At 42.4% G+C, this 72,089-nt stretch overlaps 3 protein-coding genes across 3 annotated transcripts; all 3 read left to right on the top strand.

Moving 5' to 3' along the window:
• Window positions 1–7,653: 7,653 nt before the first annotated feature.
• LOC106596611 (tetraspanin-8) lies at window positions 7,654–20,878 on the top strand. The gene is made up of 8 exons (XM_045700215.2): window positions 7,654–7,927; window positions 14,675–14,737; window positions 14,916–15,035; window positions 17,443–17,517; window positions 18,015–18,110; window positions 18,954–19,076; window positions 19,547–19,630; window positions 20,030–20,878. Exons 1-8 carry the CDS (start codon window positions 7,871–7,873, stop codon window positions 20,096–20,098), a joined length of 687 nt encoding a protein of 228 aa, XP_045556171.2. The 5' UTR covers window positions 7,654–7,870; the 3' UTR covers window positions 20,099–20,878.
• A 17,214-nt stretch (window positions 20,879–38,092) lies between these two features.
• On the top strand, window positions 38,093–48,984 carry LOC106592697 (tetraspanin-8). The gene is made up of 8 exons (XM_082977997.1): window positions 38,093–38,276; window positions 39,309–39,371; window positions 39,552–39,668; window positions 40,856–40,930; window positions 45,370–45,432; window positions 47,474–47,512; window positions 47,894–47,956; window positions 48,406–48,984. The coding sequence occupies exons 1-8, from the start codon at window positions 38,220–38,222 to the stop codon at window positions 48,502–48,504; spliced, it is 576 nt and encodes a 191-aa protein (XP_082834123.1). The 5' UTR covers window positions 38,093–38,219; the 3' UTR covers window positions 48,505–48,984.
• A 6,819-nt stretch (window positions 48,985–55,803) lies between these two features.
• Window positions 55,804–66,716, top strand: LOC106609802 (tetraspanin-8). The gene is made up of 8 exons (XM_045722418.2): window positions 55,804–55,987; window positions 57,022–57,084; window positions 57,265–57,381; window positions 58,569–58,643; window positions 63,104–63,166; window positions 65,206–65,244; window positions 65,626–65,688; window positions 66,138–66,716. The coding sequence occupies exons 1-8, from the start codon at window positions 55,931–55,933 to the stop codon at window positions 66,234–66,236; spliced, it is 576 nt and encodes a 191-aa protein (XP_045578374.2). The 5' UTR covers window positions 55,804–55,930; the 3' UTR covers window positions 66,237–66,716.
• The last annotated feature ends 5,373 nt before the right edge of the window (window positions 66,717–72,089 follow it).

Here is a 72,089-nt window from a genome sequence, read left to right as displayed (position 1 = left end):
GTGGAGATGGAGGTACCTGCTACAACCATTCAGTTTGTGTACAATACTACACCTCACTAATCATTGTTTTGGGAGTGGCCTACTGCACGCCTACACACACAGCTACGCAGCATGTTGAAATCACATACATTTTGGGTAGGGTTGCAATAGAGGAGCGGGAGGGTTTGTTCACACTTCAAGGCATTGAAGGGCCAAGAAGGTGAAGAGAAGCATGGAGAGGCCAGAGATAGCCAGGAGAGGCCAGAGATAGCCAGGAGAGGCCAGATATATCCAGGAGATGCCAGAGATAGCCAGGAGAGGCCAGAGATAGCCAGGAGAGGCCAGAGATAGCCAGAGATAGCCAGAAAAAAAGATAAAACGCAACATAGAACAATTCCCAAGATTTTACCGAGTTACAGTTCATACAATATAAGGAAATACATCTATGGATTTCACATGACTGGGAATAAAGATATGCATCTGTTGGCCACAGATACCTTAAAAAAGGTAGGGGCGTGGTCACCATTTTGCCTCATGCAGCGCGACACATCTCCTTTGCATAGAGTTGATCAGGCTGTTGATTGTGGCCTGTGGAATGTTGTCCTACTCCTCTACAATGGATGTGTGAAGTTGATAGATATTGGCGGGAACTGGAACAAGCTGTCATACACGTCGATCCAGAGCATCCCAAACGGGCTCAATGGGTGACCTGTCTGGTGAATATGCAGGCCATGGAAGAACTGGGACATTTTCAGCTTCCAGGAGTTGTGTACAGATCCTTGCGACATGGGGCTGTGCATTATCATGCTGAAACATGAGGTGATGGTGGCAGATGAATGGCACGACAATGGACCTCAGGATCTCGTCATGATATCTCTGTGCATTGAAATTGCCATTGATAAAATGCAATTGTGTTCATTGTCCATAGATTATGTCTGCCCATACCATAACCCATGGGGCACTCTGTTCGCATTGTTGACATCAGCAAACCGCTCGCCCACATGATGCAATACATGTGGTCTGTGGTTGTGAGGCTGGTTGGGGTACTGCTAAATTCTCTAAAATTATGTTGGAGGTGGCTTATGGTAGAGAAAGTAACATTCAATTATCTGGCAACAGCTCTGGTGGACATTATTGCAGTAAGCATGCCAATTGCATACTCCTACAAAACTTGATACATCTGCACATTTTAAAGTGGCCTTTTATTGTCCCCAGCACAAGGTGCTCCTGTGTAATGATCATGCTGTTTAATCAGCTTCTTGATATGCCACACCTGTCAGGTGGATGGATTATCTTGGCAAAGGAGAAATGCTCACTAACAGGGATGTAAACAAATTCGTGCACAACATTCTTGAGAAATAAGCTTTTTGTGTGTGTGGAATATTTCTGGGATCTTTTATTTCAGCTCATGAAACATGGGACCAAGACTTTCCATGTTACATTTATATATCTTTTCAGTGTAAATTGGGCTAAAGAACAGAAGTTGGAAGCAATCCACCAGATAAAGACGTGACAAGAGCGTGGCGAACGGAGAGACGTGGTTATGGACAGCGAGGAAGAAGAAGAAGAGTGGAGAAGATGTGTGTTGAGGAAAAATGGCGCCAATTACGAATCGTATTCTGCTGTCTCTGATGGCTCCAAAATGTAACCTGACGAGAGTGAGGATGAATTACAAGACCTCTGGGTCTGAGCCTCGCCCCAATGGTCATACAAAGGACGATTCGTCCTAGCGGGAGTGACATTTTGGGAGAAAGCCTTTTAGTTGATCCATATGTAGTCTCAGATTGGGTAGAAAATAAGTTGGGTACTTTTAAATCGGTGAAAGTAACTCAAAGTGTCACACGACTAGGGACAAGACCTGTGACTTGCTTTTCTCTCCGGAGCCGGGTGCCTTTGAAAGGAGTGATTACTTGGGTGGGGTTGAGGTGGAGCAACTGAAATCGAAAATTCACCTGTGTCTGTGACGCGCACCGTTTGGTGTGATGCAGACCAGGTGGCAACCGTTGTGAAACTAAGACATTGTCTGTCCTTTTGAGTTTTGAAGCAGAGTCTTTACCTGATAAAGCCATTTTAGGATATGTCAGTTATCCAGTGAGAGCTTTTGTGCCGAACCCACTAAGGTGTTTCAGATGCCAAGCTTATGGTCATGTTGCAGCAGTGTGTGGGAGGGAAATTCCTAGATGTGAGAAGTGTGTAGGAAAGCATGGGACAAAGGAATGTGCTTGGCTTTGCCCACCTTCTTACTTGTTCTGCCCACTATGCTTCATTTGCTGCCACTGTAAACAGATGAGGGTTAGTTATATATATCTTTGGTGATCCCCTACTTGGTGGCAGATTTAAAGTTAATGTCCTGCTATTCTCCACGTCTAGATGTCTAGATGTTTTAGGGACTACAGATGGAAATGTGCTATCTACTAAATCTGGTCTGATATGTTTTCTCAGTGCTCTGTGACTTCTGTATTTGTTGTGTATTGCTCTTGCCAAATAAACTGAATAAATTAAAATGTATAAATACATTGCCATGGGTGTAGAGAAAATGTTCCACATTTCCTGTGATTCTCCTCATTTTGCCATGGGGTGTAGAGAACATTCTGCAGTTTTAAAGGGACAATCTGCAGTTCCTACATATGTAAAAATATATGTTTGTTTACTCCAATGTTTGTAAACAAAGTAAATGTAAACAAACACCGTATAGCCTCAAAACATGTTTCAAACTATACTTTTGATATGATATCATGGATGGTCAGTCCTTGCATCCATAGCTCTGCTATGAATTTGAGAGTGGTTACATTTCTCCTGCCCCATCCATCAGCTTTTTACTGAAACAGTGGTGGGCTGTCCGCTTTGTTATTGTTCCCACTGTGTATTACCCCTCTAAAGCAAATTTCCTGTAATTCTACACATTTTGCCATGACTTATGTCATGTTCATATTATATCTGAGTGAGAGTGACTATCAAAATCAATGGGGGCCCACTCCTCCATGATTACTGCAAGGTTAAGATTGCTGGCTAGACTAACTTACCTAGCAATCCAGGGACACAACTTTAACTGGGGACGGGGGACGGAGACATGTACATCCCCCCCCACACACACATTTTGAAATTGCATTTTTGTCCCCCCATGTTTTATCATTGGAATGTGCTAGAAAACGAGGCAACGGTTGCTTTAGGACCATGCGTCCTCCGGAACACAACCCTGCCAAGCCACACTGCTCGCTTAACCCAGAAGCACCAATGTGTCTGAGGAAACACCGTCCAGCTGGCAACTGAAGTCAGCTTGCAAACACTCATCACTAATGGTGTCTTTTTGTAGGTAATAACAGAGGCTAACTCTGCCATGGCTTATTTTTTAACTTTTTTCAATAAACTCCCGAAAATAAGGTCTGTGGTGAACACAGGCTTAGGAGATCTTATAGTTTTTTCATCAGTTGACATCACTTTTTAGGAATTTTTTAAGCATTTATGTAATCAAAATAAGCACATAAATCACATAACTGTGTGAGAGTCTTGCATCTCGCTCTTCTCAATATCTGCGGCTCTGCTCATGGCAACATCATTTAGCTGAATCTACCTTTAACTGACTGATATTATCACATAGAACAAAAGCTATAAGATCTCCTAGGCCAGTGTTAACCTCAGACCTTATTGTCGACGTTTAACCCAAAACCCCATTCTTTCCCCATTCATTTCCCCAATAGGAATGGCTGAACGAACCAGAGGTAGAAAACACTTCTGGTTTTTAGGACTACTGTCTGGCGAGCTCTGTTGAGTGACTCTCAGTGATTGACATAACAAGAGGAAAACTGCTGATGCAGAACCAAATAAAACACGTCGCCTACTATCCTTTCTAACAGTAAGTTGAGACTCTGACTTCCTTAGTTTGGTTTGGGGGCCCCCTATCGGCGTCTTCTTATGTCTATTATACCCATAAACTGCACTGGCTTCCAGGTTTCTGCACTGACTGGCCCTGTTGTTGCTCCATTATCTGCCTGCTATCATGTCAGATCTGAGATGGAACTCCTGAATCCCTGACTCACGCAGCCCATGTCTCAGAGAACATTCCCCACAAGGGGTTGTATAGTGGAGGTGGTGGTTCCTGTCACAAGCCATTCAGTCTGTGTACGCTCGCTACACTGACTACACTACACACTGTTTAGGGAGTGGCCCAATGCCCAAAACGCAAACACACACACACACACACACCACACACACACACACACACACACACACACACACACACACACACACACACACACACACACACACACACACACACACACACACACACCACACACACACACACACACAGAGACGCCACTCAAAGGAGGGCCAGGCTGAATGCCCTGTTGGAGTGGGTAAACAGGGCTGGACTAATACCTCAACCTCGCCTCAGGTCGTTCTCCCTCCCCTACCAACTAATACCTCAACCTCTCCTCAGGTCGTTCTCCCTCCCCTACCAACTCATACCTCAACCTCTCCTCAGGTCGTTCTCCCTCCCCTACCAACTCATACCTCAACCTCGCCTCAGGTCGTTCTCCCTCCCCTACCAACTAATACCTCAACCTCTCCTCAGGTCGTTCTCCCTCCCCTACCAACTCATACCTCAACCTCTCCTCAGGTCATTCTCCCTCCCCTACCAACTCATACCTCAACCTCTCCTCAGGTCGTTCTCCCTCCCCTACCAACTCATACCTCAACCTCTCCTCAGGTCGTTCTCCCTCCCCTACCAACTCATACCTCAACCTCTCCTCAGGTCGTTCTCCCTCCCCTACCAACTCATACCTCAACCTCTCCTCAGGTCGTTCTCCCTCCCCTACCAACTAATACCTCAACCTCTCCTCAGGTCGTTCTCCCTCCCCTACCAACTAATACCTCAACCTCTCCTCAGGTCGTTCTCCCTCCCCTACCAACTCATACCTCAACCTCTCCTCAGGTCGTTCTCCCTCCCCTACCAACTCATACCTCAACCTCTCCTCAGGTCGTTCTCCCTCCCCTACCAACTCATACCTCAACCTCTCCTCAGGTCGTTCTCCCTCCCCTACCAACTCATACCTCAACCTCTCCTCAGGTCCTTCTCCCTCCCCTACCAACTCATACCTCAACCTCTCCCCAGGTCGTTCTCCCTCCCCTACCAACTAATACCTCAACCTCTCCTCAGGTCGTTCTCCCTCCTCTACCAACTAATACCTCAACCTCTCCTCAGGTCGTTCTCCCTCCCCTACCAACTCATACCTCAACCTCTCCCCAGGTCGTTCTCCCTCCCCTACCAACTAATACCTCAACCTCTCCTCAGGTCGTTCTCCCTTGCACACATTTTAGGGAGGGTTTGCATTGTTTTACATCACATTCTGCTTTTGACCCTTCTGACCCGTTGCTCCTCTGTCTGCCTACCAACAGGCCTCAGCTGAGAGTTGAGATGGACCTATCATCATCTAATCTAATGAGGGTTTACATCTAATCACGTTCATAGGCAGCTGGCCTGGGAAACATCAGAAACCAGCAACAGTTCCTCCCTGAGCCATGACGTCTCTCCTGGGTTATTGGATCTGTGCATATTCCTGGCTAGGTCTCTGTATATGGGGACAGACAGAGACAATGGGTAGGTCTCTGTATATGGGGACAGACAGAGACAATGGGTAGGTCTCTGTATATGGGGACAGCCAGAGCCAATGGCTAGGTCTCTGTATATGGGGACAGACAGAGACAATGGGTAGGTCTCTGTATATGGGGACAGACAGAGACAATGGGTAGGTCTCTGTATATGGGGACAGACAGAGACAACGGCTAAGTCTCTGTATATGGGGACAGACAGAGACAATGGGTAGGTCTCTGTATATGGGGACAGACAGAGACAATGGGTAGGTCTCTGTATATGGGGACAGGGCAGAGGACAATGGGTAGGTCTCTGTATATGGGGACAGACAGAGACAATGGGTAGGTCTCTGTATATGGGGACAGGCAGAGACAATGGGTAGGTCTCTGTATATGGGGACAGACAGAGACAATGGGTAGGTCTCTGTATATGGGGACAGACAGAGACAATGGGTAGGTCTCTGTATATGGGGACAGACAGAGACAATGGGTAGGTCTCTGTATATGGGGGTTGCTTTGTCAAACAAAGATTGACAAGTTGTACAGAGCAAGGCTTTAACAGGTATAATGGTTGTTATTTCCTGTGGTACAGCTTGTGAGCCTTGACAATGTAATGCATTAGCATCAGGTACAGCTTGTGAGCCTTGATAATGTAGTTCATTAGCAGTAGGTACAGCTTGTTAGCCTTGATAATGTAGTTCATTAGCAGTAGGTACAGTTTGTTAGCTTTGATAATGTAGTTCATCGGCAGTAGGTACAGCTTGTGAGCCTTGACAATGTAGTTCATTAGCAGTAGATACAGCTTGTGAACCTTGATAATGTAGTTCATTAGCAGTAGGTACAGCTTGTTAGCTTTGATAATGTAGTTCATCAGCAGTAAGTACAGCTTGTTAGCCTTGATACTGTAGTTCATTAGCAGTAGGTACAGCTTGTTAGCCTTGATAATGTAGTTCATCAGCAGTAGGTACAGCTTGTTAGCCTTGATACTGTAGTTCATTATCAGTAGGTACAGCTTGTTAGCCTTGATAATGTAGTTCATTAGCAGTAGGTACAGCTTATTAGCCTTGATAATGTAGTTAATTGGCAGTGGGTACAGCTTGTGAGCCTTGATAATGTAGCTCATTAGCAGTAGGTACAGCTTGTGAGCCTTGATAATGTAGTTCATTGGCAGTAGGCGTAATTAGTTAATTGGACTCAGATGATAATTGTTACTGGCTGATTACACTGATGAACGAGCCAGCAGAGGACTTTGAGAGGTTGGCTGAATTCCAAACCGACCACTATCACCTACTCCCTACTGCCTAGCCACTCCTGTAGATCTGAAATGATTGGAAAGGTGTAAGCAAAATGGTGTAAACTCAACCCAGCCTATCATAAGGCAAGGTGAAGCAATTAACATATTATTGCCATCACCTATCTGATAATTTAACCTATCCAAGAGGGCCTAGGTCACGTGTCAAATTAATTCCACGGAGGGCTGACTGTCTGTGGGTTTTCACGCCTCCCTTGTACTTGATTGATGAATTAAGGTCACTAATTAGTAAAGAACTATCCTCACCTGGTTGTCTAGGTTTTAATTGAAAGGAAAAAACAAAAATCACAAGACAGGAGGACCTCCATGGAATGAGTTGGACACCCCTGGCCTAGGTACTAGAGGTTGATTTGGAATTCATCCCTTTGCCAAATCAAGCCCTTACACCAGGACTTTCCAATCAATCTAATGAAGGAAAATAGCCTATTGTTGTTCAGAAGGCAGGTGATGAGGAGTATACAGAAAGCATATTCAGGGCATGATCCAAACTATTTGCCCAGGATATAGCTGGTGTTGTTTTAGTTTGCATAGTCTATGTTTTGGAGGTCAGTCTGTTTTGGAGGTCAGTCTCTCTCAAGCGAGAGTCAGAACTGCTCAAACTTGAACTAGTCTAACTTTATTTAACTACAAACAGAGGAGGGTGTTTGCTCTGGTATTTCACTATATAGAAGACTGAGAGTCAGGCTTTCAGAGGAGGGTTTTTGCTGTGGGGTCTTTATGTAGGAGACTGTTGGTGCCTGGACTGGACTGAGTAGTCAGTAACCACACCCACAGCTTTTAAATACGGGCTAGAGAGAGGGGACTGGTAGGAGACTGTTGGTGCCTGGACTGGACTGAGTAGTCAGTAACCACACCCACAGCTTTTAAATACGGGCTTGTGAAAGAACCCTCACACACACACGGGCAACACCAGGAACAGAGGAATAGGGATTAACTTAACATTGGTCTGTCACATCACATCTTGCCTGGCTGTTGGAAGGTTAGAAGATGGCTGTGAATAAGTGTATCAAGTACTTGCTCTTCCTCTTCAATCTACTGTTCTGGGTGAGTCCTATGAACCTACATGTTTTACTTTAACTATAGTGTCCTTGATTTGATGTAGGTTTGTAATCGTGTGTGTGTGTGGCTAGTGATGTTTGTTAGTTTAGTGATAAACTAGTAGCCTAGTACACATTGTAATCCATTTTAAAAATCGGTTTACATGTCTGCTATGGAAATGAGATGATATTCAAATTTCTATGGAAACAATGTGTGAACATCACATGACTAACTTTCATGAATCCTTGATGACAAAATAACTCTGACCACTCCCTCCTTTGTATGGTTTCTGCTCCATAGAGCCATACTGGCTTTTTCCATCTTTCTAAAGACATGATCAAATCAATGATAATCCCATCTCGTCACTCTCTCAGCCCGACCAGAGGAAGGTTACAGCCAGGTCATAGCAGGCTAATGTATAGATGCACTTCTCAGATCTAAACCCTTCAAAGAATAATAACATGAATGACTTTCTCATTGGTCTCTGTCCTGAGTTTTTACAAGTAGTTTTTTTGGAAGACACGACATGGTGATTTAATCTGTGTGTAGGAAAAAACCTTATAGTCATTCACAACTCCCTATCTCTGTTTTACAACTTCTTAAACTAGTCTCCCAATCATAGCCTTGACAGGAAACATACAATAGTCTTCTACTGTTGATGTGGAAAATACCACTTTAAGTGTAGTGCTTCCTGTTTATCTGTCCTCAGCCTGTTGCCAGGACTGGTCCTGAGTTTTTCGTCTGTTTACCGAACCTTAAACAAACCAGAAACAGTAGTTCTAATTCTGTCTAGTCTCTGAAACAGCCCCCCCCCCCCCCCAGGGGTATTTAGTGGAGCTCTAAAATATTGGGTAGATATAGAGCCTAAGAAGTATGTCACAAGACTCCATCTAGGTGATCAGATGGAAGGCTGGAGCTACTCGAAGGAATAAATAAATAAAATATACTATTCTGTTGCTTTTTCTAGAGCTGTTATCATTTGTTATACTATTGTTTCTCTATGTCCTGTACATATGTATGTTCAGTAGCCTAGGGGTTGTTTCTAGATGGGGTAGTGTAAAGTGTATTAAAGTCATGTGTTCTTATTAGCTAAACACTTTTGTTATGGGGTGAAGAGGTGCTAACCTGTAGTGGGTACAGCACTGTAATGTAGCATAACAGGTTGGAGACTTGCAGCACTGTAGAGACTCACAGGTTACAGCACTATGTACAGTTGCAGTCCGGAAGTTTACATACACTTAGTGTGGAGTCATTAACTTATTTTTCAACCACGCCAAAACTACAGTTTGTTAACAAGAAATTTGTGGAAAGTCGGTTAGGACATCTACTTTGTGCATGACAAAAGTAATTTTTCCAACAATTGTTTAGACAGATTATTTCACTTATAATTCACTATCTCAATTCCAGTGGGTCAGAAGTTTACATACACTAAGTTGACTGTGCCTTTTTAAACAGCTTGGAAAATTCCAGAAAATGTCATGGCTTTGGAAGCTTCTGATGGGCTAATTGACATCATTTGAGTCCATTGGAGGTGTATCTGTGGATGTATTTCAAGGCCTACTTTCAAACTCGGTGCCTCTTTGCTTGACATCATGGGAAAATCTAAAGAAATCAGCCAAGACCTCAGAAAAAATTGTAGACCTCCAAGTCTGGTTCATCCTTGGGAGCAATTTCCAAATGCCTGAAGGTACCATGTTCATCTGTACAAACAATAGTATGCAAGTATAAACGCTATGGGACCACGCAGCCGTCATACCGCTCAGGAAGGAGATGCCTTCTGTCTCCTAGAGATGAACGTACTTTGGTGGAAAAAGCACAAATCAATCCCAGAACAACAAAGGACCTTGTGAAGATGCTGGAGGAAGCATGTACAAAAGTATCTCTATCCACAGTAAAATGAGTCCTATATTGACATAGCAAGGAAGAAGCCACTGCTCCAAAACCGCCATAAAAAAGCCAGACGGGTGGGTCCGCCAAATGGGTCTTCCAAATGGACCATGACCCCAAGCATACTTCTAAAGTTGTGGCAAAATGGCTTAAGGACAACACAGTCAAGGTATTCGAGTGGCCATCACAAAGCCCTGACCTCAATCCTACAGAATTTGTGGGCAGAACTGAAAAAGCGTGTGTGAGCAAGGAGGCCTACAAACCTGACTCAGTTACACCAGCTCTGTCAGGAGGAATGGGCCAAAATTCACCCAACTTATTGTGGAAGACTACCCAAAACATTTTGACCAAAGTTAAACAATTTAATGCCAATACACTCAGTTAGTATTTGGTAGCATGTAAACTTCTGACCAACTGGGAATGTGGTGATAGAAATAAAAGCTGAAATAAATCATTCTCTTTAATATTCTGACATTTCACTTTCTTAAAATAAAGTGGTGATCCTAAGACGGGGCCTTTTTACTCTGATTAAATGTCAGGAATTGTGAAAAACTGAGTTTAATGTATTTGGCTAAGGTGTATGTAAACTTCTGACTTCAACTCTATTTGCATTAGGCCTGAGGACATGTTTCAGTACATTCCCATACTAATCTGTGTTTGGCCCTGGTCTCATTAACTTATGAAACTGGTGGTAGGGGAGGACTGGGCTAGACTACTACCTCTGACACTTAGTTGTTGGATAGAAGACATTGGTGCAAGTATCACTTAATCACTTAGTCAGTGTTCTACAATGTGCATGTACTGCCCTAACTGGTTTTCTCACTCTCGGGTGACTGGGGAGGAGAACTAATTCTACCTCCCATTGCCTCTGGAAGGTGTTGTCTTTGCGATGATAGCTTAACAAGCCTTCTCAGTTCCCACAGTTAATGCAGGGTCGTATTCATTAGTGCACTCCATAGCTAAACATTTTGCAACATGAAAAATGAATGTTTCTCAATGGACAAGCCTCTAGCCCTCCCTGATTCGGTCAGTTTTCTTCAGTTTGGTGTAATGAATGCAATCCAGATATATGGCTAAATGTCACCAGGCACAGTGATGTTTAGTGTGTGTGTGTGGTTGGAACTCCAAATTCTATGACTGATGTAGGAAATGTTGCCAGAATTGAATTATGTGAATTGCAGAAGCGTATTCTAAAATGGAACACTTGTGGTGATTGACTCCGCTGTCCTGGCGTCGTGAGGGAGCTTGTTCCACCATTGGGGTGCCAGAGCAGCGAACAGTTTTGACTGGGCTGAGTGGGAACTGTGCTTCCGCAGAGGTAGGGGGACCAGCAGGCCAGAGGTGGATGAAGGCAGTGCCCTTGTTTGGGTGTAGGGCCTGATCAAGGGCACTGTGTAAAGTGGTTGTTCCACTGGATATCATAAGGTGAATGCACCAATTTGTAAGTCGCTCTGGATAAGAGCGTCTGCTAAATGACGTAAATGTAGAATGGGAAGACTTGTTGCTCAGTGTTCCTAGCATAGCACTCACTAGTCATGTATCTAGACATAACTGTACTCTATGGTTTAGACTTGTGATATTTTCAGGCAGCCAATGTTGCCTCACTGCAATAACTGAACGCTTGGCATAGTACGTTTTGTGGTGTTCGTTTACAAAGGGTATTCAGTCTAAGGTGTCACCTGCCCTTTGGACTGGTGCAATTACTATTAGGTGTCCCAAATGGAACCCTAGGATTCCCTATAGTGCACTACTGTTGACCAGAGGGGTATACTACGAAGCAGGATCAGTGAGTTAGCCAGCAACTTTGAGAAACAAACAGAAAAAAGAAAAAAAAATTCTGGTTCATTTAACATTAAGAAGCTAAACCTAGATGTGTGGATGAGGGTATCTCTAATCACATTCCATTTGGGATGATATTCAGGCCAGTTAGCTGGCTAACTCCTTGATCTTGATTTGAAGCATACTACTCTGGGCCAATGGGTAATCAGATACCATTCGGGATGATGTCAGGGCCAGAGAATGACCAGGCCAGTCAATAGCTAGGATCTGCTCACAACCTGTTCTTTGTCAAAGACTCGTGTTTGCTGCCAGTCCAGTCTTGGCAAGGTGACCGTGTCTTCTTTATCTCAAGAATAAAACAAAATATTTGTTAGGTTGTCTTGAGTTGCTTAGCAGCAATCTGATAGGAAAAGCATTAGGTGGAAATGATACCCACCCTGCATTCTATTATTTGTAATGTGGTCTATTTACACGTCCTGGAAATCTAATTCCATTAAAAGGGATGTAACTGTTCATTGCATTTCCCATAGTTGTCTTACCACTCCATGTATTTGACCAGATGACTGTACCGAGGCTATAGTGTAATATATTAACCAGAGATGACTGTACCCAGGCTATAGTGTAATATATTCACCAGAGATGACTGTACCCAGGCTATAGTGTAATATATTCACCAGAGATGACTGTACCCAGGCTATAGTGTAATATACTCACCAGAGATGACTGTACCCAGGCTATAGTGTAATATACTCACCAGAGATGACTGTACCCAGGCTATAGTGTAATATATTAACCAGAGATGACTGTACCCAGGCTATTGTGTAATATATTAACCAGAGATGACTGTACCCAGGCTATAGTGTAATATACTAACCAGAGATGACTGTACCCAGGCTATAGTGTAATATATTAACCAGAGATGACTGTACCCAGGCTATAGTGTAATATATTCACCAGAGATGACTGTACCCAGGCTATAGTGTAATATATTCACCAGAGATGACTGTACCCAGGCTATAGTGTAATATACTCACCAGAGATGACTGTACCCAGGCTATAGTGTAATATACTCACCAGAGATGACTGTACCCAGGCTATAGTGTAATATATTAACCAGAGATGACTGTACCCAGGCTATTGTGTAATATATTAACCAGAGATGACTGTACCCAGGCTATAGTGTAATATACTAACCAGAGATGACTGTACCCAGGCTATAGTGTAATATATTAACCAGAGATGACTGTACCCAGGCTATAGTGTAATATATTCACCAGAGATGACTGTACCCAGGCTATAGTGTAATATATTCACCAGAGATGACTGTACCCAGGCTATAGTGTAATATATTCACCAGAGATGACTGTACCCAGGCTATAGTGTAATATATTCACCAGAGATGACTGTACCCAGGCTATAGTGTAATATACTCACCAGAGATGACTGTACCCAGGCTATAGTGTAATATACTCACCAGAGATGACTGTACCCAGGCTATAGTGTAATATACTCACCAGAGATGACTGTACCCAGGCTATAGTGTAATATACTCACCAGAGATGACTGTACCCAGGCTATAGTGTAATATATTCACCAGAGATGACTGTACCCAGGCTATAGTGTAATATATTCACCAGAGATGACTGTACCCAGGCTATAGTGTAATATATTCACCAGAGATGACTGTACCCAGGCTATAGTGTAATATATTCACCAGAGATGACTGTACCCAGGCTATAGTGTAATATACTCACCAGAGATGACTGTACCCAGGCTATAGTGTAATATACTCACCAGAGATGACTGTACCCAGGCTATAGTGTAATATATTAACCAGAGATGACTGTACCCAGGCTATAGTGTAATATATTAACCAGAGATGACTGTACCCAGGCTATAGTGTAATATACTAACCAGAGATGACTGTACCCAGGCTATAGTGTAATATATTCACCAGAGATGACTGTACCCAGGCTATAGTGTAATATATTCACCAGAGATGACTGTACCCAGGCTATAGTGTAATATATTCACCAGAGATGACTGTACCCAGGCTATAGTGTAATATATTCACCAGAGATGACTGTACCCAGGCTATAGTGTAATATATTCACCAGAGATGACTGTACCCAGGCTATAGTGATGTTTTGACAGTGCGTAGAAGCTCATTTTAAAGTGTCCATGGCTTAAGAACAAAAGTTGGCATTGTTTGCTGAAATTACACTTTACAATAGCGCTCTTGTCGAAGACTACACCCCAGTGTTTATTTTGGAAACGGCCCTCATTGCATTTAGCTTAAGTGCTGTGAGGTTTTTTCTTGCCATTCCAGGCCACATGGGGGGCTGTGTGAATATGGGGACTCATATTTGGAGTTAATCTCAATCAGAATCTTATTTTTTGTTATTTTTTTTAATCTTGAAGGGAATCTTTACACTTTTTGAAAGCCAAAATAATACAAAATTCATAGTCCAGTCATCGCAGAACGTCTTCAACATATATTTTGCTATACGTTGTAATCTTTCTAAATGAGCGTTCATTCATATGGCCCTGACATTTAACCTGATGTCCACAGGCACATAATGTGTTAGTATGGAATGCTTTCAAACAAATCATTCATCAATGGCTTCAAGTTACTGGCAAAAAAAATGTGTTTAGTCAACACAACTCCAATCAAATATTCAATGTATGTAACCTGTCACTATCAGTTCTGACCATGGGAGAATCTCTATTTAATTTCCTGGATTCCTCACATCCTCTCCCCTCTGGATTTAAGAGGAGAGGATCTGAAAATCAACTTAATGCAATTGAGATTCTCCCATGTGGTCTAGAGTTTACTGTTAACCCAGTAAAGATGTCTTCATGTGGGGGCTGGATGATGCTGTATCTCCTCCATTGTGGTGGTTCAACTGTAGTTCCTCAGTTGCCACCTGATGTAGCTAGTGTTGTGATTGTTTGAAATGAATCCACATTCATGTTGAGTTGATATGCAACAAGACCTGCTCATTTAATCCCAGTGACATTGAAATGCACAAATTTCTAAAGTTGATTCTAGATAAAACATTCATTTCATCTCATTTTGTTTTCCAGATCAGTGGCTGCATCATTCTTGGTGTCTCCATCTACCTAAAAGTGAGCAAGAATGGAAACGTGGTAAGGAAATGTCCAGTGTGACACTAAATTAATGCCAACACCATCAAAAGCCGTCTTTACACAGTAAAAATAGCAAATGTATACCCATCACCTTGAAACAAATGGATCCAGTCATATAAACCTATTTAGCACATATCTACATGTAAAATGACTAACTGTCTGTGACCCTCTCTCTCAGATATTGGATCAGGCAGTGCCGTTTGTAGACCTGCTGATAGCTGTTGGTGTCATCATCATGGTACTGGGCTTCCTGGGCTGCTGTGGAGCCATTAAGGAAAACCGATGTATGCTCATTCTGGTGAGGGGGAAACACACTCCCTTACAACAGCCAACGCTCACATTTACATTTAAAATGCTGCATTATTGTACACTGCATAGGTTAATGCTGTCCCAATAGCCAACCACTGAAGCGGTTCTAGGTTCTAACCAAACCAGTCTCTTCATGTGCAGTCGGAAACTATTCAGGCCTATTGACTTTTTCCACATTTCATGCTAGTCTTATTCAAAAATAGATTGATGGAGAAAAAAGTTAATCTACACACAATACCCAATAATGACAAAGCAAAAACAGGATGACATGTTTTTGCAAATGTAATATAAAAAAAAATCACTGTTACATAAGTCTTCAGACCCTTTACTCAGTACTTTGTTGAAGCACTTTTGGCAGCGATTACAAACTTGAGTCTTCTTGGGTATGACGCTACAAGCTTGGCACATCTGTATTTGGGGAGTTTCTCCCATTCTTCTCCGCAGATCCTCTCAAGCTCTGTCACTTTGGATGGGGAGCGTTGCTGCACAGCTATTTTCAGGTCTCTCCAGAGATGTTTGCTCGGGTTCAAGTCCGGGCTCTGGCTCGGCCACTCAAGGACATTCAGAGACTTATCCGGAAGCCACTCCTGCATTGGCTGTGTGCTTATGGTCGTTGTCCTGTTGGAAGGTGAACCTTTGCCCCAGTCTGAGGTCCGGAGCGCTCTGGAGCAGGTTTTCATCAAGTATCTCTCTGTACTTTGCTCCGTTCATCTTTCCCTCAATCTGGACTAGTCTCCTTGTCCCTGCCACTGAAAAACATCCCCACAGCATGATGCTACCCCCACCATGCTTCACCATAGGGATGGTGCCAGATTTCCTCAAGATGTGACTCTTGGCATTCAGGCCAAAGAGTTTAATCTTGGTTTCATCACAAAATAATTTTTCTCATGGTCAGAGTCATTTCGGTGCCTTCTAGCAAACTCCAAGCGGGCTGTCATGTGCTTTTTACTGAGGAGTGGCTTCCGCCTGGCCACTATACCATAAAGGCCTGATTGGTGGAGTGCTGCAAAGATTGTTGTCATTCTGGAAGGTTCTCCCATCTCCAGAGGAGCTCTGTCAGTGACCATCGGGTTCTTGGTCACCTCACTGACCAAGGCCCCTCCCCAATTGCTCAGTTTGGCCGGGAGGCCAGCTCTAGGTTGAGTCTTGGTGGTTCCAAACGTCTTCCATTTAAGAATGATGGACGCCACTGTTCAACGCCACGTTTTTTTGGGCTATCCTTCCCCAGATCTGTGCCTTGACACAATCCTGGATCGGTGCTCTACGGACAATTCCTTCAACCTCGTGGCTTGGTTTTTGCTCCGACATGCACAGTCAACCATTGGACCTTGTATAGACAGGTGTGTGACTTTCCAAATCATGTCCAATCAATTTACCACAGGTGGACTCCAATTAAGTTGTAGAAACAAATCAAGGTAAACAAGATGCTCAATTTCGTCTCAACAGTCTGAATACTTTTGTAAATAAGATTATAGTTTTTTTAAATAAATTGGCACAAAATTCTAAACCGGTTTTCGCTTTGTCATTGTGGGGTGTTGTATGTAGATGTAAGAATGTGGAATATGTAAAGGCAATGTACCTACACACAATCATTTATTTAACCTTTTTATACAAGTCAGAGATGGCATCTCTTTTGCAAGAGTGACAAGTATGAGACGGTTTCCCAGGTCACCCATTGGAAAAGACTTCTGTGGCCAGTTTTTCACAACTTTTAATCTGGATCAGAATGATCCAGAGTCTGTAAATGATCTGATCCCGGATAGCAAAAACAGACAATCTGGCTGTTTTTGAGACATCTTTTTCCCCCTCCAGAAAATAATTGGATAGATGCCAAAATATCAAAATCACAGAATCCAGATTTTCAGTGGTTTGAACTGGCCCACACCATGCCAATGTAATGGACAGCTTGGGGTACTACTTCACTATTACAGGGACACAGATGAGTAAACTATATTAATTAAAATAAGTCAAATTTAAAATGGAGCCTGCAAATCCCTTATACTGTGCCTTCAGAAAGTATTCATGGGGGGTGGATACTTTTGTAAATGTGATTTCTCTACTTCATTTTCAATAAATGTCTAGAACATATTTTTGCCATTATGCAGTATTGTGCATAAATGGGGGGGGGAAATGTGTTCACTCCATCTTGAATTCAGGCACACAAATTGGGTAAATATGTTTTCGGTATCAAAAATAGCCTCTTCACTTGAATCCTGATTTTTAAAAGGTGATATGGGATTACCAAATCTGTATCTGAAGGATCAGAGTATCATTTCAGTTTGGAAAACCCCAAATCAGATTAAAATGTTAGATATGTTAAATCCAGATAACTGTCCCCTGGGCTCGATGGGACTTCATGGACAAATATCATGTGAGCGGTTATTGTTTTGTTTCAGTTCTTCATCGGGCTGCTCCTCATCTTCATCCTCCTGTTGATCGCCGGAATCCTGGGAGCTGTCGGAGAGAAGAAGGTAAGAAGGAAACCCTTACTGGTTGAATCAACGTTGTTTCCACATTTCAATGACATACGTTGAACCAATGTGGAATAGAAATTGCATTCTGTGCCCAGAGGGATGTCTCACACACCCACTGTTAGTGAGGGGAAGGTAAGGAGGATGTCATCACCCATGATGACACTTGGTGCGATCAGATTTTTACATTTTATTCATTTAGGAGATACTTTTATACAGAGCGACTTACAGGTGCAATTAGGGTGCCTTGCTCAAAGGAACAGCGACAGATTTGTCCTTTGGTCGGCTCGGATTCTAACGTTCGACCTCTCGGTTACTGGCCCAACGCTCTTAACCGCTACTGTACCTGTTGGGACAATTGAATTCCTACCATTTTAAGCCCCTCGTATACCGTCAGTAGCTTGACACTTCTTGAATGTGGTAATAAAACATGCTTTCCACACCTGTTTCATGTGTGACTCCCCTACTGTTCAATGACTGTAAATTGCCTCTTCCAGTCTCAGGTGTGGGTGAAGGAGAGTCTGGCGAAGCTGCTACCACTGAGGGACCAGAAGCCTGAAGTTCAAACGGACATTCAGAAACTGGAAGTTGAGGTACCGTAGAGAATTATGTATAAAGAAAATCTGTCCAATTATGGTGTCTGTGAACACACAGGCAATGCCGTTGAGGTACTCGCTGTTTTGATGTAGTACACTTCATCACAAGTTAAATGAGTTCTTTGATCTCTCCTGATGACCAACAGGGCCATCAGGAGAGATCAGCCAATGAAGTTGAAATCCCCCCATAATTCAAAACTCCTCAATGCCACTACCATGATAACACAGGCTTTTGGACTCGAGTTTTCTATCCATTTCTATCCATGTAACAAGGCAAGTCAGTTAAGAATAAATTCTTATTTACAATGGCAGCATAGGAACAGTGGGGTCACTGCCTTGTTCAGGTGCAGAACGACAGATTTTTTATTTTTTATCTTGTCAGCTCGGGAATTTGATCTAGCAACCTTTCAGTTGCTGGCCCAATGCTCTAACCACAAGACTACCTGCTGCCTCCAAAAAGTGGTGGTTTCACAGGTCCCAAGATGAATCACCTGGACATAGGATGCGCCACAAATAGTACCAATTCCCTGTAGTGAACTACTTTTGAGCAGGACCCATAGGGCTTTGGGGTGCAATTTGGGATGTAGAAATTGATGGTCCTGTCATGAATGTATGAATAATTATTGGTTTAATTAGTCGGGTCCAGATTAATTGTTCTAATTGGCAACGAATGTTATTTGATAATTTTGTCGACTAACTGAATAACTAATAAAATGTTAGATGGGCTGCAACCTAAACAGATTGTAGTAAAATGTTTTGCAATGGGAAAATGACAGTGTGCCTTTATTGAACACAACCCCTGTGTTGGTGAGAGGGAGGGTTAACTCCTTTGTTTTTCAGGCAAAGTGCTGTGGACTGATCAACGGACCCTCTGACTGGGGCTCCGCTGTCCCCAGCTCCTGTAACTGTGTTGACACCACTCAGGTGTGCCAAAGTGCAGGAGGACGCCAAGTGTACACAACGGTAAGCAGAGAAACACTAATAAAATACTATTTAGAAAACTCTTTCACGGAAGGTGGATTTACTTGATATGAAGGAAACATCAATAAATGCACACTACATTACCACTACACTACCATTCCACTACACTACCATACACTACCATTCCACTACACTACCATACACTACCATTCCACTACACTACCATACATTACCATTCCACTACACTACCATACATTACCATTACACTACCATACACTACCATTCCACTACCATTACACTACACTACCATACATTACCATTACACTACACTACCATACATTACCATTACACTACAGTCCTATAAACAGAACCTGTACAGGGAACTGATCTACAGCACATGAAACCATAGAGGGTTCCAGGATGATACAACCATGAACCTCCAAGTAGCGTCTTCATACAATTAACTTGACCTGGTGTTCACTAGTGTTGACTGTTTGCTTTGTCCTCCACAGCCTTGTGTCACATTTGTGACTTCCTTCATTGAGAAGCACGCGATTATCGCACTGGGGATTGCATTTGGTATTGCAGTCTTGATGGTAAGAATCCAAAAGTCCAATCTCTATAACAAAGCCTCTATTAATACATTATATTATGCACTGTACTGGTCATAGAAATGGAATACATTTTTATTGTTCTAGTCACTGTTCAGTACTGGTCTGTTTCATCTTCACTAACTCTTACTTTATGGCTGTTGTCATTGGCATTAAGATGGATATGTGCAATTCACTGTTCAATACTTAGTGAATGTATCCTGGTCCCAGATCTGTTGGCACCTTCTTGGCGACGCCGATGGCTGTTTGTCATTGCCAATTAACAACCTGTTGGCAAGACTGTACAAATGGATCTGAACCAGGCTAGACACCACAAACTGATGTGGGCCTGGGCTATAGCCTGGTAGTTAATGGGTTGTGACATACCTTTTTTTTGTGTTTCAGCTCTTTGGAATGGCCTTCGCCATGACCCTGTACTGCCAGATTGGGAAGAGGGACGCCAACACTACCTAATGCAGCAACACGTGATACACTTGATCTAGGGTTGTGGTCAAGTTGAATTGGAAGTCATCAATTCAGGAAGTCAACTGAAATTCCAATACAATAATTGAAAAAAACGGGATCTATTTTTAATGATTTCTCAAACTGAAAAGCAGAAGTTATTTATTCCAAGTTTTTACATTAGCAATGTTAAATACAATTCACTTCCTCAATTGACTGACTTCAATTCAAATTGACCCCAATCATGACTTGATCAAAAGCTGGCTTTGACATATCCCATACAGCATGCATTCAACATGTACTTTATACTGAAGGTCAGGGTTCAAATCCAGTCAATTCAGGAAGTACACTGAAATTCCAATTCTCTTCAATGAGGAACATGTGGAATGGAATTAGGTCTGCTTTGTGAATTGACTGGACTGGAAATGGAATGGACCCCCAACCTGCTGAACATCACTATGGACCGCATTGCATCATGCGTTTCTCGATCATATACCTGCATCAAACGATGCTCTTATTTGGGTTTCAGATCTTTTTAAATTACGGCAGTTTCTTCACTTGTGAAGTTGATTGATCCATATCTCATTGAAAATGAATTTGTGTATTTTTTTAAGGAGCTCTGTTTCATTGTCTACTGCTCTACGTCTCTCTCTGAAGTAGAGGGCTTTGCTGTCCATACACTGAACTTGGTATTATTCATGCTAAAATGTTTAACATTTATCCCGTTATATTGCTATCTTCTCGTAGATATTAAAGTCTGATGGTAATATTGATCACGCTGTATATACATTTACCTGTTATATATTTGAGTTGTATAATGACTGCAGTACATGTCAGAATGTCTTCTGTTCAAGGCCTGTGACCAAAGTCTTTATGGCTGTTCCCCTTTTTGAGTCACATCAGAAATAAAGATGTAGTAATTCACTTGGTTGCCTCATTTGCTTCCCTGCCTCCAGCCCGCCTCTTCAGAGAACAACTTTGACTCATTACTTAAACACTTTTTTCCAGCTCAGACTCATTAAGAAATCCGGTCCCATATTCATAAAGCCTCAGAGTAGGAGGGCTGATCTAGGTTCAGTTTTGTAATAGATCAGATTACATGGACGGTGGTGGGAGATCTGATCCTAGGTCAGATTACATGGACGGTGGTGGGAGATTTGATCCTAGGTCAGATTACATGGACGGTGGTGGGAGATTTGATCCTAGGTCAGATTACATGGACGGTGGTGGGAGTTCTGTTCCTTCTGTTCGTGGGGTCATGGACTGTAACACAACCTTATGAATCAGGAACAGTGCTGGATTGTATTCGTTAGGCACCAATCTGAAGACAGATAATAACCTGGGAGGGACTAACTGAACCTGTCCAATAAGAAACACTTTTTTCTATGATGTGCACCAATGAATACCATCCTGATGTCTGAGGAACTCAGTAAAATCACTGTCAAGACACCTGTCAGTTACAGGAAATGACATAAAACCCAGAGTTCTTCTTTCAATGCACATTCTCTCAGAGAGCGAGTCAGAGGTGAGACCAGAGCTACAACATGTGTTGTTCCTGCTCTGCTTGAGGCTGGCTGCTTTTCTTCACAATCCTACAAGTGATAATGCAACACTTAAATATCATGTTATTGTATTGTATTTATTTTAATCAATCTATAACGGACACTTAAAAAAATTATAAAATTTGTGTCCAATATTATGAATATATTTAGTTTATAATAGTTTTTCTCCCTAAATTAATTTTTCTTCAGATTGATGGCATGAGTTTCATTGTCACCCCTTGGAAGTATTACAGGAGCAGTGAAAATGTAAGCAACATTTTCTAACATGATATTTTCATCTTGTAATAACTGTGTTGTAACAAACTACAAGTGTTGATTTCACTGTGTATTAATGGTGAAGGACCTAGATGAAAGTCTGTCTCCAGTCAGATGGGTGTGTGTTAATGTTGAAGGACCTAGATGAAAGTCTGTCTCCAGTCAGATGGGTGTGTGTTAATGTTGAAGGACCTAGATGAAAGTCTGTCTCCAGTCTGATGGGTGTGTGTTAATGTTGAAGGACCTAGATGAACGTCTGTCTACAGTCTGATGGGTGTGTATTAATGGTGAAGGACCTAGATGAAAGTCTGTCTCCAGTCAGATGGGTGTGTGTTAATGTTGAAGGACCTAGATGAAAGTCTGTCTCCAGTCTGATGGGTGTGTGTTAATGTTGAAGGACCTAGATGAACGTCTGTCTCCAGTCAGATGGGTGTGTGTTAATGGTGAAGGACCTAGATGAACGTCTGTCTCCAGTCAGATGGGTGTGTGTTAATGGTGAAGGACCTAGATGAACGTCTGTCTCCAGTCAGATGGACTATCTTCACAGCAGATGTGGTCTCCTTTCTCCTTGGCATCACGGGTCTGCATGGAGCTCGTAAGAAGAACAAGAACTTCCTGATCATGGTACGTTCAGTTCTTAAAGGGGCAATCTGGGATTCAAACATTGCCATCATCCTTCTGCTATTTTGTAAACCGCTGAGGGATGGGGCTTGAAAAATGTAACCACACTCAAACCCTAAGATGGTTGAACTAAGCTCATGAGGCCTTTATAAATTATATTCTTCAAGAATAAATAGCTACATATTGTTATTTTAAAAGTCCAATAACCGATGGATCAATCCCAGATTTCCCCTTTATTAAAGCCAAAATCTCATTGGTAATGTCAACAAATGAAATACTTTATTATTTGACCCATTTATAACTAAGACCAAGTCATGTATATGACAGTGTACAGTGTATTTCCCCCAATATAATGTTTATTATTTACTTTATTCATTGGGTGATGTAGTATTCAGCTGGATCTTGTCTTCGATGCATTGGACTCGGGTTATTGGCCTACTACCTTCCACCACAATTAGGACAGAATTACAAGTTCATGTCCATAAAAATGTAATTAAACTAATATTTAAAAACATTGGTATTTATTGAATCTCCAGCTTCCAAATATGATGAAAGCCTGGTATGAAGAGTACATCCCATTGCACACAAATGGAAGAGATTTGGTACAAGAACTGACAGACCTGCAAACCATTGTAAGTTATTTTCTAACAGGATGTGGTTTTATATGATCAGTTAAGTTGTCCTGCCCAACGCTTCACCGTGGGCAAACTGCCTGCCCTCCAGGACACCTACAGCATCCAATGTCACAGAAAGGCAAAAATAATCAAGGACAGCAACCACCCGAGCCACTGTCTGTTCACCCCGATTCCATCCAGAAGGCGAGGTCAGTACAGGTGCATTAAAGCTGGGACTGAGAGACTGAAAAACATCTAACTCAAGGCCATCAGACTGTTAAACAGTCATCACTAGCACAGAGGGGCTGCTGCCTACATACAGACTCAAATCACTAGCCACAATAATGGTATCACTAGTCACTTTAAATAATGCCACTTTAAAATTGTTTAGATATCCTACATTACTCATTTCATATGTATATACTGTACTCTATACCATCTACTGCATCTTGTCATCTTGATGTAATGTATCACTAGTCACTTTAAATAATGCTACTTTAAAATTGTTTAGATATCCTAAATTACTCATCTCATATGTATTTACTGTATTTTATACCATCTACTGCATCTTGCCTATGTCGAATGGCCAGTTCCACAGAGGGGCTGGTTCAACTGTAGTTCCTCAGAGTTGCCACCAGATGTAGGTAGTGTGTTTTTTGTGATTCTTTGAAATGAATCCACATTCATGTTGTTGTTTTGCAACAAGACCTGTTCCTTCAATCCCAGTGACAATGAAATGCACAACTTTCTAAAGTTGATTCTAGATAAAACCCTCATTTCATCTCATTTTGTTTTCCAGATCAGTGGCTGCATCATTCTTGGTGTCTCCATCTACATCAAAGTGAGCAGAAATGGAAACGTGGTAAGGAAATGTCCAGTGTGACACTAAATGAATGCCAACACCATCAAAAGCCCTCTTTGCACAGTAAAAATAACACATGCATACCCATCACCTTGATACAAATGGATCCAATCATCAAGACCTAAAATGGTTACAGAACACCTGCAGCATATCTTAGTAAATATAAATATTTAGATGTTGTGGCTCAGTTGGTAGAGCATGGTGTTTGCAACACCAGGGTTGTGGGTTCGATTCCCACGGGGGACCAGTATGTAAAAAAAAAAAAATTATGAAATGTATGCATTCACTACTGTAAGTCGCTCTGGATAAGGGCGTCTGCTAAATGATTAAAATGTAAAATGTAATATCTACATGTAAAATGACTGAGTAACTGTCTGTCCCCCTACCTCAGATAATGGATGAGGAAGTGCCGTTTGTAGACCTGCTGATAGCTGTTGGTGTCATCATCATGGTACTGGGCTTCCTGGGCTGCTGTGGAGCCATTATGGAAAACCGATGCATGCTCATTCAGGTGAGGGGAAACACACTCCCTTACAACGGCCAACGCTCACATTTACATTTAAAATGCTGCATTATTGTACACGGCATAGAATAATGCATTACATTTACATTTACATTTTACATTTAAGTCATTTAGCAGACGCTCTTATCCAGAGCGACTTACAAATTGGTGCATTCACCTTATGATATCCAGTGGAACAACCACTTTACAATAGTGCATCTAAATCTTTTAAGGGGGGGGGGGGGGTTAGAAGGATTACTTTATCCTATCCCAGGTATTCCTTAAAGAGGTGGGGTTTCAGGTGTCTCCGGAAGGTGGTGATTGACTCCGCTGTCCTGGCGTCGTGAGGGAGCTTGTTCCACCATTGGGGTGCCAGAGCAGCGAACAGTTTTGACTGGGCTGAGCAGGAACTGTGCTTCCTCAGAGGTAGGGAGGCGAGCAGGCCATAGGTGGATGAACGCAGTGCCCTTGTTTGGGATGTTTTTCAGCTGTCCCAATAGCCAACCGCTGAAGCACCAAACACATTCAGTAGAGGCGGGAGGCAGCCACAGTCAGCCGCAGGTTAGCAGTCAGCTGCTTCCCAAATTGCACCTCATTACCTTTATAGTGCTCTACTTTTGACCAGGTCCATAGGGCTCTGGTCAAAAGTAGTGCACTATCTACAGTGCATTGAGAAAGTATTCAGACCCCTTGACTTTTTCCATATTTTGTTACGTTACAGCCATATTTAAAAAATATATTAAATAGTTTTTACCCTCAATCTACACACTTTCGCATAATGAAAAAGCAAAAACTGTTTTCGAGATTTTTGCTAGATTATTAAAAATAAAAAACTGATATGACAAGAATCCTTTACTCAGTACTTTGTTGGAACACCATTGGCAGCGATTACAGCCTTGAGTCTTCTTGGGTATGACGCTACAAGCTTGGCACACCTGTTTTTGGGGAGTTTCTCCCATTCTTCTCTGCAGATCCTCTCAAGCTCTGTCAGGTTGGATGGGGAGCGTCGCTGCACAGCTATTTTCAGATCTCTCCAGAGATGTTCAAGTCCGGAATCTGGCTGGGCCACTCAAGGACATTCAGAAACTTGTCACGAAGCCATTCCTGTGTTGTCTTGGCTGTGTGCTTAGGGTTGTTGTCCTGTTGGAAGGTGAATCTTCACCCGAGTCTGAGGTCCGCAGCGCTCTGGAGCAGATTTTCATCAAGGATCTCTCTGTACTTTGCTCTGTTCATCTTTGCCTCGATCCTGACTAGTCTCCCAGTCCCTGCCGCTGAAAAACATCCCACCACCATGCTTCACCGTAGAGATGGTACCAGGTTTCCTCCAGACGTGGAGCTTGGCATTCGGGCCAAAGACTTCAATCTTGGTTTCATCAGACCAGAGAATCTTGTTTCTCATGGTCTGAGAGTCTTCAGGTGCCAAGACTCCAAGCCGGCTGTCATGTGCCTTGTACTGAGGGTTGGTCTCCGTCTGGCCACTCTAGCATAAAGGCCTGATTGGTGGAGTGCTGCAGAGATGGTTGTCCTTCCGGAAGGTTCTCCCAGCTCCACAGAGGACCTCTGGAGCTCTGTCAGAGTGACCATCAGGTTCTTGGTCACCTCCCTGACCAAGACCCTTCTCCCCTGATTTTTTTCACCTTTATTTAAGTCATACCCTGATTGCTCAGTTTGGCCGGGCGGCCAGCTCTAAGGAGAGTCTTGGTGGTTCCAAACTTCTTCCATTTAAGAATGATGGGGGCCACTGTGTTCATGGACCTTCAACGCTGCAGAATTTTTTTGGGGTACCGTACCCCAGATCTGTGCCTCGACACAATCCTGTCTTGGAGCTCTACGGACAATTCCTTTGACCTCATGACTTGGTTTTTGCTCTGACATGCACTGTCAACTGTGAAACCTTATATAGACAGATGTTTGCTGTTCCAAATCATGTCCAATTAATTACATTTACCACAGGTGGACTCCAATCAAGTTGTAGAAACATCTCAAGGATGATCACTGGAAACAGGATGTACCTGAGCTCAATTTTGAGTGTCATAGCAAAGGGTCTGAATACTTATGTAAATAAGATGTTTCTGCAACAAAATATATATATATACATTAACAAACATTTCTAAAAACCTGTTCACTTTGTCATTATGGGGTATTGTGTGTAGATACATGAAAAACATTAAATGAATCCATTTTATAATAAGGCTGTAACATAACAAAAAGTCCAGTGGTCGGAATACTTTCCAAATGTGTGTCATTTGGGCTGAAATGCCTGTAAAGGGAAGAGGAGCAGTTAGCTGCAGGATGTGGGGAGGTGTTGTTATTTGTCCCATTGTAGGTCAGTCGTGTTTTAATCTTCATGTTTAGGGTGTGGTTTGGCCCCTGTGGGTTAGTGGCTTGTCCCATTGTAGGTCAGTCGTGTTTTAATCTTCATGTTTAGGGTGTGGTTTGGCCCCTGTGGGTTAGTGGCTTGTCACATAGTAGGACAGTCATGTTTTAATCTTCATGTTTAGGGTGTGGTTTGGCCCCTGTGGGTTAGTGGCTTGTCACATAGTAGGCCAGTCGTTTTTTAATCTTCATGTTAAGGGCGTGGTTTGGCCTCTGTGGGTTTAGTGGCTTTAGAAATGTTCTGTGACACTTTCACTCAGTGGACCTTTAGTTCTAGGATCTCACAAAACCAGTCTCTTCATATACAGTGGGGGAAAAAAGTATTTGATCCCCTGCGGATTTTGTACGTTTTCCCACTTACAAAGAAATGATCAGTCTATAATTTTAATGGTAGGTTTATTTGAACAGTGAGAGACGGAATAACAACAAAAAAATCCTGAAAAACGCATCTAAAAAATGTTATAAAATGATTTGCATTTTAATGAGGGAAATAAGTATTTGACCCCTCTGCAAAACATGACTTAGTACTTGGTGGCAAATCAAAGAGGTCAGACGTTTATTGTAGTTGGCCACCAGGTTTGCACACATCTCAGGAGGGATTTTGTCCCACTCCTCTTTGCAGATCTTCTCCAAGTCATTAAGGTTTCGAGGCTGACGTTTGGCAACTCGAACCTTCAGCTCCCTCCACAGATGTTCTATGGGATTAAGGTCTGGAGATTGGCTAGGCCACTGCAGGACCTTAATGTGCTTCTTCTTGAGCCACTCCTTTGTTGCCTTGGCCATGTGTTTTGTGTCATTGTCATGCTGGAATACCCATCCACAACCCATTTTCAATGCCCTGGCTGAGGGAAGGAGGTTTTCACCCAAGATTTGACGGTACATGGCCCCGTCCATCGTCCCTTTGATGCGGTGAAGTTGTCCTGTCCCCTTAGCAGAAAAACACCCCCAAAGCATAATGTTTCCACCTCCATTTTTGACGGTGGAGATGGTGTTCTTGGGGTCATAGGCAGCATTCCTCCTCCTCCAAACACGGCGAGTTGAGTTGATGTCAAAGAGCTCCATTTTGGTCTCATCTGACCACAACACTTTCACCAGTTGTCCTCTGAGTCATTCAGATGTTCATTGGCAGACTTCAGACGGGCCTGTATATGTATTCTTGAGCAGGGGGACCTTGCGGGCGCTGCAGGATTTCAGTCCTTCACGGCGTAGTGTGTTACCAATTGTTTTCTTGGTGACTATGGTCCCAGCTGCCTTGAGATCATTGACAAGATCCTACCGTGTAGTTCTGGGCTGATTCCTCACCGTTCTCATGATCATTGCAACTCCACGAGGTGAGATCTTGCATGGAGCCCCAGATTGAGGGATATTGACAGTTCTATTGTATTTCTTCCATTTGTGAAAAATGCATCAAATGTTGTCACCTTCTCACCATGCTGCTTGGCGATGGTCTTGTAGCCCATTCCAGCCTTGTGTAGGTCTACAATCTTGTCCCTGACATCCTTGGAGAGCTCTTTGGTCTTGGCCATGGTAGAGAGTTTGGAATCTGATTGATTGATTGCTTCTGTGGACATTTGTCTTTTTTACAGTTAACAAGCTGCGGTTAGGAGCACTCCCTTTAAGAGTGTGCTCCTAAGCTCGTTACCTGTATAAAAGACACCTGGGAGCCAGAAATCTTTCTGATTGAGAGGGGTCAAATACTTATTTCCCTCATTAAAATGCAAATCAATTTATAAAATTTTTGACATGCGTTTTTCAGGATATTTTTGTTGTTATTCTGTCTCTCACTGTTCAAATAAACCTACCATTAAAATTATAGACTGATCCTTTCTTTGTCAGTGGGCAAACGTACAAAGTCAGCAGGGGATCATATACTTTTTTCCCCCACTGTACAAGCAGAAATAATGTATTCCAAGTTTACACTTCCTGAATTGACTGACTTCAATTCAAATTGACCGCAATCATGACTTGATATAAAGGTGGCTTTGACATATCCAATACTGCATGCATGAATGCAACATGTACGTGATACCGAATGTCAGTATTGGGGTTCAATTCCAGTCAATTTAGGAAGTCAAATTCCAATTCTCTTCAACGAGGAACATTTGGAATGGAATTTGGTTTGCTTTGTGAATTGATTGGACTTGAAATGGAATGGACCCCCAACCTGCTGAACATCACCGCATTGGATCATGGCAGCTTGTTAGCCTTGATAATGTAGTTCATTAGCAGTAGGTACAGCTTGTTAACCTTGATAATGTAGTTCATTAGCAGTAGGTACAGCTTGTTAACCTTGATAATGTAGTTCATTAGCAGTAGGTACAGCTTGTTAACCTTGATAATGTAGTTCATTAGCAGTAGGTACAGCTTGTTAACCTTGATAATGTAGATCATTAGCAGTAGGTACAGCTTGTTAGCCTTGAAAATGTAATTCATTAGCAGTAGGTACAGGTTGGGAGCCTTGATAATGTATTTCATTAGCAGTAGGTACAGCTTGTTAGCCTTGATAATGTAGTTAATTGGCAGTAGGCGTAATTAGTCGATTGGATGATAATTGTTACTTGCTGATTACTCTGATGAATGAGCCAGTAGAGGACTTGCCTTCACCTATATGGTCATTTAAAATATCCAAGAGGGCCTAGGTCACGTGTCAAACTCATTCCACGGAGGGCCGAGTGTCTGCGTATTTTCGCTCCTCCCTTGTACTTGATGAAGGTCGCTAATTAATAAGGAAGTCCCCTCACCTGGTTGTCGAGGGCTTAACAATTAAAACCAGCAGACACAAGGCCCTCCATGGAATGAGTTGGATACCCCTGGCCTAGGTACTAGAGGTTGATTTGGAATTCATCCCTTTGCCAAATCAAGCCCTTACACCAGGACTTTCCAATCAATCAAATGAAGGAAAATAGCCTATTGTTGTTCAGAAAGGCAGGTGATGAGGACCATACAGAAAGCATCTTACATTTACATTTACGTCATTTAGCAGACGCTCTTATCCAGAGCGACTTACAAATTGGTGCATTCACCAGTGGAACAACCACTTTACAATAGCACATCTATATATTTTTTGGGGGGGGGGGGAGGGTAGAAGGATTACTTTATCCTATCCCAGGTATTCCTTAAAGAGGTGGGGTTTCAGGTGTCTCCGGAAGGTGGTGATTGACTCCGCTGTCCTGGCGTCGTGAGGGAGCTTGTTCCACCATTGGGGTGCCAGAGCAGCGAACAGTTTTGACTGGGCTGAGCGGGAACTGTGCTTCCGCAGAGGTAGGGAGGCGAGCAGGCCAGAGGTGGATGAACGCAGTGCCCTTCTTTGGGTGTCGGGACTGATCAGAGCCTGAAGGTACAGAGGTGCCGTTCCCCTCACAGCTCCGTAGGCAAGCACCATGGTCTTGTAGCAGATGCGAGCTTCAACTGGAAGCCAGTGGAGTGTGCGGAGGAGCGGGGTGACATGAGAGAACTTGGGAAGGTTGAACACCAGACGGGCTGCGGCGTTCTGGATGAGTTGTAGGGGTTTAATGGCACAGGCAGGGAGCCCCGCCAACAGCGTGTTGCAGTAATCCAGACGGGAGATGACAAGTGCCTGGATTAGGACCTGCGCCGCTTCCTGTGTAAGGCAGGGTCGTACTCTGCGAATGTTGTAGAGCATGAACCTACAGGATCGGGTAACCGCCTTGATGTTAGTGGAGAACGACAGGGTGTTGTCCAGGGTCACGCCAAGGCTCTTAGCACTCTGGGAGGAGGACACAATGGAGTTGTCAACTGTGATGGTGAGATCATGGAACGGGCAGTCCTTCCCCGGGAGGAAGAGCAGCTCCGTCTTGCCGAGGTTCAGCTTGAGGTGGTGATCCGCGAATCGCAGAGATGCGATTCGCCACCTGGTTATCAGAAGGGGGAAAGGAGAAGTTTAATTGTGTGTCGTCTGCATAGCAATGATAGGAGAGACCATGTGAGGATATGACAGAGCCAAGTGACTTGGTGTATAGCGAGAATAGGAGAGGGCCTAGAACTGAGCCCTGGGGGACACCAGAGGTGAGAGCACGTGGTGCGGAGACGGATTCTCGCCACGCCACCTGGTAGGAGCGACCTGTTAGGTAGGACGCAATCCAAGAGTGAGCCGCGTCGGAGATGCCCAACTCGGAGAGGGGGGAGAGGAGGATCTGATGGTTCACAGTATCAAAGGCAGCAGATAGGTCTAGAAGGATGAGAGCAGAGGAGAGAGAGTTAGCTTTAGCAGTGTGGAGAGCCTCCGTGACACAGTGAAGAGCAACCTCAATTGAATGACCAGTCTTGAAACCTGACTGATTTGGATCAAGAAGGTCATTCTGAGAGAGATAGCAAGAGAGCTGGCCAAGGACGGCACGCTCAAGAGTCTTCAGGGCATGATCCAAACTATTTGCCCAGGATATCAAATAAAATCAAATTTTATCAGTCACATGCTCCGAATACAACAGGTGTAGACCTTACAGTGAAATGCTTACTTACGAGCCCCTAACCAACAGTGCAGTTTAAAAAAATACGAATGAGAATAAGAGATAAAAATAACATGTCATTAAAAAGGAGCAGTAAAAATTAACAATATATACCGCTTGGGTGCTGGTACAGAGTCAAGGTCCGGGGGCACCGGTTAGTTGAGGTAGTATGTACATGTACAGTTGAATTTGGAAGTTTACATACACTTAGTTTGGAGTCATTAAAACTCGTTTTCAACCACTACTCTACAAATTTCTTGTTAACAAACTATAGTTTTGGCAAGTCGGTTAGGACATCTACTTTGGGCATGACACAAGTAATTTTTCCAACAATTGTTTACAGACGTATAATTCACTGTATCACAATTCCAGTGCATCAGAAGTTTACATACACCAAGTTGACTGTGCCTTTAAACAGCTTGGAAAATACCAGAAAATTGTCATGGCTTTAGAAGCTTCTGTTAGGCTAATTTACATCATTTGAGTCAATTGGAGGTGTACCTGTGGATGTATTTAAAGGCCTACCTTCTAATTCAGTGCCTCTTTGCTTGACATCATGGGAAAATCAAAAGAACTCAGCAAAGACCTAAGTCTGGTTCATCCTTGGGAGCAATTTCCAAACGCGTGAAGGTACCACGTTCATCTGTACAAACAATAGTACGCAAGTATAAACACCATGGGACCACGCAGCCGTCAAACCGCTCAGGAAGGAGACCCGTTCTATCTCCTAGAGATGAACGTACTTTGGTGCGAAAAGTGCAAATCAATCCCAGAACAACAGCAAAGGACCTTGTGAAGATGTTGGAGGAAACAGGTACAAAAGTATCTATATCCACAGTAAACGAGTCCTATATCAACATAACCTGAAAGGCCGCTCAGCAAGGAAGAAGCCACTGCTCCAAAACCGCCATTAAAAAGCCAGACTACGGTTTGGAACTGCACATGGGGACAAAGATTGTACTTTTTGGAGAAATGTCCTCCGGTCTGATGAAACAAAAATAGAATGGTTTGGCCATAATGACCATCGTTATGTTTGGAGGAAAAAGGGGGAGGCTTGCAAGCCGAAGAACACATCCCAACCGTGAAGCACGGGGGTGGCAGCATCATGTTGTGGGGGTGCTTTGCTGCAGGATGGACTGGTGCACTTCACAAAATACGTGGCATCATGAGGAAGGAAATTGATGTGGATATATTGAAGCAACATCTCAAAACATCAGTCAGGAAGTTAAAGCTTGGTCGCAAATGGGTCTTCCAAATGGACAATGACCTCAAGCATACTTCCAAAGTTGTGGCAAAATGGCTTAAGGACAACAAAGTCAAGGTATTGGAGTGGCCATCACTAAACCCTGACCTCAAACCTATAGAACATTTGTAGGCAGAATTGAAAAGCGTGTGCGAGCAAGGAGGCCTACAAACCTGACACAGTTACACAAGCTCTGTCAGGAGGAATGGCCCAAATTCACCCAACTTATTGTGGGAAGCTTGTGGATGGCTACCCGAAACGTTTGACCCAAGTTAAACAACTACCCCCAGGTTAAAGGCAATGCTACCATATACTAATTGTGTGAATGTAAACCTCTGACCCACTGGGAATGTGATGAGAAATAAAAGCTGAAATAAATCATTCTCTCTACTATTATTCTGACATTTCACATTCTTAAAATTAAGTGGTGATCCTAACTGACCTAAGACAGGGAATTTTTACTAGGATTAAATGTCAGGAATTGTGAAAAACTGAGTTTAAATGAATTTGGCTTAGGTGCATGTAAACTTCCGACTTCAACTGTAGGTAGAGTTAAAGTGACTATGCATAGATGACAACAGAGAGTGGCAGTGGTGTGGAGAGGGGAGGGGGGCAATGTAAATAGTTTGCGTAGCCATTTGACTAGATGTTCAGGAGTCTTACTGCTTTGGAGTAGAAGCTGTTTAGAAGCCTCTTGGATCTAGACTTGGCGCTCCGGTACCGCTTGCCATGTGGTAGCAGAGAGAATAGTCCATGATTAGGGTGGCTGGGGTCTTTGACAATTTTCAGGGCCTTCCTCTTACACCGCCTGGTATAGAGGTCCTGGATGGCAGGAAGCTTGGCACCAGTGATTTACTGGGCCATTCGCACTACCCTCTGTAGTGCCCTGTGGTCGGAGGCTGAGCAGTTGCCATATCAGGCAGTGATGCAACCAGTCAGGATGCTCTCGATGGTGCAGCTGTAGAACCTTTTGAGGCTATGAGGACCCATGCCTTTTCAGTTTCCTAAGGGGGAAAAATGTGGTTGTGCCCGCTACACGACTGTCATTGGACCATGTTAGTTTGTTGGTGATATGTCCACGTTCCACATCACCAAAAAGGAACTTGAAGGAACCAAGGAACTTACAGCTCTCAACCTGCTCCAAAGCAGTCCAGTTGATGAGAATGGGGGCGTGCTCGGTCCTCTTTTTCCTGTAGTCCACAATCATCTCCTTTGTCTTGATCACGTTGAGGGAGAAGGTTGTTGTCCCGGCACCACACGGCCAGGTCTCTGACCTCCTCCCTATAGGCTGTCTTGTTGTTGTCGGTGATCAGGCCTACCACTGTTGTGTCAATGACAAATGTAATGATGGTGTTGGAGTAGTGATCAGGGAGTACAGGAGGGGACTGAGCACACACCCCTGAGGGGCCCTGTGTTGAGGATCAGCATGGCGGATGTGTTGTTATCTACCCTTACCACCTCGGGGCGGCCCGTCAGGAAGTCCAGGATCCAGTTGCAGAGGGAGGTGTTAAGTCCCAGGGTCCTTAGCTTAGTGATGATTTTTGAAGGTACTATGGTGTTGAACGCTGAGCTGTAGTGAATGAATAGCATTCTCACATAGGTGTTTCTTTTGTCCAGGTGGGAAAGGGCAGTGTGGAGTGCAATAGAGACTGCATCATCTGTGGATCTGTTGGGGCAGTATGCATATTGGAGTGGGTCTAGGGTTTCTGGGATGATGGTGTTGATGTGAGCCATGACCAGCCTTTCAAAGACACTTTCGTGTCCTTGGGCACAGGCACTATGGTGGTCTGCTTAAAACATGTTGGTATTACAGACTCGGACAGGGAGAGGTTGAAAATGTCAGTGAAGACACTTGCTAGTTGGTCAGCGCATGCTCGCAGTACACGTCCTGGTAATCCGTCTGGCCCTGCGGTCTTGTGAATGTTGACCTGTCTAAAGGTCTTACTCACATCGGCTGCAGAGAGATTGATCAGTCTTCCGGTACAGCTGGTGCTCTCATGCATGTTTCAGTGTTATTTGCCTCGAAGCGAGCATAGAAGTAGTTTAGCTCGTCCGGTAGGCTCGTGTCACCTGGCAGCTCTCAGCTGTGCTTCCCTTTGTAGTCTGTAATGGTTTGCAGGCCCTGCCACATCCAACGAGCGTCAGAGCCGGTGTAGTACGACTCGATCTTAGTCCTGTATTGACGCTTTGCTTGTTTGATGGTTCGTCGGAGGGCATAGCAGGATTTCTTATAAGCTTCCGGGTTAGAGTAACATGAAAGCGGCAGCTCTAGCCTTTAGTTCAGTGTGGATGCTGCCTGTAATCCATGGTTTCTGGTTGGGGTATGTACGTACGGTCACTGTGGGGACGACGTCATTGGTGCACTTATTGATGAAGCCAATGACAGATGTGGTGTACTCCTCAATGCCATTGGAGGAATCCCGGAACATATTCCAGTCTGTGCTAGCAAAACAGTCCTGTAGCTTAGCATCTGCTTCATCTGACCACTTTTTTATTGATCTAGTCACTGGTGCTTCCTGCTTTAATTTTGCTTGTAAGCAGGAATCAGGAGGATAGAATTAGGGTCAGAATTGCCAAATGGAGGGTGAGAGAGAGATTTGTATGCATCTCTGTGTGTGGAGTATAGGTGGTCTAGAGTTATTTTTCCTCTGGTTGCACATTTAACTTGTTGATATAAATTAGGTAAATCTGATTTTAGTTTCCCTGCATTAAAGTCCCAGGCTACTATGAGCGCCACCTCTGGGTGAGCGTTTTCTTGTTCTCTTATGGCAGAATACAGCTCATTCAATGCTATCTTAGTGCCAGCCTCTGACTGTGGTGGTATGTAAACAGCTACAAAGAATATAGATGAGAACTCTCTCGGTAGGTAATGTGGTCTGCAGCTTATCATGAGACACTCTACCTCAGGCGAGCAATGGCTCGAGACTTCCTTAGATATCCTCTTGGGGATCCCTGCCCGGTAATGGGATTCATTGTCAAGAGACCATGGCGGGAAATTCAAAACTGCAAGAATCTAATAATTTCAATTTCTCAAACAATCAACTATTTCTCACCATTTGAAAGATAAACATCTCCTAAATCCAACCACATTGTCCAATTTCAAAGAGGCTTTACGGAGAAAGCATAAAGTTAGGTTATGTTAGGAGAGTACATTGAAAATAGCTGTGTGTAATGTTTTGTCAATTCAAAGACAGGCGTCACCAAAAGCTAAAACCAGCTAAAATTATGCAGTAACCTTTGACAATCTTCCTCAGATGACACTCCTAGGACATTATGTTATACAATACATGCATCTTTTGTTCCATCAAGTTCATATTTATATCCAAAAACAGCATTTTACAGTAGCGGTGAAATTCAGATTTCATTTTTATCTCAAATGCTTCCGGTGAACAACGTTACAATTTACAAAATTACTATTCGAAAACATTGGTAAATTATAATATTGTCATTCAAATAATTATAGTTTAACATTTCGTAAATGCTACTGCATTGCCAGATTTCAAAATAACTTTACTGGGAAATCACAATTTGCAATAAACCGGGTGCTGTGCTAAGAACAATAGGCTAGGCTATACAGGTTAGCACCATCTTGTAACCATGTAATATCAAAATTACTATTGGCAATAATCCCTTACCTTTGATTATCTTCATCCATTGGCACTTCCAGGATTCCCAGGTCCACAACAAATGTGGTTTCTTTCAACAAAGTTCATAATTGATGTCCAAATAACTCCAAGTTGTTAGCGCTTCGGTAGGCTACTAAAAAGTAGCGCGGGGGGGGGGGAGTCACGGCGAAAAGTTAAAAAAATAATCTATTTACGTTCGTTCAAACATGTCAAACGTTGTTTAGCATCAATCTTTAGAGCCATTTTTAACGTGAAACATCAGTAATGTTTCAACCCGACCTCTCCTGTGTCTTGAAAAACGTTTTTGAAAAATGTCTCGCATAACATGATTGCGCAGGTGCAGCCAATAATGAAGTGACGACATCCCAGGGAGGTCAACTTCTCTTCCTTGTCATCCGGTCTCTGTTCATCATAGACGCTTCAAACAACTTTATAAAGATCGTTGACATCTAGTGGAAGCCGTAGGAAGTGCGAAATGAATCCTTTCTCACTGTGTGATCTATTAACAATGACTCGAAAAAATAGTACAGCCACAAAATTATTTTGTTTTTCTCAGGTTTTTGCCTGTCATATGAGTTTTGTTATACTTACAGACACCATTCAAACAGTTTTAGAAAATTCAGAGTGTTTTCTATCCAAATCTGGTAATAATATGCATATCCTAGCTTCTGAGTTGGTGTAGGAGGCAGTTAAAAATGGGCACATATTTTTTTCAAAATTCTCAATACTGCCCCCTAGCCCCAACAGGATATTGTGCACCAGCTGTTGTTTACAAAAATACATAGACTGCCGCCCCTTGTATTACCAGACGCCACTGTTCTATCCTGCTGGTACATCGTACAACCAGCCAGCTGTATGTTGATAGTGTCGTCGTTCAGCCACGACTCCGTGAAGCATAAGATGTTACAGTTTTCAATGTCCCATGGGTAGTTAAATCTTCCTAATAACTCGTCCATTTATTGTCCAAAGATTGCATGTTTGCGAGCAGAATTGAGGGGAGTGGGGGTTTATTCGAGCGCCTCCGTCTCCTCAGATGGCAGCCCGCCCTCCGGCCTCCCTTTCTCCGCCTCCTCTTCGCGCAGATCACTTGGGTCGGGGCCTGTTCTTGAGGGAACAGTATATCCTCCCCTTGGGCTCATCAGAGTCGTGAAAGAAGAAAAAGGATTCTGCTAGTCCGTGGTGAGTTATCACAGTCCTGATGTCAAGAAGTTATTTTCGGTCATAAGAGACGGTAGTGGCAACATTATGTACAAAAATAGTAAAAACATTCATTACAAACAATAGCTGGTGGTGTTGTAGTTTGCATAGTCTATGTTTTGGCAGTCAGTCTGCCACAGTTTCACCCTGTGCTCTGAGTCAGGCTTTCAGAGGAGGGTGTTTGCTGTGGGGTCTTTATGTAGGAGACTGTTGGTGCCTGGACTGGACTGAGTAGTCAGTAACCACACCCACAGCTTTTAAATACGGGCTAGAGAGAGGGGACTGGTAGGAGACTGTTGGTGCCTGGACTGGACTGAGTAGTCAGTAACCACACCCACAGCTTTTAAATACGGGCTAGAGAGAGGGGACTGGTAGGAGACTGTTGGTGCCTGGACTGGACTGAGTAGTCAGTAACCACACCCACAGCTTTTAAATACGGGCTAGAGAGAGGGGACTGGTAGGAGACTGTTGGTGCCTGGACTGGACTGAGTAGTCAGTAACCACACCCACAGCTTTTAAATACGGGCTAGAGAGAGGGGACTGGTAGGAGACTGTTGGTGCCTGGACTGGACTGAGTAGTCAGTAACCACACCCACAGCTTTTAAATACGGGCTAGAGAGAGGGGACTGGTAGGAGACTGTTGGTGCCTGGACTGGACTGAGTAGTCAGTAACCACACCCACAGCTTTTAAATACGGGCTTGTGAAAGAACCCTCACACACACGGGCAACACCAGGAACAGAGGAATAGGGATTAACTTAACATTGGTCTGTCACATCACATCTTGCCTGGCTGTTGGAAGGTTAGAAGATGGCTGTGAATAAGTGTATCAAGTACTTGCTCTTCCTCTTCAATCTAATGTACTGGGTGAGTCCTATTAACCTACATGTTTTACTTTAACCATCGTGTCCTTGATTGGTTTGATGTAGATTTTGAATCATAAATGTGTGTGTAGTTAGTGATGTGTTTGTTAGTTTAGTGATCAACTAGTAACCTAGTACTCATAGTAATCAATTTAAAAGCTATTTACATGTCTGCTATGGAAATGAGATGACATTCAAATGTCTATGGTAACAATGTGTGATTATCACATGACTAACTTTCATTAAGCCTTTGACTCTGACTCTGGAAGGTGTTGTCTTTTCGATGATAGCTTAACAAGCCTTCTCAGTTCCAGGGGTTTTATTCATTAGTGCACTCCATAGCTAAATGTTTTGCAACATGAAAAATTGCCACAACCTTTACTGCATGGGCATGCCACTCCAGGCCACATGGGGGGGGGGGGGGGGGGGGGGGCTGTGTGGATATGTGGACTCATATTTGGACTTAATCTCAATCAGAATCTCAAAGTAATTTTTTTTAATATTGAAGGGAATCTTTCAACTGTTTGAAAGCCAAAATAATCATCAAATTCATAGTCCAGTCATCACAGAACGTCTTCAACATAAAAATGTGGGTATACGCTGTTATCTCTCTAAATAATGAGCATTCATTCTTATTGCCTTCGGCAAAGTTTTTTCAATCAAATATTCAATGTGTGTAACCTGTCACTATCAGTTCTTAGACCACGGGAGATTCTCTATTTAATTTCCTGGATTCCTCGCATCCTCTCCCCTCTGGATTTCCCATGTGGTCTAGAGTCCACTGTTAACCCAGTAAAGATATCTTCATGTGGGGGCTGGATGATGCTGTATCTCCTCCATTGTGGTGGTTCAACTGTAGTTCCTCAGAGTTGCCACCTGATGTAACTAGTGTGTTGTGATTCTTTGAAATGAATCCACATTCATGTTGTTGTTATGCAACAAGACCTGTTCCTTCAATCCCAGTGACAATGAAACGCACAACTTTCTTAAGTTGATTCTAGATAAAGCATTCATTTCATCTCATTTTGTTTTCCAGATCAGTGGCTGCATCATTCTTGGTGTCTCCATCTACCTCAAAGTGAGCATGAATGGAAACATGGTAAGGAAATGTCCAGTGTGACACTAAATTAATGCCAACACCATCAAAAGCCGTCTTTACAGAGTAAAAATAGCAAATGTATACCCATCACCTTGAAACAAATGGATCCAGTCATATAAACCTATTTAGCACATATCTACATGTAAAATGACTGAGTAACTGTCTGTCCCCCTACCTCAGATAATGGATGAGGAAGTGCCAATTGACCTGCTGATAGCTGCTGGTGTCATCATCATGGTACTGGGCATCCTGGGCTGCTGTGGAGACATTAAGGAAAACCGATGCATGCTCATTCTGGTGAGGGGAAACACACTCCATTATAATGGCCAACCCTTACATTTTACATTTAAAATGTTACATTATTGTACACTGCATAGGATAATGCTGTCCCAATAACCAACCCCTGAAGCGGTTCTAGGTTCTAACCAAACCAGTCTCTTCATATGCAGTGCATTCAAAAAGTATGAACACATATGTAAATAAGATTCGATTTTTTTTATAAATGAGCAAAAAATTCTAAACCTGTTTTCTTTTTGTCATTATGGGGTGTTGTATGTAGATGTTAGTGTGGAATATGTAAAGGCACTGTACCTGCACACAATCATTTATTTAACCTTTTTATACATGTCAGAGATGGCATCTCTTTTGCAAGAGTGACAATTACAAGTATATGATGATAAGGCTTTTGGTGAATCTAATGGTTTCCCAGGTCACACATCGGAATAGACTTCTATGGCCAGTTTTTCAAAATTTTTAGACTTGATCACAATAATCCAGAATCTGTAACCGGCTTTTCTGCTATCCAGGATCAGATCCATCTGGCTGTTTTTCGGCCATTTTTTTCCCTCCAGAAAATAATTGGATAGGATCATTCTGATCCAGATGCCAAAATATCAAGATCACAGAATACAGATTTTCAGTGCATTGAACTGGCCCACATCTCACCATCTAATTGACAGCTTGGGGTACTACTTCACTATTACAGGGACAGAGAGATGAGTAAACTACATGAATTAAAATAAGTCAAATTTTAAATGGAGCCTGCAAATCCCTTATAAGGTGCCTCAGAAAGTATACATTGGCGGGAGGGGGTGGATACATGTGATTTCTGTGTTTCATTTTCAATAAATGTGCAAATGTTTTAACATTTTTTACTTTGCCATTATGCCGTATTGTGCATAAATGGGTGGGGGATCTATTTAATCCATTTTGAATTCAGGCTGTAACACAAAATGTGTAAATATTATTTCGCTATCAAAAATAGCCTCATCACTACATTTGAATCCTGATTTTTTTTTAAAGGTGATATTGGTTTACCAAATCCTTATATGAAGGATCAGAGTATAAATTCAGTTTTGAAAAACCCAATTCTAACACTTTAATCTGATATGTTAAATCCAAGTAACTGTTCCCTGGCCTCAATGGGACTAACTGGACAAATAACATGTGGTGGGCATATCATGTGAGCGTTTGTTTTCTTTCAGTTCTTCATCGGGCTGCTCCACATCTTCATCCTCCTGTTGATCGCCGGAATCCTGGGAGTTGTCAGAGAGAAGGTGGTAAGGAGGAAACCCTTACTGGTTGAATCAACGTTGTTTCCACATGTCAATGAAATTACATTGAACCAATGCCTTTAGTGAGAGGTCTAATGGTTTAATATTTAATCATTTCTGCCTTACGAATTCATATTTGTTATATAAATAGGCCCTTTAAATTTTGTCTGGCTTGCCATTCCAAATAAAATTGAATATTTTTTGTTCATATAATTTAAAAAGCAGGTCACTAGGTGTAGGCAAAACCATAAACAAATAGGTAAACTGTGATATGACTAAAGAGTTAATCAGGGTGATTTTTCCACAAATAGACAGGTATTTTCCTTTCCATGGTAGCAAGATCTTATCTATTTTTCTAACTTCCTATAAAAATATATACTGAGTATGTCCACATCTCCGTCAGACCATTTAATTGGTAAACTACATGGTAATGTACAATTTGAATTATGTTTGTGATCCAATATGTAATATAGTACACATCATAATTTGGTTTTAATCCAGAGAGCATAGCAAAAGTATCTAGATCGTCTATGAGGCCGTGGAGAGATTCTAATTGTGGTTTTAAAAGAAAACATGAATCATCAGTATACAATGACACCTTAGTTTTTAATCCCTTAATATTATTGTTTGATCTAATTTTAACAGCTAACATTTTGATGGCAGTAATAACCGTAATAAGTCGATATGCCGATAGTGGACAACCTTGTTTTACTCCTCTAGATAGTTTAAAACTTTCTGAGATGTAGCCATTATTTACTATTTTACACCTAGGGTAACTATACATAACTTTAACCCATTTTATAAGTGATTCCCCAAAATTGATATATTCTAGGCATTTATATATAAACTCCAGTCGTACTTTATCAAAAGCCTTTTTAAAATCAGCTATGAAAACCAGGCCTGGTGTCCCCGATATTTCATAGTATTCTATTGTTTCCAGTACTTGTCTTATACACTGCTCCAAAAAATAAAGGGAACACTTAAACAACACAATGTAACTCCAAGTCAATCACACTTCTGTGAAATCAAACTGTCCACTTAGGAAGCAACACTGATTGACAATACATTTCACATGCTATTGTGCAAATGGAATAGACAACAGATGGAAATTATAGGCAATTAGCAAGACACCCCCAATAAAGGAGTGGTTCTGCAGGTGGTGACCAGAGACCACTTCTCATTTCCTATGCTTCCTGGCTGATGTTTTGGTCACTTTTGAATGCTGGCGGTGCTTTCACTCTAGTGGTAGCATGAGACGGAGTCTACAACCCACACAAGTGGCTCAGGTAGTGCAGCTCATCCAGGATGGCACATCAATGTGAGCTGTGGCAAGAAGGTTTGCTGTGCCTGTCAGCGTAGTGTCCAGAGCATGGAGGCGCTACCAGGAGACAGGCCAGTACATCAGGAGACGTGGAGGAGGCCGTAGGAGGGCAACAACCCAGCAGCAGGACCGCTACCTCCGCCTTTGTGCAAGGAGGAGCAGGAGGAGCACTGCCAGAGCCCTGCAAAATGACCTCCAGCAGGCCACAAATGTGTCTGCTCAAACGGTCAGAAACTGACTCCATGAGGGTGGTATGATGGCCCGACGTCCACAGGTGGGGGTTGTGCTTACAGCCCAACACCGTGCAGGACGTTTGGCATTTGCCAGAGAACACCAAGATTGGCAAATTCGCCACTGGCGCCCTGTGATGAAAGCAGGTTCACACTGAGTACATGTGACAGACGTGACAGAGTCTGGAGACGCCGTGGAGAACGTTCTGCTGCCTGCAACATCCTCCAGCATGACCGGTTTGGCGGTGGGTCAGTCATGGTGTGGGGTGGCATTTCTTTGGGGGGCCGCACAGCCCTCCATGTGCTCGCCAGAGGTAGCCTGACTGCCATTAGGTACCGAGATGAGATCCTCAGACCCCTTGTGAGACCATATGCTGGTGCAGTTGGCCCTGGGTTCCTCCTAATGCAAGACAATGCTAGACCGCATGTGGCTGGAGTGTGTCAGCAGTTCCTGCAAGAGGAAGGCATTGATGCTATGGACTGGCCCGCCCGTTCCCCAGACCTGAATCCAATTGAGCACATCTGGGACATCATGTCTCGCTCCATCCACCAACGCCACATTGCACCACAGACTGTCCAGGAGTTGGCGGATGCTTTAGTCCAGGTCTGGGAGGAGATCCCTCAGGAGACCATCCGCCACCTCATCAGGAGCATGCCCAGGCGTTGTAGGGAGGTCATACAGGCACATGGAGGCCACACACACTACTGAGCCTCATTTTGACTTGTTTTAAGGACATTACATCAAAGTTGGATCAGCCTGTAGTGTGGTTTTCCACTTTAATTTTGAGTGTGACTCCAAATCCAGACCTCCATGGGTTGATAAATAATCCATTGATTATTTTTGTGTGATTTTGTTGTCAGCACATTCAACTATGTAAAGAAAAAAGTATTTAACCTCTCTAGGGTAGGTGGCACCAAATCGTCCCACCTACGTAACAGCCAGTGTAATCCCGTGGCGCGTTATTCAAAAACCTCAAAAATGCAAAAACTTCAATTTTTCAAACATATGACTATTTTACACCATTTTAAAGACAAGACTCTCGTTAATCTAACCACACTGTCCGATTTCAAAAAGGCTTTACAACGAAAGCAAAACATTAGATTATGTCAGCAGAGTACCCAGCCAGAAATAATCAGACACCCATTTTTCAAGCTAGCATATAATGTCACATAAACCCAAACCACAGCTAAATGCAGCACTAACCTTTGATGTTCTTCATCAGATGACAACCCTAGGACATTATGTTATACAATACATGCATGTTTTGTTCAATCAAGTTCATATTTATATCAAAAACCAGCTTTTTACATTAGCATGTGACTAGCATGTGACTAGCATTCCCACCGAACACTGCCGGTGAATTTACTAAATTAAAGCAGAACAATTATTTTAAGAATTATAGATACAGAACTCCTCTATGCACTCGATATGTCCGATTTTTAAAATAGCTTTTCGGTGAAACCACATTTTGCAATATTCTCAGTAGATAGCCCGGCATCACAGGGCTAGATATTTAGACACCCAGCAAATTTAGCACTCACCAAAGTCAGATTTACTATAAGAAAAATGTTATTACCTTTGCTGTCTTCGTCAGAATGCACTCCCAGGACTTCTACTTCAATAACAAATGTTGGTTTGGTTCAAAATAATCCATAGTTATATCCAAACAGCAGCGTTTTGTTCGTGCGTTCAAGACACTATCCGAAAGGGTAAATAAGGGTGACGAGCATGGCGCAATTCGTAACAAACAATTTCTAAATATTCCATTACCGTACTTCGAAGCATGTCAACCGCTGTTTAAAATCAATTTTTATGCCATTTTTCTCATAAAAAAGCGATAATATTCCGACCGGGAATCTGCGTTTAGGTAAACAGACGAAAGAAAATAAAGCATTCGGTCGACTCGGGCACGCGCCTAAGCCCATAGTAGTCTGATCGGCCACTTGCCAAAAGCGATAATGTGTTTCAGCCAGAGGCTGCCTCGATATCGTTCAGCTTTTTCCCGGGCTCTGAGAGCCTATGGGAGCCGTAGGAAGTGTCACGTTAGAGCAAAGATCCTCAGTCTTCAATAAAAAGAGCCAAGATGAAACACAACTTCTCAGACAGGCCACTTCCTGCATGGAATCTTCTCAGGTTTTGGCCTGCCATTTGAGTTCTGTTATACTCACAGACACCATTCAAACAGTTTTAGAAACTTTAGGGTGTTTTCTATCCAAAGCCATTAATTATATGCATATTCTAGTTACTGGGCAGGAGTAGTAACCAGATTAAATCGGGTACGTTTTTTATCCGGCCGTGTCAATACTGCCCCCTAGCCCTAACAGGTTAATAAGATTATTTCATTCATTCAGATCTAGGATGTGTTATTTTAGTGTTGCCTTTATTTTTTGGAGCAGTATATTATTTCCAATGTATTGTCCATGTAAAAAACCTGTCTGATTAGGATGAATAATATCTGACAATACTTTTTTAATTCTACGCGCCAAACATTTTGCTAGGATTTTTGCATCACAACACTGAAGTGTAAGAGGCATCCAATTTTTTAAATGGAATGGATCTTTATATATACTGCTTGGGTCCTGTTCCAGTAATAATGATATCAGACCTTCTTGTTGCATATCTGATAATCTACCATTTATATAGGTGTGGTTAAAACATGCTAATAACGATCCTCTGAGTATATCAAAAAAAACTTTCGTATACTTCCACTGGTATGCCATCCAGCCCTGGAGTTTTCCCAGCCTTAAAGGCTTTGATTGCATCAAAAAGTTCCTCCTCTGTATTTTGGCCTTCACATGAGTCTTTCTGTACAGATGTTAATTTTACATTATTATTAGGAAAAAAGCAATACAATTAGTTTCAGTAAATTGTAAATTGCCTCTTCCTGTCTCAGGTGTTGGAGGACGGGAGACTGACGGAGCAGCTACCACCGGAGGACGAGAAATATGAAGTGAAGGTACAGTGGGGGAAAAAAGTATTTGATCCCCTGCTGATTTTGTACGTTTGCCCACTGACAAAGAAAGGATCAGTCTATAATTTTAATGGTAGGTTTATTTGAACAGTGAGAGACAGAATAACCACAAAAATATCCAGAAAAACACATGTCAAAAATGTTATAAATTGATTCGCATTTTAATGAGGGAAATAAGTATTTGACCCCCTCTCAATCAGAAAGATTTCTGGCTCCCAGGTGTCTTTTATACAGGTAATGAGCTGAGATTAGGAGCACACTCTTAAAGGGAGTGCTCCTAACCGCAGCTTGTTAACTGTAAAAAAGACAAATGTCCACAGAAGCAATCAATCAATCAGATTCCAAACTCTCCACCATGGCCAAGACCAAAGAGCTCTCCAAGGATGTCAGAGACAAGATTGTAGACCTACACAAGGCTGGAATGGGCTACAAGACCATTGCCAAGCAGCATGGTGAGAAGGTGACAACATTTGATGCATTTTTCACAAATGGAAGAAATACAATAGAACTGTCAATATCCCTCGACCTGGGGCTCCATGCAAGATCTCACCTCGTGGAATTGCAATGATCATGAGAACGGTGAGGAATCAGCCCAGAACTACACGGGAGGATCTTGTCAATGATCTCAAGGCAGCTGAGACCATAGTCACCAAGAAAACAATTGACAATTGGTAACACACTACGCCGTGAAGGACTGAAATCCTGCAGCGCCCGCAAGGTCCCCCTGCTCAAGAATACATATACAGGCCCGTCTGAAGTCTGCCAATTAACATCTTAATGACTCAGAGGACAACTGGTGAAAGTGTTGTGGTCAGATGAGACCAAAATGGAGCTCTTTGACATCAACTCAACTCGCCGTGTTTGGAGGAGGAGGAATGCTGCCTATGACCCCAAGAACACCATCTCCACCATCAAACATGGAGGTGGAAACATTATGCTTTCGGGGTGTTTTTCTGCTAAGGGGACAGGACAACTTCACCGCATCAAAGGGACGATGGACGGGGCCATGTACCGTCAAATCTTGGATGCAAACCTCCTTCCCTCAGCCAGGTTATTGAAAATCGGTCGTGGATGGGTATTCCAGCATGACAATGACCCAAAACACACGGCCAAGGCAACAAAGGAGTGGCTCAAGAAGAAGCACATTAAGGTCCTGCAGTGGCCTAGCCAGTCTCCAGACCTTAATCCCATAGAACATATGTGGAGGGAGCTGAAGGTTCGAGTTGCCAAACGTCAGCCTCGAAACTTTAATGACTTGGAGAAGATCTGCAAAGAGGAGTGGGACAAAATCCCTCCTGAGATGTGTGCAAACCTGGTGGCCAACTACAAGAAACGTCTGACCTCTGTGATTGCCAACAAGGGTTTTGCCACCAAGTACTAAGTCATGTTTTGCAGAGGGGTCAAATACTTATTTCCCTCATTAAAATGCAAATCATTTTATTACATTTTTGAGATTTGTTTTTCTGGATTTTTTTGTTGTTATTCCGTCTCTCACTGTTCAAATAAACCTACTATTAAAATTAGAGACTGATCATTTCTTTTCCCCCACTGTACGTACCATAGATTTTCTTTATACATCATTCTCTATGTCCAATTATGGTGTCTGAACACACAGGCAATGCCGTTGAAGTACTCGCCATTTTGAAGTAGTACACTTTCTTCCTCACAAGTAAAATTAACTGGCTGATGACCTGGTTGGACATGACTCCAACAGGGCCATCAGGAGGGATCAGCCAATGCATTTGAAAGTCCCCCCCCCCCCCCCCAATTCTAAATGGAGATCTCAATTGCGCCACTCATGCTTTAGGTCACTAGAGTCTTCTATCCATCTCTATGGGAGGTACCGAGATGAATCACCTGGACATAGGATGTGCCACAAACGGCACCAATTCCGTATAGTGACCTGCTTTTGAGCAGGACCGTAGGGCTTTGGTCCAAAGTAGTGCACTACAAAGGGAATAGGGTGCAATTTGGGACGCAGATATGATGGTCCTGTCTTGAATTTGTGAATAATTGTTGGTTGCAGATGTGCAAAAATGCAGGAGGACGAAAAGGGTACTCAACGGTAAGCAGATAATCACTTATTATTAAAATACTATTTAGAAAATGGTTTTCAAGGAAGATGGCTTTACATGGTATAAAGGAAACAAATCAATGAACGTACACTACACTGCCACTACCGCTACACTGCATTACCGCTATATTACCACTACTTTACATTACCACTACATTACAGTACCAGTACACTACCACTACCATTACACTACATTCCACTACTCTACATCAAAGTCCTATAAACAGAACCTGTACAGGGAACTGATCTACAGCCACATGAAACCATAGAGGGTTCCAGGATGATACAGCCATGAACCTCCAAGTAGCGTCTTCATACAATTAACTTGACCTGGTGTTCACTAGTGTTGACTGTTTGCTTTGTCCACTGCAGCCTTGTGTCAAGATTTCCAAGAAGATCGTGCCTGGGACTGCTTTTAGTATCGCAGTCTTGATAGTAAGAATCCAAAAGTCCAATTTCTATAACAAAGACTCTATTAATACATTATATTATGCACTGTACTGGTCATAGAAATGGAATACATTTTTATTGTTCTAGTCACTGTTCAGTACTGGTCATAGAAATGGAATACATTTTTATTGTTCTAGTCACTGTTCAGTACTGGTCTGTTTCATCTTCACTAACTCTTACTTTATGGCTGTTGTCATTGGCATTAAGATGGATATGTGCAATTCACTGTTCAATACTAAGTGAATGTATCCTGGTCCCAGATCTGTTGGCACCTTCTTGGCGACGCCGATGGCTGTTTGTCATTGCCAATTAACAACCTGTTGGCAAGACTGTACAAATGGATCTGAACCAGGCTAGACACCACAAACTGATGTGGGCCTGGGCTATAGCCTGGTAGTGAATGGGTTGTGACGTACCTTTTTTTTGTGTTTCAGCTCTTTCGAATGTCCTTCATCATGACCCTGTACAGCCAGATTGGGAAGAGGGACGCCAACACTGCTCTAATGCAGCAACACGTGATACACTTGATCTAGGGTTGTGGTCAAGTTGAATTGGAAGTCATCAATTCAGGAAGTCAACTGAAATTCCAATACAATAATTGAAAAAAACAGGATCTATTTTCAATGATTTCTCAAACTGAAAAGCAGAAGTTATTTATTCCAAGTTTTTACATTAGCAATGTTAAATACAATTCACTTCCTCAATTGACTGACTTCAATTCAAATTGACCCCAATCATGACTTAATCAAAAACTGACTTTGACATATCCCATACAGCATGCATTCAACATGTACTTTATACTGAAGGTCAGGGTTGGGGTTCAAATCCAGTCAATTCAGGAAGTACACTGAAATTCCAATTCTCTTCAATGAGGAACATGTGGAATGGAATTAGGTCTGCTTTGTGAATTGACTGGACTGGAAATGGAATGGACCCCCAACCTGCTGAACATCACTATGGACCGCATTGCATCATGCGTTTCTCGATCATATACCTGCATCAAACGATGCTCTTATTTGGGTTTCAGATCTTTTTAAATTACGGCAGTTTCTTCACTTGTGAAGTTGATTGATCCATATCTCATTGAAAATGAATTTGTGTATTTTTTTTTAAGGGAGCTCTGTTTCATTGTCTACTGTTCTACGTCTCTCTCTGAATTAGAGGGCTTTGCTGTCCATACACTGAACTTGGTATTATTCATGCTAAAATGTTTACAAATTTTCCCATTTTATTGCTATCATCTGGTAGATATTAAAGTCTGACAGTAATATTGATCACGCTGTATATACATTTACCTGTTATATATTTGAGTTGTATAATGACTGCAGTACATGTCAGAATGTCTTCTGTTCAAGGCCTGTGACCAAAGTCTTTATGGCTGTTCCCCTTTTTGAGTCACATCAGAAATAAAGAAGTAGTAATTCACTTGGTTGCCTCATTTGCTTCCCTGCCTCCAGCCCGCCTCTTCAGAGAACAACTTTGACTCATTACTTAAACACTTTTTTCCAGCTCAGACTCATTAAGAAATCCGGTCCCATATTCATAAAGCCTCAGAGTAGGAGGGCTGATCTAGGTTCAGTTTTGTAATAGATCAGATTACATGGACGGTGGTGGGAGATCTGATCCTAGGTCCGATTACATGGATGGTGGTGGGAGATCTGATCCTAGGTCCGATTACATGGATGGTGGTGGGAGATCTGATCCTAGGTCCGATTACATGGACGGTGGGGGGGAGATCTGATCCTAGGTCCGATTACATGGACGGTGGGGGGAGATCTGATCCTAGGTCCAATTACATAGACGGTGGGGGGAGATCTGATCCTAGGTCAGATTACATGGACGGTGGGGGGAGATCTGATCCTAGGTCAGCACTCCTACTCAGAGGCTTTATGAATATGGGCCCAGCTCCCTTTTACATTGTGTTGATTCCTCTACCCATATAACCTGTATAGAATCCATCTGTATTTTGTATGCCTTTGTGGGGTCATGGACTGTAACACAACCTTATGAATCAGGAACAGTCCAGGGTTGTATTCGTTATGCACCAAACTGAAGACAGATAACAACCTGGGAGGGACTAACTGAACCTGTCCAATAAAAAAACACTTTAGTTTTTTCTATGATTTGCACCAATGAATACCATCCTGATGTCTGAGGAACTCAGTAAAATCACTGTCAAGACACCTGTCAGTTACAGGAAATGACATAAAACCCAGAGTTCTTCTTTCAATGCACATTCTCTCAGAGAGCGAGTCAGAGGTGAGACCAGAGCTACAACATGTGTTGTTCCTGCTCTGCTTGAGGCTGGCTGCTTTTCTTCACAATCCTACAACTGGTAATGCAACACTTTAATATGTTATTGTATTTATTTTAATCAATCTATAACGGATACTTTTTTTTTAAATCTAAAAGTGGTGTCCAATATTTTGAATATATTTATTTTATAATAGTTATTCTCCCAGAATGTCCTTCAGATTGATGGCATGGGTTTCATTGTCACCCTTTGGATGTCTTGCAGCAGTGAAAATGTAAGCAACATTTTCTAACCTGATATTTTAATCTTGTATTAACTGTATTGTAACAAACTACAACTGTTGATTTCACTGTGTGTTAATGTTGAAGGACCTAGATGAACGTCTGTCTCCAGTCAGATGGGTGTGTGTTAATGGTGAAGGACCTAGATGAACGTCTGTCTCCAGTCAGATGGACTATCTTCACAGCAGGTGTGGTCTCCTTTCTCCTTGGCATCACGGGTCTGCATGGAGCTCGTAAGAAGAACAAGAACTTCCTGATCATGGTACGTTCAGTTCTTAAAGGGGCAATCTGGGATTCAAACATTGCCATCATCCTTCTGCTATTTTGTAAACCGCTGAGGGATGGGGCTTGAAAAATGTAACCACACTCAAACCCTAAGATGGTTGAACTACGCTCCTGAGGCCTTTATAAATTACATTCTTCAAGAATAAATAGCTACATATCATTAATTTGAAAGTCCAAAATCTGGTTTATCAATCCCAGATATCCCCTTTAATAAAGCCCAAATTTCATTGGTAGCCATGTGGTAGCAGAGAGAATAGTCCATGATTAGGGTGGCTGGGGTCTTTGACAATTTTCAGGGCCTTCCTCTTACACCGCCTGGTATAGAGGTCCTGGATGGCAGGAAGCTTGGCACCAGTGATTTACTGGGCCATTCGCACTACCCTCTGTAGTGCCCTGTGGTCGGAGGCTGAGCAGTTGCCATATCAGGCAGTGATGCAACCAGTCAGGATGCTCTCGATGGTGCAGCTGTAGAACCTTTTGAGGCTATGAGGACCCATGCCTTTTCAGTTTCCTAAGGGGGAAAAATGTGGTTGTGCCCGCTACACGACTGTCATTGGACCATGTTAGTTTGTTGGTGATATGTCCACGTTCCACATCACCAAAAAGGAACTTGAAGGAACCAAGGAACTTACAGCTCTCAACCTGCTCCAAAGCAGTCCAGTTGATGAGAATGGGGGCGTGCTCGGTCCTCTTTTTCCTGTAGTCCACAATCATCTCCTTTGTCTTGATCACGTTGAGGGAGAAGGTTGTTGTCCCGGCACCACACGGCCAGGTCTCTGACCTCCTCCCTATAGGCTGTCTTGTTGTTGTCGGTGATCAGGCCTACCACTGTTGTGTCAATGACAAATGTAATGATGGTGTTGGAGTAGTGATCAGGGAGTACAGGAGGGGACTGAGCACACACCCCTGAGGGGCCCTGTGTTGAGGATCAGCATGGCGGATGTGTTGTTATCTACCCTTACCACCTCGGGGCGGCCCGTCAGGAAGTCCAGGATCCAGTTGCAGAGGGAGGTGTTAAGTCCCAGGGTCCTTAGCTTAGTGATGATTTTTGAAGGTACTATGGTGTTGAACGCTGAGCTGTAGTGAATGAATAGCATTCTCACATAGGTGTTTCTTTTGTCCAGGTGGGAAAGGGCAGTGTGGAGTGCAATAGAGACTGCATCATCTGTGGATCTGTTGGGGCAGTATGCATATTGGAGTGGGTCTAGGGTTTCTGGGATGATGGTGTTGATGTGAGCCATGACCAGCCTTTCAAAGACACTTTCGTGTCCTTGGGCACAGGCACTATGGTGGTCTGCTTAAAACATGTTGGTATTACAGACTCGGACAGGGAGAGGTTGAAAATGTCAGTGAAGACACTTGCTAGTTGGTCAGCGCATGCTCGCAGTACACGTCCTGGTAATCCGTCTGGCCCTGCGGTCTTGTGAATGTTGACCTGTCTAAAGGTCTTACTCACATCGGCTGCAGAGAGATTGATCAGTCTTCCGGTACAGCTGGTGCTCTCATGCATGTTTCAGTGTTATTTGCCTCGAAGCGAGCATAGAAGTAGTTTAGCTCGTCCGGTAGGCTCGTGTCACCTGGCAGCTCTCAGCTGTGCTTCCCTTTGTAGTCTGTAATGGTTTGCAGGCCCTGCCACATCCAACGAGCGTCAGAGCCGGTGTAGTACGACTCGATCTTAGTCCTGTATTGACGCTTTGCTTGTTTGATGGTTCGTCGGAGGGCATAGCAGGATTTCTTATAAGCTTCCGGGTTAGAGTAACATGAAAGCGGCAGCTCTAGCCTTTAGTTCAGTGTGGATGCTGCCTGTAATCCATGGTTTCTGGTTGGGGTATGTACGTACGGTCACTGTGGGGACGACGTCATTGGTGCACTTATTGATGAAGCCAATGACAGATGTGGTGTACTCCTCAATGCCATTGGAGGAATCCCGGAACATATTCCAGTCTGTGCTAGCAAAACAGTCCTGTAGCTTAGCATCTGCTTCATCTGACCACTTTTTTATTGATCTAGTCACTGGTGCTTCCTGCTTTAATTTTGCTTGTAAGCAGGAATCAGGAGGATAGAATTAGGGTCAGAATTGCCAAATGGAGGGTGAGAGAGAGATTTGTATGCATCTCTGTGTGTGGAGTATAGGTGGTCTAGAGTTATTTTTCCTCTGGTTGCACATTTAACTTGTTGATATAAATTAGGTAAATCTGATTTTAGTTTCCCTGCATTAAAGTCCCAGGCTACTATGAGCGCCACCTCTGGGTGAGCGTTTTCTTGTTCTCTTATGGCAGAATACAGCTCATTCAATGCTATCTTAGTGCCAGCCTCTGACTGTGGTGGTATGTAAACAGCTACAAAGAATATAGATGAGAACTCTCTCGGTAGGTAATGTGGTCTGCAGCTTATCATGAGACACTCTACCTCAGGCGAGCAATGGCTCGAGACTTCCTTAGATATCCTCTTGGGGATCCCTGCCCGGTAATGGGATTCATTGTCAAGAGACCATGGCGGGAAATTCAAAACTGCAAGAATCTAATAATTTCAATTTCTCAAACAATCAACTATTTCTCACCATTTGAAAGATAAACATCTCCTAAATCCAACCACATTGTCCAATTTCAAAGAGGCTTTACGGAGAAAGCATAAAGTTAGGTTATGTTAGGAGAGTACATTGAAAATAGCTGTGTGTAATGTTTTGTCAATTCAAAGACAGGCGTCACCAAAAGCTAAAACCAGCTAAAATTATGCAGTAACCTTTGACAATCTTCCTCAGATGACACTCCTAGGACATTATGTTATACAATACATGCATCTTTTGTTCCATCAAGTTCATATTTATATCCAAAAACAGCATTTTACAGTAGCGGTGAAATTCAGATTTCATTTTTATCTCAAATGCTTCCGGTGAACAACGTTACAATTTACAAAATTACTATTCGAAAACATTGGTAAATTATAATATTGTCATTCAAATAATTATAGTTTAACATTTCGTAAATGCTACTGCATTGCCAGATTTCAAAATAACTTTACTGGGAAATCACAATTTGCAATAAACCGGGTGCTGTGCTAAGAACAATAGGCTAGGCTATACAGGTTAGCACCATCTTGTAACCATGTAATATCAAAATTACTATTGGCAATAATCCCTTACCTTTGATTATCTTCATCCATTGGCACTTCCAGGATTCCCAGGTCCACAACAAATGTGGTTTCTTTCAACAAAGTTCATAATTGATGTCCAAATAACTCCAAGTTGTTAGCGCTTCGGTAGGCTACTAAAAAGTAGCGCGGGGGGGGGGGAGTCACGGCGAAAAGTTAAAAAAATAATCTATTTACGTTCGTTCAAACATGTCAAACGTTGTTTAGCATCAATCTTTAGAGCCATTTTTAACGTGAAACATCAGTAATGTTTCAACCCGACCTCTCCTGTGTCTTGAAAAACGTTTTTGAAAAATGTCTCGCATAACATGATTGCGCAGGTGCAGCCAATAATGAAGTGACGACATCCCAGGGAGGTCAACTTCTCTTCCTTGTCATCCGGTCTCTGTTCATCATAGACGCTTCAAACAACTTTATAAAGATCGTTGACATCTAGTGGAAGCCGTAGGAAGTGCGAAATGAATCCTTTCTCACTGTGTGATCTATTAACAATGACTCGAAAAAATAGTACAGCCACAAAATTATTTTGTTTTTCTCAGGTTTTTGCCTGTCATATGAGTTTTGTTATACTTACAGACACCATTCAAACAGTTTTAGAAAATTCAGAGTGTTTTCTATCCAAATCTGGTAATAATATGCATATCCTAGCTTCTGAGTTGGTGTAGGAGGCAGTTAAAAATGGGCACATATTTTTTTCAAAATTCTCAATACTGCCCCCTAGCCCCAACAGGATATTGTGCACCAGCTGTTGTTTACAAAAATACATAGACTGCCGCCCCTTGTATTACCAGACGCCACTGTTCTATCCTGCTGGTACATCGTACAACCAGCCAGCTGTATGTTGATAGTGTCGTCGTTCAGCCACGACTCCGTGAAGCATAAGATGTTACAGTTTTCAATGTCCCATGGGTAGTTAAATCTTCCTAATAACTCGTCCATTTATTGTCCAAAGATTGCATGTTTGCGAGCAGAATTGAGGGGAGTGGGGGTTTATTCGAGCGCCTCCGTCTCCTCAGATGGCAGCCCGCCCTCCGGCCTCCCTTTCTCCGCCTCCTCTTCGCGCAGATCACTTGGGTCGGGGCCTGTTCTTGAGGGAACAGTATATCCTCCCCTTGGGCTCATCAGAGTCGTGAAAGAAGAAAAAGGATTCTGCTAGTCCGTGGTGAGTTATCACAGTCCTGATGTCAAGAAGTTATTTTCGGTCATAAGAGACGGTAGTGGCAACATTATGTACAAAAATAGTAAAAACATTCATTACAAACAATAGCTGGTGGTGTTGTAGTTTGCATAGTCTATGTTTTGGCAGTCAGTCTGCCACAGTTTCACCCTGTGCTCTGAGTCAGGCTTTCAGAGGAGGGTGTTTGCTGTGGGGTCTTTATGTAGGAGACTGTTGGTGCCTGGACTGGACTGAGTAGTCAGTAACCACACCCACAGCTTTTAAATACGGGCTAGAGAGAGGGGACTGGTAGGAGACTGTTGGTGCCTGGACTGGACTGAGTAGTCAGTAACCACACCCACAGCTTTTAAATACGGGCTAGAGAGAGGGGACTGGTAGGAGACTGTTGGTGCCTGGACTGGACTGAGTAGTCAGTAACCACACCCACAGCTTTTAAATACGGGCTAGAGAGAGGGGACTGGTAGGAGACTGTTGGTGCCTGGACTGGACTGAGTAGTCAGTAACCACACCCACAGCTTTTAAATACGGGCTAGAGAGAGGGGACTGGTAGGAGACTGTTGGTGCCTGGACTGGACTGAGTAGTCAGTAACCACACCCACAGCTTTTAAATACGGGCTAGAGAGAGGGGACTGGTAGGAGACTGTTGGTGCCTGGACTGGACTGAGTAGTCAGTAACCACACCCACAGCTTTTAAATACGGGCTTGTGAAAGAACCCTCACACACACGGGCAACACCAGGAACAGAGGAATAGGGATTAACTTAACATTGGTCTGTCACATCACATCTTGCCTGGCTGTTGGAAGGTTAGAAGATGGCTGTGAATAAGTGTATCAAGTACTTGCTCTTCCTCTTCAATCTAATGTACTGGGTGAGTCCTATTAACCTACATGTTTTACTTTAACCATCGTGTCCTTGATTGGTTTGATGTAGATTTTGAATCATAAATGTGTGTGTAGTTAGTGATGTGTTTGTTAGTTTAGTGATCAACTAGTAACCTAGTACTCATAGTAATCAATTTAAAAGCTATTTACATGTCTGCTATGGAAATGAGATGACATTCAAATGTCTATGGTAACAATGTGTGATTATCACATGACTAACTTTCATTAAGCCTTTGACTCTGACTCTGGAAGGTGTTGTCTTTTCGATGATAGCTTAACAAGCCTTCTCAGTTCCAGGGGTTTTATTCATTAGTGCACTCCATAGCTAAATGTTTTGCAACATGAAAAATTGCCACAACCTTTACTGCATGGGCATGCCACTCCAGGCCACATGGGGGGGGGGGGGGGGGGGGGGGGGCTGTGTGGATATGTGGACTCATATTTGGACTTAATCTCAATCAGAATCTCAAAGTAATTTTTTTTAATATTGAAGGGAATCTTTCAACTGTTTGAAAGCCAAAATAATCATCAAATTCATAGTCCAGTCATCACAGAACGTCTTCAACATAAAAATGTGGGTATACGCTGTTATCTCTCTAAATAATGAGCATTCATTCTTATTGCCTTCGGCAAAGTTTTTTCAATCAAATATTCAATGTGTGTAACCTGTCACTATCAGTTCTTAGACCACGGGAGATTCTCTATTTAATTTCCTGGATTCCTCGCATCCTCTCCCCTCTGGATTTCCCATGTGGTCTAGAGTCCACTGTTAACCCAGTAAAGATATCTTCATGTGGGGGCTGGATGATGCTGTATCTCCTCCATTGTGGTGGTTCAACTGTAGTTCCTCAGAGTTGCCACCTGATGTAACTAGTGTGTTGTGATTCTTTGAAATGAATCCACATTCATGTTGTTGTTATGCAACAAGACCTGTTCCTTCAATCCCAGTGACAATGAAACGCACAACTTTCTTAAGTTGATTCTAGATAAAGCATTCATTTCATCTCATTTTGTTTTCCAGATCAGTGGCTGCATCATTCTTGGTGTCTCCATCTACCTCAAAGTGAGCATGAATGGAAACATGGTAAGGAAATGTCCAGTGTGACACTAAATTAATGCCAACACCATCAAAAGCCGTCTTTACAGAGTAAAAATAGCAAATGTATACCCATCACCTTGAAACAAATGGATCCAGTCATATAAACCTATTTAGCACATATCTACATGTAAAATGACTGAGTAACTGTCTGTCCCCCTACCTCAGATAATGGATGAGGAAGTGCCAATTGACCTGCTGATAGCTGCTGGTGTCATCATCATGGTACTGGGCATCCTGGGCTGCTGTGGAGACATTAAGGAAAACCGATGCATGCTCATTCTGGTGAGGGGAAACACACTCCATTATAATGGCCAACCCTTACATTTTACATTTAAAATGTTACATTATTGTACACTGCATAGGATAATGCTGTCCCAATAACCAACCCCTGAAGCGGTTCTAGGTTCTAACCAAACCAGTCTCTTCATATGCAGTGCATTCAAAAAGTATGAACACATATGTAAATAAGATTCGATTTTTTTTATAAATGAGCAAAAAATTCTAAACCTGTTTTCTTTTTGTCATTATGGGGTGTTGTATGTAGATGTTAGTGTGGAATATGTAAAGGCACTGTACCTGCACACAATCATTTATTTAACCTTTTTATACATGTCAGAGATGGCATCTCTTTTGCAAGAGTGACAATTACAAGTATATGATGATAAGGCTTTTGGTGAATCTAATGGTTTCCCAGGTCACACATCGGAATAGACTTCTATGGCCAGTTTTTCAAAATTTTTAGACTTGATCACAATAATCCAGAATCTGTAACCGGCTTTTCTGCTATCCAGGATCAGATCCATCTGGCTGTTTTTCGGCCATTTTTTTCCCTCCAGAAAATAATTGGATAGGATCATTCTGATCCAGATGCCAAAATATCAAGATCACAGAATACAGATTTTCAGTGCATTGAACTGGCCCACATCTCACCATCTAATTGACAGCTTGGGGTACTACTTCACTATTACAGGGACAGAGAGATGAGTAAACTACATGAATTAAAATAAGTCAAATTTTAAATGGAGCCTGCAAATCCCTTATAAGGTGCCTCAGAAAGTATACATTGGCGGGAGGGGGTGGATACATGTGATTTCTGTGTTTCATTTTCAATAAATGTGCAAATGTTTTAACATTTTTTACTTTGCCATTATGCCGTATTGTGCATAAATGGGTGGGGGATCTATTTAATCCATTTTGAATTCAGGCTGTAACACAAAATGTGTAAATATTATTTCGCTATCAAAAATAGCCTCATCACTACATTTGAATCCTGATTTTTTTTTAAAGGTGATATTGGTTTACCAAATCCTTATATGAAGGATCAGAGTATAAATTCAGTTTTGAAAAACCCAATTCTAACACTTTAATCTGATATGTTAAATCCAAGTAACTGTTCCCTGGCCTCAATGGGACTAACTGGACAAATAACATGTGGTGGGCATATCATGTGAGCGTTTGTTTTCTTTCAGTTCTTCATCGGGCTGCTCCACATCTTCATCCTCCTGTTGATCGCCGGAATCCTGGGAGTTGTCAGAGAGAAGGTGGTAAGGAGGAAACCCTTACTGGTTGAATCAACGTTGTTTCCACATGTCAATGAAATTACATTGAACCAATGCCTTTAGTGAGAGGTCTAATGGTTTAATATTTAATCATTTCTGCCTTACGAATTCATATTTGTTATATAAATAGGCCCTTTAAATTTTGTCTGGCTTGCCATTCCAAATAAAATTGAATATTTTTTGTTCATATAATTTAAAAAGCAGGTCACTAGGTGTAGGCAAAACCATAAACAAATAGGTAAACTGTGATATGACTAAAGAGTTAATCAGGGTGATTTTTCCACAAATAGACAGGTATTTTCCTTTCCATGGTAGCAAGATCTTATCTATTTTTCTAACTTCCTATAAAAATATATACTGAGTATGTCCACATCTCCGTCAGACCATTTAATTGGTAAACTACATGGTAATGTACAATTTGAATTATGTTTGTGATCCAATATGTAATATAGTACACATCATAATTTGGTTTTAATCCAGAGAGCATAGCAAAAGTATCTAGATCGTCTATGAGGCCGTGGAGAGATTCTAATTGTGGTTTTAAAAGAAAACATGAATCATCAGTATACAATGACACCTTAGTTTTTAATCCCTTAATATTATTGTTTGATCTAATTTTAACAGCTAACATTTTGATGGCAGTAATAACCGTAATAAGTCGATATGCCGATAGTGGACAACCTTGTTTTACTCCTCTAGATAGTTTAAAACTTTCTGAGATGTAGCCATTATTTACTATTTTACACCTAGGGTAACTATACATAACTTTAACCCATTTTATAAGTGATTCCCCAAAATTGATATATTCTAGGCATTTATATATAAACTCCAGTCGTACTTTATCAAAAGCCTTTTTAAAATCAGCTATGAAAACCAGGCCTGGTGTCCCCGATATTTCATAGTATTCTATTGTTTCCAGTACTTGTCTTATACACTGCTCCAAAAAATAAAGGGAACACTTAAACAACACAATGTAACTCCAAGTCAATCACACTTCTGTGAAATCAAACTGTCCACTTAGGAAGCAACACTGATTGACAATACATTTCACATGCTATTGTGCAAATGGAATAGACAACAGATGGAAATTATAGGCAATTAGCAAGACACCCCCAATAAAGGAGTGGTTCTGCAGGTGGTGACCAGAGACCACTTCTCATTTCCTATGCTTCCTGGCTGATGTTTTGGTCACTTTTGAATGCTGGCGGTGCTTTCACTCTAGTGGTAGCATGAGACGGAGTCTACAACCCACACAAGTGGCTCAGGTAGTGCAGCTCATCCAGGATGGCACATCAATGTGAGCTGTGGCAAGAAGGTTTGCTGTGCCTGTCAGCGTAGTGTCCAGAGCATGGAGGCGCTACCAGGAGACAGGCCAGTACATCAGGAGACGTGGAGGAGGCCGTAGGAGGGCAACAACCCAGCAGCAGGACCGCTACCTCCGCCTTTGTGCAAGGAGGAGCAGGAGGAGCACTGCCAGAGCCCTGCAAAATGACCTCCAGCAGGCCACAAATGTGTCTGCTCAAACGGTCAGAAACTGACTCCATGAGGGTGGTATGATGGCCCGACGTCCACAGGTGGGGGTTGTGCTTACAGCCCAACACCGTGCAGGACGTTTGGCATTTGCCAGAGAACACCAAGATTGGCAAATTCGCCACTGGCGCCCTGTGATGAAAGCAGGTTCACACTGAGTACATGTGACAGACGTGACAGAGTCTGGAGACGCCGTGGAGAACGTTCTGCTGCCTGCAACATCCTCCAGCATGACCGGTTTGGCGGTGGGTCAGTCATGGTGTGGGGTGGCATTTCTTTGGGGGGCCGCACAGCCCTCCATGTGCTCGCCAGAGGTAGCCTGACTGCCATTAGGTACCGAGATGAGATCCTCAGACCCCTTGTGAGACCATATGCTGGTGCAGTTGGCCCTGGGTTCCTCCTAATGCAAGACAATGCTAGACCGCATGTGGCTGGAGTGTGTCAGCAGTTCCTGCAAGAGGAAGGCATTGATGCTATGGACTGGCCCGCCCGTTCCCCAGACCTGAATCCAATTGAGCACATCTGGGACATCATGTCTCGCTCCATCCACCAACGCCACATTGCACCACAGACTGTCCAGGAGTTGGCGGATGCTTTAGTCCAGGTCTGGGAGGAGATCCCTCAGGAGACCATCCGCCACCTCATCAGGAGCATGCCCAGGCGTTGTAGGGAGGTCATACAGGCACATGGAGGCCACACACACTACTGAGCCTCATTTTGACTTGTTTTAAGGACATTACATCAAAGTTGGATCAGCCTGTAGTGTGGTTTTCCACTTTAATTTTGAGTGTGACTCCAAATCCAGACCTCCATGGGTTGATAAATAATCCATTGATTATTTTTGTGTGATTTTGTTGTCAGCACATTCAACTATGTAAAGAAAAAAGTATTTAACCTCTCTAGGGTAGGTGGCACCAAATCGTCCCACCTACGTAACAGCCAGTGTAATCCCGTGGCGCGTTATTCAAAAACCTCAAAAATGCAAAAACTTCAATTTTTCAAACATATGACTATTTTACACCATTTTAAAGACAAGACTCTCGTTAATCTAACCACACTGTCCGATTTCAAAAAGGCTTTACAACGAAAGCAAAACATTAGATTATGTCAGCAGAGTACCCAGCCAGAAATAATCAGACACCCATTTTTCAAGCTAGCATATAATGTCACATAAACCCAAACCACAGCTAAATGCAGCACTAACCTTTGATGTTCTTCATCAGATGACAACCCTAGGACATTATGTTATACAATACATGCATGTTTTGTTCAATCAAGTTCATATTTATATCAAAAACCAGCTTTTTACATTAGCATGTGACTAGCATGTGACTAGCATTCCCACCGAACACTGCCGGTGAATTTACTAAATTACTCACGATAAACGTTCACAAAAAGCAGAACAATTATTTTAAGAATTATAGATACAGAACTCCTCTATGCACTCGATATGTCCGATTTTTAAAATAGCTTTTCGGTGAAACCACATTTTGCAATATTCTCAGTAGATAGCCCGGCATCACAGGGCTAGATATTTAGACACCCAGCAAATTTAGCACTCACCAAAGTCAGATTTACTATAAGAAAAATGTTATTACCTTTGCTGTCTTCGTCAGAATGCACTCCCAGGACTTCTACTTCAATAACAAATGTTGGTTTGGTTCAAAATAATCCATAGTTATATCCAAACAGCAGCGTTTTGTTCGTGCGTTCAAGACACTATCCGAAAGGGTAAATAAGGGTGACGAGCATGGCGCAATTCGTAACAAACAATTTCTAAATATTCCATTACCGTACTTCGAAGCATGTCAACCGCTGTTTAAAATCAATTTTTATGCCATTTTTCTCATAAAAAAGCGATAATATTCCGACCGGGAATCTGCGTTTAGGTAAACAGACGAAAGAAAATAAAGCATTCGGTCGACTCGGGCACGCGCCTAAGCCCATAGTAGTCTGATCGGCCACTTGCCAAAAGCGATAATGTGTTTCAGCCAGAGGCTGCCTCGATATCGTTCAGCTTTTTCCCGGGCTCTGAGAGCCTATGGGAGCCGTAGGAAGTGTCACGTTAGAGCAAAGATCCTCAGTCTTCAATAAAAAGAGCCAAGATGAAACACAACTTCTCAGACAGGCCACTTCCTGCATGGAATCTTCTCAGGTTTTGGCCTGCCATTTGAGTTCTGTTATACTCACAGACACCATTCAAACAGTTTTAGAAACTTTAGGGTGTTTTCTATCCAAAGCCATTAATTATATGCATATTCTAGTTACTGGGCAGGAGTAGTAACCAGATTAAATCGGGTACGTTTTTTATCCGGCTGTGTCAATACTGCCCCCTAGCCCTAACAGGTTAATAAGATTATTTCATTCATTCAGATCTAGGATGTGTTATTTTAGTGTTGCCTTTATTTTTTGGAGCAGTATATTATTTCCAATGTATTGTCCATGTAAAAAACCTGTCTGATTAGGATGAATAATATCTGACAATACTTTTTTAATTCTACGCGCCAAACATTTTGCTAGGATTTTTGCATCACAACACTGAAGTGTAAGAGGCATCCAATTTTTTAAATGGAATGGATCTTTATATATACTGCTTGGGTCCTGTTCCAGTAATAATGATATCAGACCTTCTTGTTGCATATCTGATAATCTACCATTTATATAGGTGTGGTTAAAACATGCTAATAACGATCCTCTGAGTATATCAAAAAAAACTTTCGTATACTTCCACTGGTATGCCATCCAGCCCTGGAGTTTTCCCAGCCTTAAAGGCTTTGATTGCATCAAAAAGTTCCTCCTCTGTATTTTGGCCTTCACATGAGTCTTTCTGTACAGATGTTAATTTTACATTATTATTAGGAAAAAAGCAATACAATTAGTTTCAGTAAATTGTAAATTGCCTCTTCCTGTCTCAGGTGTTGGAGGACGGGAGACTGACGGAGCAGCTACCACCGGAGGACGAGAAATATGAAGTGAAGGTACAGTGGGGGAAAAAAGTATTTGATCCCCTGCTGATTTTGTACGTTTGCCCACTGACAAAGAAAGGATCAGTCTATAATTTTAATGGTAGGTTTATTTGAACAGTGAGAGACAGAATAACCACAAAAATATCCAGAAAAACACATGTCAAAAATGTTATAAATTGATTCGCATTTTAATGAGGGAAATAAGTATTTGACCCCCTCTCAATCAGAAAGATTTCTGGCTCCCAGGTGTCTTTTATACAGGTAATGAGCTGAGATTAGGAGCACACTCTTAAAGGGAGTGCTCCTAACCGCAGCTTGTTAACTGTAAAAAAGACAAATGTCCACAGAAGCAATCAATCAATCAGATTCCAAACTCTCCACCATGGCCAAGACCAAAGAGCTCTCCAAGGATGTCAGAGACAAGATTGTAGACCTACACAAGGCTGGAATGGGCTACAAGACCATTGCCAAGCAGCATGGTGAGAAGGTGACAACATTTGATGCATTTTTCACAAATGGAAGAAATACAATAGAACTGTCAATATCCCTCGACCTGGGGCTCCATGCAAGATCTCACCTCGTGGAATTGCAATGATCATGAGAACGGTGAGGAATCAGCCCAGAACTACACGGGAGGATCTTGTCAATGATCTCAAGGCAGCTGAGACCATAGTCACCAAGAAAACAATTGACAATTGGTAACACACTACGCCGTGAAGGACTGAAATCCTGCAGCGCCCGCAAGGTCCCCCTGCTCAAGAATACATATACAGGCCCGTCTGAAGTCTGCCAATTAACATCTTAATGACTCAGAGGACAACTGGTGAAAGTGTTGTGGTCAGATGAGACCAAAATGGAGCTCTTTGACATCAACTCAACTCGCCGTGTTTGGAGGAGGAGGAATGCTGCCTATGACCCCAAGAACACCATCTCCACCATCAAACATGGAGGTGGAAACATTATGCTTTCGGGGTGTTTTTCTGCTAAGGGGACAGGACAACTTCACCGCATCAAAGGGACGATGGACGGGGCCATGTACCGTCAAATCTTGGATGCAAACCTCCTTCCCTCAGCCAGGTTATTGAAAATGGGTCGTGGATGGGTATTCCAGCATGACAATGACCCAAAACACACGGCCAAGGCAACAAAGGAGTGGCTCAAGAAGAAGCACATTAAGGTCCTGCAGTGGCCTAGCCAGTCTCCAGACCTTAATCCCATAGAACATATGTGGAGGGAGCTGAAGGTTCGAGTTGCCAAACGTCAGCCTCGAAACTTTAATGACTTGGAGAAGATCTGCAAAGAGGAGTGGGACAAAATCCCTCCTGAGATGTGTGCAAACCTGGTGGCCAACTACAAGAAACGTCTGACCTCTGTGATTGCCAACAAGGGTTTTGCCACCAAGTACTAAGTCATGTTTTGCAGAGGGGTCAAATACTTATTTCCCTCATTAAAATGCAAATCATTTTATTACATTTTTGAGATTTGTTTTTCTGGATTTTTTTGTTGTTATTCCGTCTCTCACTGTTCAAATAAACCTACTATTAAAATTAGAGACTGATCATTTCTTTTCCCCCACTGTACGTACCATAGATTTTCTTTATACATCATTCTCTATGTCCAATTATGGTGTCTGAACACACAGGCAATGCCGTTGAAGTACTCGCCATTTTGAAGTAGTACACTTTCTTCCTCACAAGTAAAATTAACTGGCTGATGACCTGGTTGGACATGACTCCAACAGGGCCATCAGGAGGGATCAGCCAATGCATTTGAAAGTCCCCCCCCCCCCCCAATTCTAAATGGAGATCTCAATTGCGCCACTCATGCTTTAGGTCACTAGAGTCTTCTATCCATCTCTATGGGAGGTACCGAGATGAATCACCTGGACATAGGATGTGCCACAAACGGCACCAATTCCGTATAGTGACCTGCTTTTGAGCAGGACCGTAGGGCTTTGGTCCAAAGTAGTGCACTACAAAGGGAATAGGGTGCAATTTGGGACGCAGATATGATGGTCCTGTCTTGAATTTGTGAATAATTGTTGGTTGCAGATGTGCAAAAATGCAGGAGGACGAAAAGGGTACTCAACGGTAAGCAGAGAATCACTTATTATTAAAATACTATTTAGAAAATGGTTTTCAAGGAAGATGGCTTTACATGGTATAAAGGAAACAAATCAATGAACGTACACTACACTGCCACTACCGCTACACTGCATTACCGCTATATTACCACTACTTTACATTACCACTACATTACAGTACCAGTACACTACCACTACCATTACACTACATTCCACTACTCTACATCAAAGTCCTATAAACAGAACCTGTACAGGGAACTGATCTACAGCCACATGAAACCATAGAGGGTTCCAGGATGATACAGCCATGAACCTCCAAGTAGCGTCTTCATACAATTAACTTGACCTGGTGTTCACTAGTGTTGACTGTTTGCTTTGTCCACTGCAGCCTTGTGTCAAGATTTCCAAGAAGATCGTGCCTGGGACTGCTTTTAGTATCGCAGTCTTGATAGTAAGAATCCAAAAGTCCAATTTCTATAACAAAGACTCTATTAATACATTATATTATGCACTGTACTGGTCATAGAAATGGAATACATTTTTATTGTTCTAGTCACTGTTCAGTACTGGTCATAGAAATGGAATACATTTTTATTGTTCTAGTCACTGTTCAGTACTGGTCTGTTTCATCTTCACTAACTCTTACTTTATGGCTGTTGTCATTGGCATTAAGATGGATATGTGCAATTCACTGTTCAATACTAAGTGAATGTATCCTGGTCCCAGATCTGTTGGCACCTTCTTGGCGACGCCGATGGCTGTTTGTCATTGCCAATTAACAACCTGTTGGCAAGACTGTACAAATGGATCTGAACCAGGCTAGACACCACAAACTGATGTGGGCCTGGGCTATAGCCTGGTAGTGAATGGGTTGTGACGTACCTTTTTTTTGTGTTTCAGCTCTTTCGAATGTCCTTCATCATGACCCTGTACAGCCAGATTGGGAAGAGGGACGCCAACACTGCTCTAATGCAGCAACACGTGATACACTTGATCTAGGGTTGTGGTCAAGTTGAATTGGAAGTCATCAATTCAGGAAGTCAACTGAAATTCCAATACAATAATTGAAAAAAACAGGATCTATTTTCAATGATTTCTCAAACTGAAAAGCAGAAGTTATTTATTCCAAGTTTTTACATTAGCAATGTTAAATACAATTCACTTCCTCAATTGACTGACTTCAATTCAAATTGACCCCAATCATGACTTAATCAAAAACTGACTTTGACATATCCCATACAGCATGCATTCAACATGTACTTTATACTGAAGGTCAGGGTTGGGGTTCAAATCCAGTCAATTCAGGAAGTACACTGAAATTCCAATTCTCTTCAATGAGGAACATGTGGAATGGAATTAGGTCTGCTTTGTGAATTGACTGGACTGGAAATGGAATGGACCCCCAACCTGCTGAACATCACTATGGACCGCATTGCATCATGCGTTTCTCGATCATATACCTGCATCAAACGATGCTCTTATTTGGGTTTCAGATCTTTTTAAATTACGGCAGTTTCTTCACTTGTGAAGTTGATTGATCCATATCTCATTGAAAATGAATTTGTGTATTTTTTTTTAAGGGAGCTCTGTTTCATTGTCTACTGTTCTACGTCTCTCTCTGAATTAGAGGGCTTTGCTGTCCATACACTGAACTTGGTATTATTCATGCTAAAATGTTTACAAATTTTCCCATTTTATTGCTATCATCTGGTAGATATTAAAGTCTGACAGTAATATTGATCACGCTGTATATACATTTACCTGTTATATATTTGAGTTGTATAATGACTGCAGTACATGTCAGAATGTCTTCTGTTCAAGGCCTGTGACCAAAGTCTTTATGGCTGTTCCCCTTTTTGAGTCACATCAGAAATAAAGAAGTAGTAATTCACTTGGTTGCCTCATTTGCTTCCCTGCCTCCAGCCCGCCTCTTCAGAGAACAACTTTGACTCATTACTTAAACACTTTTTTCCAGCTCAGACTCATTAAGAAATCCGGTCCCATATTCATAAAGCCTCAGAGTAGGAGGGCTGATCTAGGTTCAGTTTTGTAATAGATCAGATTACATGGACGGTGGTGGGAGATCTGATCCTAGGTCCGATTACATGGATGGTGGTGGGAGATCTGATCCTAGGTCCGATTACATGGATGGTGGTGGGAGATCTGATCCTAGGTCCGATTACATGGACGGTGGGGGGGAGATCTGATCCTAGGTCCGATTACATGGACGGTGGGGGGAGATCTGATCCTAGGTCCAATTACATAGACGGTGGGGGGAGATCTGATCCTAGGTCAGATTACATGGACGGTGGGGGGAGATCTGATCCTAGGTCAGCACTCCTACTCAGAGGCTTTATGAATATGGGCCCAGCTCCCTTTTACATTGTGTTGATTCCTCTACCCATATAACCTGTATAGAATCCATCTGTATTTTGTATGCCTTTGTGGGGTCATGGACTGTAACACAACCTTATGAATCAGGAACAGTCCAGGGTTGTATTCGTTATGCACCAAACTGAAGACAGATAACAACCTGGGAGGGACTAACTGAACCTGTCCAATAAAAAAACACTTTAGTTTTTTCTATGATTTGCACCAATGAATACCATCCTGATGTCTGAGGAACTCAGTAAAATCACTGTCAAGACACCTGTCAGTTACAGGAAATGACATAAAACCCAGAGTTCTTCTTTCAATGCACATTCTCTCAGAGAGCGAGTCAGAGGTGAGACCAGAGCTACAACATGTGTTGTTCCTGCTCTGCTTGAGGCTGGCTGCTTTTCTTCACAATCCTACAACTGGTAATGCAACACTTTAATATGTTATTGTATTTATTTTAATCAATCTATAACGGATACTTTTTTTTTAAATCTAAAAGTGGTGTCCAATATTTTGAATATATTTATTTTATAATAGTTATTCTCCCAGAATGTCCTTCAGATTGATGGCATGGGTTTCATTGTCACCCTTTGGATGTCTTGCAGCAGTGAAAATGTAAGCAACATTTTCTAACCTGATATTTTAATCTTGTATTAACTGTATTGTAACAAACTACAACTGTTGATTTCACTGTGTGTTAATGTTGAAGGACCTAGATGAACGTCTGTCTCCAGTCAGATGGGTGTGTGTTAATGGTGAAGGACCTAGATGAACGTCTGTCTCCAGTCAGATGGACTATCTTCACAGCAGGTGTGGTCTCCTTTCTCCTTGGCATCACGGGTCTGCATGGAGCTCGTAAGAAGAACAAGAACTTCCTGATCATGGTACGTTCAGTTCTTAAAGGGGCAATCTGGGATTCAAACATTGCCATCATCCTTCTGCTATTTTGTAAACCGCTGAGGGATGGGGCTTGAAAAATGTAACCACACTCAAACCCTAAGATGGTTGAACTACGCTCCTGAGGCCTTTATAAATTACATTCTTCAAGAATAAATAGCTACATATCATTAATTTGAAAGTCCAAAATCTGGTTTATCAATCCCAGATATCCCCTTTAATAAAGCCCAAATTTCATTGGTAATGTCAACAAATGAAATACTTTATTATTTGATCCGTTTATTACTAAGACCAAGTTAAGTATACTGTATCACTTAGTACAGTGTATTTCCCCCAATATAATGTTTATTATTTACTATATTCATGTGGTGTCACGTCCTGACCAGCAGAGGGAGGTAGTGTATCAGTTGTGGTCAGGATGTGGCAGGTGGTTTGTGTTTGTTAAATGTTGTGTGGGTGATTGGACTCCCAATTGAAGGCAGGTGTGTTGAGTTGCCTTTGATTGGGAGTCCTATATAGGAGTGTGTGTTTTTCTTTGGGGTTGTGGGTAGTTGTTTGTGATCACTGCTTGTTTAGCCTGTCACACTGTTGCTGTCGTGAGTATTGTTTTGTTGGTTTTCATGTGGATGCTCTACTTGTTTCTCATCAATAAACATGAGTATCCACATTCCCGCTGCGCCTTGGTCCATTCGTAACGACGGTCGTTACATGTGGTGATGTAGTATTCTGTTGGATCTTGTCTTGGATGCATTGGACTCAGGTTTCTGGCCTACTACCTTCCACCACAGGTAGGACAGAATTACAAGTTAGGCCATAACATTTTTATTAAACAAATATTTAAAAACAATGTTGGTATTTATTTAATTCTGTGTCCCATCTCTCCTTCCTAAAAATCCTCAGCTTCCAAATATAAAAGCCTTGTATGAAGAGTACATCCCATTGCACACAAATGGAAGAGATCTGGTAGGACTGACGGTACTGCAAACCATTGTAAGTTATTTTCTAACAGGATGTGGTTTTATATGATCAGTTAAACTGGTCTAAACTAGATCTTAACAAACCGTCCACAGCCATGTAATTAAATGTTTCACTTTAATCAACAGCAAACAATCAGAAAAACTGAAAAGTTCTCCTGAAAGTACTTTTCAAATACTTCTGTTAAATATTTAATGAAACGTGTATTGCCTTGCCGTTTGTCTTGTTTCACTCGTCTGAACAGGGGGGATGCTGTGGATTGGTCAACGTGTATGAAGATTGGGGTTCTAAATGCTATCCTCTCTGACTAGAGTCCTGTGTTCTTACTGAGGTCAGACTGGGTCTTACATGTACAGAAATTACACTAGGACTGTCTGTACATTCACTTTATACTTGTATGGACTGAACACTGAAATGCATGTATTTTCTCCCTATATACAGTATGGCTATGTGTACAAACAAGTGAGTATTGGTTTTCCTGTACATACAGTAGTCTAGTTATTCTAATTTAACAGCTATACATAGAGCTGTTGGTGTTATTATTCATTTTTGTAATTCCTTTGTTGGTATTATTTCAGCCTTGTCTTGATCTAGTTGTGAAGATTTACATGAATATTGTGAGGAGCATCTATATTTGCCATGTGGTCTTCACAGTGAGTGCTGGACTTGTACCGTAGAAAAACACCATTGTTCTCCCTCACTTCACATGGATCAAATCCACCATATTGAATCAGTGATTTAGTGCTCAATTTCAGAACCCTAACGCAATGGTCAATCTAAGCGTAGGTGTTAGCGCTATAGGTTCGATGACACAGTTGCTGGGTTTTGATGAATTAACAAGTCTTGCCTTGGAATCAACTCCAATTCCAATGTCTAAATACACTTACAGGCACAATATAGTAAATTCAGAAAGTGTTCAGATCCCTTGACTTTTTCCACATTTTGTTATGTTACAGCCTTATTAAAACATGGATTAACCCCCCCTCAGCAATCTACACAATACCCCATAATGACGAAGCAAACAGTTTTTTACACATTTTTACAATAATAAAAAAAATCTAAATGAATGTATTCAGACCCTTTACTCAGTACTTTGTTGAAACACCTTTGGCAGCGATTACAGCCTAAAGTCTTCTTGGGTATGACACTACAAGCTTGGCACAACTGTATTTGGGGAGTTTCTCCCATTCTTCTCTGCAGATCCTTTCAAGTTCTGTCAGGTTGGATGGCGTCACTGCACAGCTATTTTCAGGTCTCTCCAGAGATGTTCAATTGGGATCAAGTCCGGGCTCTGGCTGGGCCACTCAAGGACTTTCAGAGACTTGTCCTGAAGGTACTCTTGCATTGTTTTGGCTGTGTCCTTAGGGTTGTTGTCCAGTTGGAAGGTGAACCTTCACCCCAGTCTGAGGTCCTGAGCACTCTGGAGGAGGTTTTCATCAAGGATCTCTCTGTACTTTGCTCCGTTCATCTTTCCCTCGATCCTGACTAGTCTCCCAGTCCCTGCCGCTGGGAAACATCCCCACAGCATGATGCTGCCACCACCATGCTTCACCGTAGGGATGGTGCCAGGTTTCATTAAAACGTGACGCTTGACATTCAGGCCAAGAGTTCAATCTTGGTTTCATTAGATCAGAGAATCTTGTTTCTCATGGTTTGAGAGTCTTTAGGTGCCTTTTGGCAAACTCCAAGCGGGCTGTCATGCCTTTTACTGAGGAGTAGCTTCCGTCTGGCCACTCTTCCATAAAGGCCTGATTGGTGGAGTGCTGCAGGGATGGTTGTTCTTCTGGAAGGTTCTCCCATCTTCACAGAGGAACTCTGGAGTTCTCTACTTTATTGACGGTCTTGACTAGCTTTCTTAATTACATTGGGCAGGAAAAAAAGAAACAGCCTTCACTCCAGAGTGACCATCGGGTTCTTGGTCACCTCCCTGACCATGGCCCTTCTCCCCGATTGCCCAGTTTGGCCGGGCAGCCAGCTCTATGAAGAGAAACATCTTCCATTTAAGAATGATTGAGGCCACTGGGTTCTTGGGGACCTTCAATGCTGCAGAATTTTTTTGGTACTCTTCCCCAGATCTGTGCCTCGACACAGTCCTGTCTCGGAGCTCTACAGACAATTCCTTCGACCTCATGGATTGGTTTTTGCTCTGACATGCGCCGTCAACTGTGGAACCTTATAAAGACAAGTGTGTTCCTTTCCAAATCATGTTCAGTCAACTGACTCTACCATAGTTGGACTCCAATCAAGTTGTAGAAACAGCTCAAGGATGATAAATGGAAACAGGATGCACCTGAGCTCAATTTTGAGTCTAATAGCAAAGTGTCTGAATACTTATGTAAATAAGGTATTTCTGTTTCTTTTTTTCCATTCATTTTCAAAAATGTCTAAACCTGTTTTCGCTTTGTTATTATGGGTATTAAAACAATTTAATAAACTTTAGAATAAGGCTGTAACGTAACAAAATGGTGAAAAAGTCAAGGGGTCTGAATATTTTCCGAACACACTGTAATTGCTCCCTGAGCTGACAAGGTAGAAATCTGTCGTTTTGCCCCTGAACAAGGCAGTTAACCCACTGTTCCTAGGCTGTCATTGAGAATTTGT

The sequence above is a fragment of the Salmo salar genome, chromosome 07 (genome assembly GCF_965601325.2).
Source record: "Salmo salar chromosome 07, fSalSal1, whole genome shotgun sequence".
In the NCBI taxonomy this organism is placed as follows: domain Eukaryota; kingdom Metazoa; phylum Chordata; class Actinopteri; order Salmoniformes; family Salmonidae; genus Salmo; species Salmo salar.
This window is presented reverse-complemented; position numbering and strand designations above follow the sequence as displayed.

Excerpts from the sequence above, each read along its gene's own strand:
- LOC106596611 (XM_045700215.2), top strand. The coding sequence starts at position 7,871 with ATGGCTGTGAATAAGTGTATCAAGTACTTGCTCTTCCTCTTCAATCTA. Across the intron at positions 15,036-17,442 it reads ACCGATGTATGCTCATTCTG|TTCTTCATCGGGCTGCTCCT; the intron begins GTGAGGGGGAAA and ends GTTTTGTTTCAG. Across the intron at positions 19,631-20,029 it reads TTGGTATTGCAGTCTTGATG|CTCTTTGGAATGGCCTTCGC; the intron begins GTAAGAATCCAA and ends TTTGTGTTTCAG.
- LOC106592697 (XM_082977997.1), top strand. The coding sequence starts at position 38,220 with ATGGCTGTGAATAAGTGTATCAAGTACTTGCTCTTCCTCTTCAATCTA. Across the intron at positions 40,931-45,369 it reads GAGTTGTCAGAGAGAAGGTG|GTGTTGGAGGACGGGAGACT; the intron begins GTAAGGAGGAAA and ends TTCCTGTCTCAG. Across the intron at positions 45,433-47,473 it reads ACGAGAAATATGAAGTGAAG|ATGTGCAAAAATGCAGGAGG; the intron begins GTACAGTGGGGG and ends TGTTGGTTGCAG.
- LOC106609802 (XM_045722418.2), top strand. The coding sequence starts at position 55,931 with ATGGCTGTGAATAAGTGTATCAAGTACTTGCTCTTCCTCTTCAATCTA. Across the intron at positions 57,382-58,568 it reads ACCGATGCATGCTCATTCTG|TTCTTCATCGGGCTGCTCCA; the intron begins GTGAGGGGAAAC and ends GTTTTCTTTCAG. Across the intron at positions 58,644-63,103 it reads GAGTTGTCAGAGAGAAGGTG|GTGTTGGAGGACGGGAGACT; the intron begins GTAAGGAGGAAA and ends TTCCTGTCTCAG.